This window comes from Urocitellus parryii, chromosome 4 (genome assembly GCF_045843805.1).
Source record: "Urocitellus parryii isolate mUroPar1 chromosome 4, mUroPar1.hap1, whole genome shotgun sequence".
Taxonomy (NCBI): domain Eukaryota; kingdom Metazoa; phylum Chordata; class Mammalia; order Rodentia; family Sciuridae; genus Urocitellus; species Urocitellus parryii.
Genome location: NC_135534.1, coordinates 20,050,081 through 20,120,038, shown reverse-complemented (window position 1 = coordinate 20,120,038; position 69,958 = coordinate 20,050,081). Strand labels below are relative to the sequence as shown.

Here is a 69,958-nt window from a genome sequence, read left to right as displayed (position 1 = left end):
TGCTCTACCACTAAGCTACAACCCCAGCCCCTAAATCTTTTCTTTAATAGCACCAAGAAATATTAATTTCAACAAAAATCTATTATGTACCTAAAATTATACTTAAAGATATTTAATATCATAACTCAAAGACATTTAACTGTAGAAAAAGAAAGGAAAAAATACTCAGCTCTGGCTTTTTGCTACTGTCAGAACCCCAAATTTACTGGCCCTGTGGGAGCATCCCTCACACTTTTGGAGCATGTAAAAAAGAATGCACAAGGGTGGGCGGGGGGCTGGGGATATAGCTCAGTTGGTAGAGTGCTTGCCTCACATGCACATGGCCCTGGGTTCAATCCCCAGCACCATAAAAAAAAAAAAAAAAAAAAATGCATGGGATGCAGGCAGAATTGCTGATTTAGAAATACATGGATATGGGTATGCTGGGCACAGTGGTGCACTCCTGTAATCCCTGCAGCTCGGGAGGCTGAGACGGGAGGATCATGAGTTCAAAGCCAGCCTCGGCAAAAGCAAGGCGCTAGACAACCCAGTGAGACCCTGTGTCTAAAATAAAATACAAAATAGGGCTGGGGATGTGGCTTAGTGGTTGAGTGCCCCTGAGTTCAATCCCTGGTACCCCCCACCAAAAAAATAAATGTATGGGTATGTGACTAGTTCTTCTTAGGAAGTCACCCCTCAGGATTCAACACAGATGCACATATCCTTTCAAAAACTTTTATTTGTATGAACAGTTCCTAGCTCTTGATTTAGCTTAGAGCTTTTAAAAGAGCAGAGACCTTATATATTTGAGTCTGAAAAACAAGTTTCTGCTATTAATCAGAAATAATTCTTTCTACTTTATAGCTTACCCATTGGAGTAAGCCAAAAATAAAACCAAAGTTGCTTTTTCTGACAGAAGATGAGAAAATGATAAAAGGAACGTCCTAAATTCTAGAGTTGACCCCTGCTGGTGAAATACACCCTTAGCTAAGTCCATTTTCCCATCCAAAGCCTGAAGGAAAACTTAACACCTAATTCTTTGTGGTAAAATGATCAACTAGCCACTTCATAGACTATAGAAAAAGTAAGGATGGGAATCTTTCCTTCCACCCTGGGATGAGGTGCTCCTATTTTACACTGATTAGGTAAAGAGGGGAGGCTGTGCCTAAGGTCTGAGAAAAGACTCACACTAAGCAATCTGTAATGAGGCATAAGATCAGTGGGGATGGCAGAGATCAGGCTGGCCACCTCTCAGTTCAAGCAGCCAGCTCTACAGCAACAGTCTCAAAATACCCAAACAAAACACCTATGTGTTCAAGGAAGAGATGAGGTGCTGCCCAGAATAACATATAACTCTGAATTGGGGCTCAGGGAATTTTGAGTTTAGGGAGGAGTCTGAAAAAGGGAGGGTGAAGGAGTCAGTTGCTCTTCCTGTCACCACTTTAGGCCAACACGAACTGCAAATTGGTAAGCAGCACCTTAATGCCTCTAGTGACAGTTACAGCTGAAGTGGCAGGATCAAGTTTGTAGGTGTTGGCATCTCCCTTCTTGTATCGGTCCCTGAAGACATAGATGCTCCCATTGCAGCTGGCGATCTTCCAGAGGGATGGGGCGGAACTCCAGGCCTCCGGAAGGCAAAGCCTAGTGAAGCTGTCTAGCAGGGGATTGTAGCACACCAGGGAGTCCCCTTCAGCCACAATAAACACCAGATCCTTGTGCACTGCTGCATGCATGCGGCCTGCGAAGGGTAGTACATAGGGCTTCACGTGACACTTGTCTGTCTCTGTGTCAAAGCACTGGATAAGTCGGGAAGGTTTGGTAAAGAAGTCCAGGTCATTCTCCTCTCCCCCTAGTAAGTAGATGATTCCGTTGAGATTGGCACCAGCGGCCCCTGACACAGCCACCTCTAGCTGAGTTGTCTCTGTCCATACGTTATCACCTACCCGATAATAGATGACTGCATTTGAGAGGGTATCCTGCAGTGTCTTGCCACCCAGTGAATATATGGCATCTTTCCCAGGCACAGACACCAGGGTGTGTTGGAGCCGGTCTCGGGGCAAAGGTGCACACCACTCCCAGTCAACGGTGGCATTGTTGCACTTCCACATGCGCCTTGGGATGGAACCTCCCACCACATATAAGTCTCCACCATGCTTGCAGGCTGCAGTGATCTGGTGGCACAAGCTATTTTGGCCACTTACACTGATGGAGTCATCTTCAGCACAGTGTAAGGACACAGCTAATGAGTGGGTACGGGATGACTCTTTTCCAATAAGGTAAATGTGCACATTCTCCCCAATTTCCTGTTGCCAAAATCAAAATTATAATGACATGTCAGTTCAATGAGACAAGTATCTTTAAGTCCTGAGCCTCTCACTCGTATCCTTTTGTAACCTACTCCCCCCCTCCAATCACCGTTGGCCTTCCTGACTCCTCTAATTACTCTCTTTCAGGCATTTGATACTGAGGTAGAGAATCTGTTGTGCCACTCACTCTTGCAGCTTTTAAAAAACTATCATAAATTGTGCTTCAGACAAAAGATTATTAACCAAATGATGAAAGTAGTTCACTTGAGGAGTTTTTGAAGCTCATAGATTGGTGGCCTCTGGGATCTCCTCTCCCTATCATAGCAACTTCAAGCAATAGACAGTTTATTCAATAGTCATGAAAGAGGCCAGGCCAGGTGATGGCTGAAATCTATGGAGATTTAGGTGCCCAATTCTGTTTGTTTGTTTGTTTTTTGATACTGGAGATTGAACCCAAAGGCACTTCACCACTAAGCTCTATCTTCAGCACCCCTCCCCCCTTTTTAAATGGGGTCTTGCTAAGTTGCTTAGGGTCATGCTAAGTTGCTGAGGCTGGCCTCAAACTTGTGATCCTCCTGACTCAGCCTCCCTAGTTGCCAGGATTATAGGTGTGTGCCACAGTACCTGGCTGGTGCCCCAATTCTTAAGAAATCTGCCTTACCTTCAAGCTAGTCCTAAGTGACTCTGCAAAAGCCTCTCTTTCCTCTTTATTAAAATTGATCCAAGCTTCTATTGCTTCTGTTGGGTTCTGGGAACATGGAACACCATCTGTAAGAGCCAAAGGAAAAGCATGGTCAATAACAGTCTGACAATTTGAAACAGAAATTCAGAGCAAGGGACTTTAAAGATGTGATCCAGTTTATTTGTCCAGCACTGTGTGTATGTATGTGTACACGTACATATGTGTGAAATTAAACTGACAATTGCCTTGCCTTTTTTGCAGTGCTGGGAATCAAACCCAGGACTACACTCATGCTAGTCAAGAGCCCACCATTGACTTACACTCCCAGACCTTTGCCTCATTTTTAAAAATTAAAATGGTTGGCTTGATATGCTCCTATTTGCCATGGAAGCAAAAAATCACCTAAAGTGTGATTTTATCTCAGTTGCAGGGTCAGGACTTTTACTAAAAAAGTTTATCTTAGATTTCTTGGTTCATCATCAATTTACTTAGGAAACTAGTCTCACAGGCATGTGCAAAGTACAGGAGAGATGAGAACACTTAAGCACAGAACAGATTTCCCACCTTTAATGGGAAAGTGCTGCTTCTCTCAGGCACTCTGTCTCTAACTGGGGCCACACTGATTCTCAACTTCAATCTACATTCCTCCCGGGGATAATAATATAAATTAAGAGCAGAAAGTTTGAGAGTTCCTTTGTCTTGAACTAGAACAATCTGAACATCATACCCAAGTAACTGGGTATGATGTGCCCCCTCCCTATACTTACCTGAGATGATATCAGTGAGTAGATGGTGGGGCAAATGGAGAAATTCCTCTGTGCTCTGCAGCTGGGCCAGGTGAGTCTTGGCACAGTGCTTGGCTGCAGTGTAGAGCTCAGGATCACTGTGCCGATCTGCCAGCCACATCACCTGAAGGCAATTTCCCACTTGCACTGTGCGGGCCAAAAACCGAGAACATTCCTCAAAGAGAGATGTCAGCTGATACATGTCTGACACCTCATAAATTTCCTGCAGCTCATCAGCTCGAAGTTTCACAGTCCCATGGTAGATGTAATCAACTAGGAGCTGGAAAACTGACTCACTGACGTCCTGCAACACAATCACCCGGTTGTGAGCCTCCTTCAGATTGGAAGTGAACATGGACCGGAAAAAGCAGCTCTGAGCTGAGAGGACCAGCCGGTGCAGCTGAAACTCCCGGCCTTCCACTGAAATGGTGACATCAGCAAACAGCTCCTCCTCTAGACATAGTTTCATGATGCCTTGAGCCACCCGTCCTGAATGGGACCGATCTTTGAAAGTGTAGTTCACAAAATAGTTCTCATCCATGGATGCTCCAGGCTCCTCTGGTGATTCCATGGTAGCCAACTTCTCTCTCTGCGAGCTGTCTGCAAAGCAACCTACCTTAAGTAACTTGGGGAAATCACACCCTAGTCTGTGAACCCAATTGTTCCACTCAGAGAGGGAAAAGGAAAAACTGAAAGCAAAGGGAGTCCAGACTAGCCTTAGTCCATACTGGCCTCTCCTTCAACCAAAGCTGGGTTCATTTTAATCTGTGGTGCCCTTCCCCTGATGAAATCAATAAAAGCTCAAACTTCTGATGTTTTGTCTGAGAGAACACTGACTATTCCTCTCCATAATGTAACAGAAGACTTGGGATTTAGGTTAACACATGAAAGCAAGGGTCTGGAGAAAGCTTATGATCTCAAACCCCTTAATATCTAAATACCATGGGCATAAAATTAGTAAGAGGATGCAGAACCAGGTTGAGGGGAAGGGAAAAAAAAAAAAACACCAAAAAACCTCGCCACGTCCTTGGGGCTAGTTTCCCTCGTCCCCTGCACATGGAGTTCAGACACTCCTACATGAGGCTTGGCCTGGGACACTCATCAGCCTCACTTTTTCTCTTTTCTGGGTTTCTGTTCCTCCTTTACCCGCTCGCCCTAATGAATCTATAAAGCTTTGTCCCAGAGCTTGAGACAGAGCCCAGCTGTCCCCAACTAGGAGCACGAGGACGCCCATGCCCAGTGTTGTGTCTGTTCCACCTGGAGTCGCCTGGGAAACGGTCGCTAGGGAAACTGTTCTCCCCACCCCCGGACCCCCACCCGCCAGCCCTCTCTCCTCAAAAGCTTGGCTCGGGGAGCGGGGGAGGGGTATGGAAGGTAGAACTCAGGATAACCATCCCTTCTCCTCTCACCAGTCCGGTTCTTCAGCGTCTTCGCCGTGTCTCCAGTTTCTGCCTCAGCGGCCTAGGGTTAGGTTCACCTCACGGTTTCCCCACTAGCCGGTCTTGTTTTCTCACCTGCGTTCCCTCCTTTCATCCCGGAGCCCGGAACCCCTGCTTCCGACCCCACGACCGCCCGGAAGAAGATTTGTTGCACATTTCCGCTTCCGTTCCGTGCCCTTGGGGTTCCGTGTCCTAAAAGCCCTTCCCTTGGCAGCCTGGTTTGCATCCGAGGAACATGGCGGCCGTGGCGGCCAGGGTCTGGTGGCGGGGACTCTTGGGGGCTTCAGCGGTGGCCAGGGGTGAGCAGCGGGCAGCAGGCTGAGGTCAGGGTCAGAAGTAGTGGAGCCGCCAGCACAAAGAACTTCTCAAGCCTCACCCTACGCGTCTGTGCCTTTTATCTCCCTGTGCAGGGGCTGGACGACCGTCGGTGCTGTTGCAGCGGGTGAGGAGGCAGAGCGCCTCGGCCGACACGCGCCGTGAGTATGTGCGGGCAGCGCTTTTCTCCAGACTGTTAGCGGGTCCCTTCGTATCCTTGGTCAGATACTTGTCCTTGCCTAGGATGTCCTTCTGTGTCCTGGCAAATCTCTGCTTGTCCTTGGAGACCTGATTGCCATGGTTTCTAACCGATAGGCAGAATCGAGCTCTCCTTGTGCTATGGACCTGTTAGTGGCCTTCCTCCTTTGTCCGTTTTCAGGATCCTCTTTTCTCTGATTAAGTTGACAGTTTTTTGAAGGCAGAAGATCTAACTTTTGGACCTCAGAGCCCAGTAACAGCAGCAGCTTTCAAGTTAATTGGGCGCTCACTGCGTATCAGGCACCTTACCAAGCCTTTATGAATAATGTTATTTGGTCCTCACAACAGCTTTATGAGGTAGACTGTATTTAACTGAACATATTTTATGAATCAGCAAACAGTCCAGATAACTAAATTGCCCAGGATCTGGGGCTAGAAATGTACCTCGGTGGTAGAGCACCTGTCCAGCATGCCCAAGGACTTTGGTTGGATCCCAATCATCTCAAGATAAACAAATAAATAAATAAAACATTTGTTCAGAGTCACAGAGAAAGTTGGTCTGCCTGCCGCCAAAGGCACTTAACCATTCTCCCCAGTCTATGCTGGGTGAGTGCCCAGTGATTAGGTTTGCATGAATGAGTATTTGGAAATTATGTTACAGTCAATATAAGCAGACTGGGAAATAGAAGACCTAACTTTTCTGGTTTAGGTCTAGGTTTTCTTACTGATGCACACACCAAAAAAGAAGATGGGGTTCACAAGATAATCTGTGAGGGCTCTTCAGTCAGTCCTGAAGCTCTTAGCATGAGAATCTGGAGTAAGCTAAGGGCCAAGAAGATAAAGAGAAGCAAATGTGTGGTTCCTGTCCTTGAAGAGTTTCTAGTCTGGTAGGACAGCTGACACTATGCTGTATTTGCAGAAGTATAGAAAGGGAAGAGCATGGAATAGTTTCAAGAAGTGGCAAACACCACAGCTGCAGTAATAAGTCTTTAGTGTATTATGTAGGTGAGGTGGCATCTTTCTCCAATTTTTCATTATTTCCTATACCCTGGAAGAAGAACTCTCCACCTACACTTTTTTCTTTTTTTGGTGTATGCGGGGGTAGTACAGGAATTGAACCCAGGAGCACTTAACCACTGAGTCACAAACCCAGCCCTTTTTATTTTTTATTTTGAGACACTAAGTTGCTGAGGCTAGCCTTGAACTTGGCAATTCTCCTGCCTCAACCTCCTAAACCACTGGGATTATGGACCTGTGTTATCATACCCAGCTCAAGTGCACCTTCCTGTAGAGAGTCCTGCTGAAAGATGACACCCTTTATAAACCCAAGAGAATAGATGCAGAGCTGGTTGCTGCCTTCTTCACTCTGTTAAATGCGTCTTTTCCTTCCAGCCACAGTCAGACCACAGAACGATGTGGCCCACAAACAGCTCTCAGCTTTTGGAGAGTATGTAGCTGAAATCCTGCCCAAGTATGTCCAACAAGTTCAGGTAATATTCACTACAGTTATTTGGGTTTGGGTCGAAAAAGAATCATGTTTTCAGGGCACATGGGAATGAGTAGCCTAGTTTCAAAGAAACCATAGATTTCTCCATCCCTAGCTTGAGCTTCTTTCTCTATTTTAAGCTAAGTGATTCCAACTGAAGTTAGCTGCTTCCTCTGTAGATATTTCCTTTTTCTTTCCTCCCTTCTGTGTCTGTAGGTGACCTGCTTCAATGAGTTAGAGATCTGTATCCATCCTGATGGAGTCATCCCAGTGCTGACTTTCCTCCGGGATCACACCAATGCACAGTTCAAATCCTTGGCTGACCTGACAGCAGTGGATGTACCAACTCGGCAAAATCGTTTTGAGGTCAGTCAGGAAATTTGAGAAGTTTTGGGGAATAAGGGTGAGAAAGGGACAGAGTCAGGCATAGTGGTGTCCTATAATCCCAACAGCTCAGGAGGCTGAGGCAGAAAGATCTCAAGGTCAAAGCCACCCTCAGCAACTTAGCAAGACACTATCCCAAAATAAAAAAATAAAAAGAACTGGGAATGTAGCTCCTGTAGTTGTAAAATGCCCCTAGGTTCAATCCAGAAAAAAAGAAAGGGGACATAATATTTTCAAGGTGACAGCTACCAATGGGAACCATAGTCTCTCGAGTTTCAGTTTGGTTCATTCAGTAGAACACATCAGTTAAACCAGGGCTTTAGAGTCAGGTAGACCTTAAGTAAGAATCTTGGCTCTGTCATCACTTGACTTTGTGACCTCAAACATACTGTTTATTTTAGACAAAGTCTCATTTTGTTGCCCAGACTGACCTTAAACTCTGGTTGAAGTGATTCTCCCACCACAGCCTCCTGAGTAGCTGGAACTATAAGCATACACCCTGGTACCCACTCTATTTGATTTTGTGTGTGTTGTGTGCTTTAAATTTTTTTTTCTTTTTTTTTGTACTAGGGAGTAAATTCACTAGCCACATCCCCAGCCCTTTTTATTTATTATTTAGAGACAAGGTCTTGCTATGTTACTCAGGGCCTCACCAAGTTACTGAGGCTGTCTTTGAACTTGCAATTCCCTGCCTTAGCCTCCTGGGTCACTGGGATTACAGGTGTGCACCACCACGTCCAGTGCTTTAGTTTTCTCATCTGCGAAATAAGTGTAGGTGATGGTGGGGCAGGTCTGCAGGCACTGCTGAAGCCATAGAAAAGAAAACCCTTTATGCTTCCAGCAATTTCAGATGTCAAAAACATTCCCTGCACACAGGACTTGATATTATATGGTTCATTAGGATCTGTTATGGCTGTCCTTGGACATTTTTTAACTAGTAAGGTTAGAAGATGTGAGGGCTGGGGTTATGGCTCAGTGGTAGAGCACTTGCCTCGCATGCATGAGGCATTGGGATTGATCCTCAGCACCAAATAAATAAATGGTGTTCATCTACAACTAAATATATACATATATATTTTAAAAAGATGTGATATTAGATAAGGAGGATTTATCTTAGTGATTTCAGGATGCTGGTAAGTATAATTTCTTACAGCAAGAAACCCAGTAGAGAATTATCAGAAAGGCAATTAAAAAAGAAGAGCCAGGTGGGCACAGTGGCGCATGCCTATTATTCCAGCAGCTCAGGGAGGCTTAGACAGGAGGATAGCAAGTTCAAAGCCAGCTTCAGCAAAAGCAAGGCACTAGGCAACTCAGTGAGACCGTGTCTCTAAAAAAAATACAAAATAGGGCTGGAGATGTGGTTCATTGTGTCACTGCGTTCAATACCCAGTACCAATAAATAAATAAGTAAGAACCAGGCTTGGTGATAAATGCTTATAATACAAGCTACTCAAGAAACTGAGGCAAAAGGATCACAAGTTCAAAGCCAGCCTAGGAAACTGAGTAAAACCCTGCCTCAAAATAAAAAAGAGCTGGGAATGTAACTTATTAGTGGAGTGCTTGCCTAGCAAGTGCATGGCCCTGGATTCAATCTCTAGTACTGCCAAAAAAGTTATTTGTATCATGTCTGGTGGTTGTCAGGATCAAATGAGATGGTGTAGGTGACTTATTAGCACACAGATTCTCAATACACTTAATAGTTAGTATTTTCTATTCATCTACTATGTGCCAGACCCTGGAAAAGAGAAAGAACATCTAGTATCTATCCTCCACACCTAGCAAAAGGTTTGTAACTTAAAGTAGTAATCTGTAGTACATAGGATGGTAGAGGGATACTTTAGAAACAGGTGGGGCACTGTCTGAAAGGCTTCTTTCAAGAAGATATTTATGCTGAATCTTAACAGATGAGAAGAATACCAGAAATTAGCCTCGTGAGGATTTGGGGCAGGTAGAGCAGAGAGATCTTCCAAACAAAGAGTAGCACAAGCAAAGACAGGCATGCTGACATGCCTAGCCACACTGTGGCCGTGCCTTTGCAAGTTGTTGTAAGCATAGGGACATCTTGACGTTTTGAACTTCAAACAGAAAGCAGGGTCACAGGTGAAACCCTAACCTACCCTGAATCCTTATAGCTAATGCTTACCCAGAGACTCTCATCTGAGACTCCTCAAACTGTGCCCTTCTTCATCCTCTAGTTCCCTCTGTTCTCCCTAGATTGTCTACAATCTGCTGTCTCTGCGCTTCAATTCACGGATCCGTGTGAAGACCTATACAGATGAGCTGACACCAATTGAGTCCACAGTCTCTGTGTATAAGGCAGCCAACTGGTATGAGAGGGAGGTGAGTTGGTGGATATGATGGGACTTGCCTCTGGGCCAGAGTTGCTGAATTGGTTGAAACTTGGGCTGTAATGTAGCTCCTTCCCCCCTATTATAGGCCCTGTGGACTGGTTGCCTGAGAGCCTCTTTTTTTCTAGATCTGGGACATGTTTGGTGTCTTTTTTGCTAACCACCCTGACCTAAGAAGGATCCTGACAGATTATGGCTTTGAGGGACATCCTTTCCGGAAAGACTTCCCACTGTCTGGTTATGTTGAGGTAAGAGCCTTGAAATTGGGGTGCTAGCCTTAGGGAGGGACTCACAGGGAGTAGGGAATAGTGGAGATGGCACGATCTGTGGGGGTGGGCCCTGGATTCAAATCCTAGCTTCATTTTTGTAATCTGGGGCAAGGTACTTAATTTAATTATGGTTCTATTTTCTGTACAGTAGGGACAATAATAGCTTAAATGATGTATGTGTGAAGCTGGGTGTTTTAAGTGTGCTAAATATCAGTTGATGCTAGCTATTATTATAATAATCATTTTAATGATGAAAGCAGCTTTCAGAACAATCTGGCCAGGCACAGTGGTGCATGCCTGTAATCCCAACTGTTTGGGAGGCTGAGTCAGGAGTTCTAAGCCAACTTCAGCAAAAGCAAGGCACTAACAACTCAGTGAGACCATGTCTTTAAGTAAAATACAAATTAGGGCTGGAGATATGGCTCAGTGATTGAGTGCGTCCCGTGTTCAACCCCTGGTACCCCCCCCCCCCGCAAATAAAAAAGAACAGTCTGCCCCCAACTCCTGAAAGTAGAGGGTTATTTTTCCTTGCCCTAGATTTGCAATAAGGCAGGGAAGATGCTAAATGTCTAATCCTCACAAACAGCCACCAAACTGGGCACAGTAGCACATACCTGTAATTCCAGCAATTCAGGAGGCTGAAGTAAAAGGATCAAGAATTCAAAGCCAGCCTCAACAAATTAGTGAGACCTTGTCTCAAAATTAAAAAATAAAAAGGGCTGGGGATGTGGCTCAGAAGTTAAGTACGTCTGGGTTCAATCCCTGTTACCAAGAAGAAACAAAAAAATGAATAGCCACTGAGGCAGGACCAGTAATATGTCACTACAAGAGTCTTATAAAGAATTCCAGTGGGCTGGGGTTGTGACTTAATGATAGAGTGCTTGCCTAGCATGTGTGAGGCACTAGGTTCAATCCTCAGCGTACTACATAAAAATAAATACAGCGTTGTGTCTATCTATAACAAAAAGTACTTAAAGAATAATTTTTTTTTTCCCAGTGGCACTGCTGATTGTCTATTAGCAGGAAGGTAGCCTTAAAAAAAAAAAAACATAAATTTTGTAGCAAGGTAGCTTTTTTAGAAATGTTAATTACAAGCATGAGCCAATATGCCTCGTTTAACTTCAGACTTTTTTTTTTTGGTCCCAGGGACTTAACCACTGAGCCACATCCCCAGCCCTTTTTTGTATTTTATTTAGAGACAGAGTCTTACTGATTTGTTTAGGGTCTTGCTAAGTTACTGAAGCTAGCTTTGAACTTGCGATCCTTCTGCCTCAGCCTCCTAAGCCGATGCATTACAATCCTGGCACAACCACTCTTGGCTCTGAGATATTGACAGTGGAAATACCAAGGCCAGAAGGCCTGAAGTTGTGTCTATCAGTTTACGTTTACTCTTTTCAGCCACCAGCTGCTCTCAATCCTGGACAAATGCTTTCCATTATCTTATGAGAATGGATGAGCAGAATCAGTTCTAGAAAAGGGTTCAGAGTTCACACTGTGGTGGGGCAGGCGACAGGGGAGTCTGAATGTTGCTGAAGTGCATGAGTGGTAGGAGACCATCTGGGAATTCCACTTACCAGGTTGTTGGAGTGTGACGCATCGTGACAGGTCACACAAATATGTATGGAGATTTGTTGACAAAAAAGGCTAGAATAGGAGTCAAGGACAGAGAACGATGATAGGCTGGGGGAATTGCCCATGGCCCGTGAAAGTGTGCTCCTTAGTGGCCATGACAAAACGTTCTTCAGTACTCAGTCCTGTCTTTTGTTCCTGCAGTTACGCTATGATGATGAAGTAAAGCGGGTGGTGGCTGAGCCAGTGGAGTTGGCCCAAGAGTTCCGCAAGTTTGACCTGAACAGCCCCTGGGAGGCTTTCCCTGCCTATCGTCAGCCTCCTGAGAATCTCAAGCTTGAAGCCGGAGACAAGAAGCCTGAAGCCAAATAGCTCCAGGGAAGGCTTATGAATTCAGGAGAGCATCTTATCTATGATTATTTGTGTAAATAAATTCCTACTAAGACTCCACACTTCTTGTGTGCTAATAATGGGTAGAGGGACACTTTGACTCAGGTAAAGGCGGGTGCAGACAAAGGTGTTTCTCTGCTCCCTTAGAATGTACCAAAGCTGCAAGTCTGTTTTTTTTTTTTGTTTGTTTGCTTTTGGTGGGGGGTGGGTATCAGGGATTGAATTGAGCCACATCCCCAGCCCTATTTTGCATTTTATTTAGAAACAGGGTCTCACTGAGTTGCTCAGCACTTCACTTTTGCTGAGGCTGGCTTTGAACTCGCCATCTTCCTACCTTAGCCTCCCAAGCCATTGGGATTACAGGCATGCACCACCACACTTGGCACTGTTTTGGTTTTCTTTGTTGTTTGTTTGTTTTTGAGTAGTCCAGATTGAACCCAGGGGCATTTTTCCACTGAACTACATCCCCAGACCATTTTTTTTTTTTTAATTGTGAGACTGGCTTCAAATTTATGATCCTCCTATCTCAGACTCCCAAGTCACTGGGATTACAGACATGTAACACCTCCCACAGCCTACAAGTGTATTTTAATGGGAGTAAATAGTGGTGTTGCAGATACTGTCACCTGCAGGCCTGTAATGTACTTCTGAGAGGGATTCTGACTAATTCAAAGTGCTCACATTCCAGTGGGTTCAGGATCTCTTTGGTGTGGCATCTAGTGAGAACTGGAGGGTCTCAATAACTGTTGAAGTAAGCCTCTAATGCAGTAAGCCTCTCATGGTGGCATCTGATGGATTCCTGGGTGGAACCAAGGAATCTCCATTCTACTCTCCTCCCACCCACACTTCCACAGGGTGACATGAGCCAATAGTCAAAGCTTGAAAGAACACCTTAGCTCATTTTTGAGCCTTGAATCTTGTATTCTCTCTAGCCTGATAGCTTGTCATTCTTGAGCTAGAGGAATCTGCCTAGGTTTCTGGCCTGAACCAAGACTGGAGCCTTGAGGAGACTCTAGGACTACGGCAAAAACGCTAAGGAGTGGCAGATTTGTCTGTCAGGAGACAGTACTCGCTTCCCCAGCTGGTCTAGGGTCTCTTCAACCTGTGGCTGAATGCCTGAAATGAGAGCACTAGGCTCTGCCTTCCACGCGGCCCGCCCGAGGCCCACCCAGCATGCAGCTGGAGTACTGGGCTCTGCAGCTGATGCTCTTGGCACCCAAGCAGCTCCCAGAGGCAGAGTTGGACTGGGTGTCAGGGGCTGGCATCTTGTCAGTAGCAGGATGTTTCAAGGGTGAGGACAGATAGTAAGGTAGCATTACTGCCTGAGATCTTTCCTCCCCCTTTGGAAGGTCAAGCCAGTTTGTTACCAAGCCCTTTTTTCTGTTAACTAAGCATCCCACCCATTAGGCAGGAACAGGCTGCTACTGCCAAAACCACAGATTCCCATTTCTGGAGGGTGGAAAGGGCCCAAGGAGGTAATGGAGGCCACAAGCCAGTCCCTCCCTATTCTTCATTGAAGACTGACATGCGTAACAGAATGCTGGAGCAGCCTGCAGTGGAAAGTTAAGAGCTGTGGTATGTGGCAGGCAAATGAGGGAGCACAGAGCTGCTAGGAAGAGTGAGACTCAGAGGATGAGGTGCAGCATGGCCAGGACACCGCAGTTACTGGCTTATCTGGTGGTAGCCATTTGCCTCTGCCCTGGAGCAACAACAACCCAGCACCATGCAGGTACAGAGGCCTCAGGGTGGGTGGATAGGAGCCAAGAAAGGCTACTGGCAGACAGCAATTTCTGCTGGCTCCAATTGATCCTCACAGGGCAAAGGATCTGTGGGACTGAAGTGTATGCTTCAGTGGGTAATGGTGTGGACCCCACTTAATGCTGGCCTGAGTCACAGTTGGGCCCTGGGCTTATTTCAGCTGATGTCCAAAGCAGGGTCTCTTGATGTGTTCTGGGTTTGGGACAATCACTGCTAATGATACACACTTCATGATACAAGATGGAGGAAAATTAACAGTCATCCTGTCCTGCCCAGTTCTCTGCCTTACACACAATGCACTACTGAGGAGAAGCAAGGAAAGAGTAGCCCCCTCCAAAAAAGTCCTCATCTTGCTGGGCACAAAGCTGCATGCATATAATTCCACATATAATTCCAGCTACTCCAAAGGCTGAGGCAGGAGGATGACAAATTCCAAGACAGCTTCAGTAACTTAGCAAGACCCTGTCTCAATTTTTTTAAAAAGGCCTGAGAGTATAGCTCAGTGTCAGGGCACTTACCTTGTACATGCAAGGCCCTGGGTTAATCCCCAGCATTGCAAAAGGAAAAGAGGTCCTTATCCTTTGCAGAGGGTCATTGGCATTATCCCCAGATGACTATAGGGAGGGAAAAAGGGAGGAAGTGACCTGTTGGTGTGGAGCTCTTTACCAAGGGAATTGTGCAAGTTAAAGGAGGAGTCCTGGGTATTTGCTGACCCTTTGGTATAACTTGGTATGACACTTTGAGATCACAAGATCCATGCCTGGAAGGATGAATGCCAGTGTGCATGTGGGATGGGGGAGGGGGGCATGAGATGGCATTCCTACACTTTAGTAGACAGAAGATCCAGGAGGGACCCCTATGAGGCAGCTGAAGGGCACTTCTGGGACCCTGGGGTGTTCAGAGTGGAATATGACAAGGGCTTGACTCCTCTCTGCTGCCCCAGGGCAGCCCAAGGACAGCGCCAGCGTGGGAGGTGGCCTGCAGGACCCAGAGGCCCCCGAAGTGATGTTTGAGGTCATTATTCCCAGCCTGGGTTGTGGGGGTGGGAATTTCCACAAGTCCCTAAGCTTAGGGCTGGGAAGGGGAATATCAGGGTGTGCCTGCCGGGGGTGGGGGACAACCTGGCATGAGTTCTACTGCCTGCTTATGCTCCCTGCCCGGCTCCCCAGGCTTCAGCCCATCCCTTAAATAGCTCCCCTTGCAGCTGCTCTGGGCTGGGCTGGAGCTGGATGTCATGGGGCAGCTGTACATCCAGGATGAAGAACTAGCATCCACACGTCCAGGTCGCCGACTCAGGCTCCTCCTGCAGCACCGAGTACCCAGTGACTTGGAGGGTGCTGAGCAGCATCTGAAACAGCTCCAGGACCTGCGGAAGGGGCCTCCTCTTAGTCCTTGGGACTTTGAACATCTGCTCCTCACAGGCCTATCCTGCGTCTACCGGCTCCATGCTGCTAGTGAGGCTGAAGAAAGGGGTCGCTGGGCCCAGGTCTTCTCCCTCCTGGCCCAGGAAACACTCTGGGACCTGTGTAAAGATTTCTGCCCCCAGGGCCAGCCCCCTTGGCTGGGGCCCTGGGCCTCCATCCTTGGCCCCTTCCCCTGACCCTTCCTTTTTACCTGTCATTTTCCCCTCCTATTATGTCCCACCCCCCCACCCACCCCCAAAGAAAACAAAAACAACAACAAAAAACCTGAGCGCCAGACCCATCCTGGGCAAAGGACTTCTATCTGGCACCTGTTTTTTCCTACTCAGATTTATGGGCTGGACTTGCACCTTGACTCCCCCCACTTCATGCTTACCTCTATCCTTTCTTGTTCCATAGACTTTGATAGGGCTAAGAGCCCAAGGCATGGGAGGGGCAGCAGGCACACAGCTAAGGGCAGGACTTGTGGGCAGTACATGTGTTGGGGCCAGGATTGAGAAGTGTGTTTAAATGATGCTAAAAGGGGAACAGCCCTAAGTATATTCAGGTTAGAACCTCCAGCCTCCAATTCCTACCCTAACAGTCTGAGAGGTCCTGTGGAATCTACAGGTATCTGTATGCCCAGCACCCAGTCCTAATTTAGATAGTCCTCTCAAGCCTGACCAGGGCTCTGGAGTCCCTTGAACCTGCAAGTTCCCCATCTGGATTGGGAGCCCAGGTTGGACTTCTTGAGTTCTGTCTGTTGGAGGAGTGGAGGGAAGCAGTGGAGGAACTTTAACTTCTTTGGAGAAAGGAAGGCAAATGTCCTATCTTCCATCTCAACAAATCTCAGATGAACATCTCAGAGGAAGGAATAAGGCTGGGAGAGGACTCACCCAAACCAGAGAGACTAACTGATGCAGGCTGTGGTAGGTGTAGCTGGGATTCTGTGTATCTCTTCTTATAAAAAACTCTGTTCTGGCTCCTGGAGCCTGAGTCATTCTGTTATCTAAAGCAACCCTAAGGAAACCACCCTCTTTATCCTAGGAGGGCAGGAGGCAGAGCAATCAGGTGTCAAGCCCTCATCACATTCCCACACCCTACTGGAAGAAGGAACTTATGTTCCCTTTGAGTCCTGTGGCCTGGGGTGGGTAGTGGCATGCTGTCTCATCATGGAAAGGAATCAGATGGGCCCTAGGTCTAAGTCAAATGTGAGGTGTCAGGCGGAGTGACAGATTGGACAGGAACACGCATTAGATGAAATTTCCCACCTTCTCACCCTCCCAGGGCCTGATCCCCACCTCCGGCTGTGGGCTGCAGAATTCAGTGTTTTCCTGTCCCATCCCGAGGCAAAGCATCGCTTAAGACAGAGCGAACTCTTGGGCTGGCCGGCGCAGGCCCACTTTATTGGCAGAGTCCAGCCGCGCTGGGCAGGCCGTCATGCTCGCGCCGGTGGGGCGTTCGGGCCGCGGTCCGGCTCGGCATGCACGCCCCTTAGCCCTCCGGGGCTCCTCTGGGATCGGTCGGGGCTCAGAGCTCCGGGGGCCCGAGTCCCGGCGGGCCAGAGGGGGTGAGGTCGGGGTACACCAGGAAGCCGGAGAAGGTGATGTACTTGCCGTGGTTGCTGTAGGCACCGTAGCCATCATGGTCGTGGCTGAGCAGCCAGACCGCGTCGCCACGCCGCAGGGCCAGCATCACACTCTGGCTCTGCATCTCTCGGCGCCTCGACGCGCCGTCGTCGTAGATCATGGCCTGCACCTCGTCGCGGTTCTTCATCAGCTTCACCGAGAGCGTCTTGCGCGGGAGCTTGCCCAGCGTGAAGGAGAAGTAGTAGGCGCCGGGCAGGCGGCAGCGGAACACGCCGGCCGCCGCGTCGAAGTCACCGCCAATGTTGACCAGCTCGGTGTCAAAGGCGAGCGGCCGGTGCCGCGGCCCAGGGCCCGCGTCCGAGCCCACCAGGCTGTGCGTGCGCGCCGCGGAGAAGGCAGAGCGTGGCTCGGGGGGCGCGGGCGGCCCGCGCGCAGGCGCATCGGCATCAGCGTCGGCGTACACTAGGTAGCCGCTGAAGGTGGCGCCCGGCGCGCCGAGAGCGTACTGTGGCGCGCCATGGAGCCGCAGCCACACCGTGTCGCCATAGTCGAGCTGCAGCATGGCGCTCTGGCTGGCAGCGCGCCGAGCGCCTGGACGCCGCTGCTCGTCAAAGGCCAGAGCCTGCACCTCGTCGCGGTTGCGCACCAGCATCACCGACAGGCTCTTGTGCGGGGCTTTACCGGCAGTAAAGGAAAAAAAGTAGGCGCCGGGCACGCGGCAGCGGAACTGCCCGGTGGCTGCGTCGAAGTCGCCTCCGATGTTTACGTACACCTTGTCGAAGGTCACTGCCATCTCTGAAGTGCCCTCCAGAGGTGTTGTGCGTGCAGCCGAGAAGGCTGAGCGCAGCTCTGAGGAGCCTGGGTCAGCGGCCAGGCCCAGTGCCCAGCAGGCAACCGGGCTTAGCAGGCCCAGCAGGAGCAACAGCATGGCCCCTGGAGGAGAGGGGGGGAAGGAAAGGAGAGTTGGACAGCACTCACTTCCAAATATCCTGCTCTCTGGACTGGAGGAGACATGGGTTTTTTTCCTATCCCTGTCCTTGACCCAGAACTTGCCCTCGATTTTCCTACACAATGACTAGGATGGTGCTGCTTAAACTTTAATGTGTTCAGTGTCACCTGGAGGGCTCATTAAAACACAGGGCCAGGCATGATGATGCACGCCTGTAGTCCTTCCTAGCTGCTCAGGTGACTAAGGCAGGAGATCGCAAGTTCAAGGCCATCTTGAATAACTTACGAAGACCCTGTCTCAAAATTTTATAAATAAATAAATAAATAAATGGAGGTCTGGGGATGTAGCTCAACGTACAGGGTTCAGTCTGCAGAACTGCAAGAGACAAAAAAAAGACAGCAACAACAATAATAAAAACTACACATAGTTGGGCCCTAGCCACATAGTTTATTCTGTAGATCTAGGATGGGGCCCGAAAATTTGTGTGCTTAACAATTTCCCAGTTGATAGCCGTGTGTGGTGGTAAGTGCCTATAATCCCAGCCACTGGGGACACTGAGGCAGGAGGATCCCAAGTTCAAAGCCAGCCTCAGTAATTTAGTGGGACCCCAAGCAACTCAGCAAGACCCTGTCTGTAAATAAGATGCAAAAAAGTGGGGGCTGGGGATGTGGCTCAGTGGTTAGGCACCCCTGGGTTCAATCCCCAGTGCCTAGCCCCAAAATCTCCCTGGTGATGCTCATGAAGCTGGTCCAAGGACTGCATTTTCAGAACCACTAGACTTAGACCAGTGATTCTCCAAACCTCTCTTTTTTTTTTGGGGGGGGGGGGGTAAGCATGGAAACTCCTTTCTAAAGTGAAGTCTGGAACATATATACCACAGACAAGCAGAAATGCTGTGGTTGAAGAGGCCCACAGCATTGTCTGCTGGACTCACCCCTTTCCTTCCCTCTTGACACCCAGAGCCCTGGTAACACAGGAGACAGGAAACACTGAGAAGAGTTTCTCTCAGACTCTAGTTCACTTCATTTTGTGTGGGTGTGGAAGTGGGGGGGTCTTCTCTGATCCTGGGCTTGCTCTTCACAGTGGGCACTGTCTCTGTCAGTGTCCTTCATAACAGTTACTATTTGAATGCTTTCTGGGAAGGAAGAGGAGTAACTGCCCTCTGACTCTTTCCTGGCCTTGACCCACTTAAGGGTCAGCCCTCACACAGGACCTCTGGATTTCCTAGGGGTTCTCCCAGAATTGAAGAGGAGAAAGAAGCTGGGCTTTGAGGTAACTCCACCCTCATGAAATCTGAGTGAAAAAAAAGGCAACTCCTCTGCCTTGAGGCTGGACACTGGAGGAGAAGAGTCAGGGGTTGCTGGGGATACAGGAAGAGCAAAATTCCAGCAGGGCTTTGGTAGGACTGAAGTCAGTAGCTTTGTTCCTCAGTTGTGGTGGAATGGAGTAGACACACCTAAGTCTGGGCTGGGGTCTTGGCTCTACCACTAACTCTGAAATCTCAGGCAAATTTCTTAACCTATCTGGGTATGGCTTCCTCTGTGTAAATGCTGAGAGAATGCTCTGAGATAGCAGGTGTGACCATGGTTTATAAAGAGCACTGCTACCCAGGTGTGCAGATGCTTCTGTGCTTAGCGGTAGGAAAATCAATCTGATCAAGTTCTTGACATAAAGGGTTAAGGACTCAGTAACTGGTACCTAAGAGCTTAGGGAAGGAGTCATTCTCTGATAGTGGGATTCCTAGTAGGGTACAGGTTTTGGGACCCTGAAGTGGAGGCAAAGTGGTAAGATAAGCTGGGATGTGGGTTTCTCTATGAAATGCCCTGGGAGAGTATGTAGCTTTGTGACTCTTGGAGACACTGGCAGCCTGTTGAGGAAGGGTTACCATATGCAGCTATGGATGCTTCCTGCACCAGGATGCGCTCACTTTGAGGTTTGGTGGAAGCTGGACTCTAGTCCACATTCCACTTGCCTAGCTGTCAGAGTGGCATCTGGGGTAAAGTATGTCTTCTTCTAATTCTTATAATAAAAGACCCCAAGCCATTGTCCTACTGTCTCCTTCCAGTAGAGGTATTTTTCCTAATTCTCAAGAAGGCACCCTATGGGTTATGATACCCAGGAGAGGGCATTTATAGTGGTGAAGACTACACCTCACAAATGTCAGGTACATTCCCTTTTACAAAGCTCTTTTGGGCCACATTTTGGCCCAAGGTTATCCACGGAGCAATAAAGGAAGCCTTGAACAGAGGTTTTTTGTTTGTTTGTTTTGTTTTTGTCCCCCCTCCCCACTTCAAATTCAATGTACCTTCTTTTCCACCACTTTTCCCTCCTAAACACAGGTATTTCCAGCCAGCCTTTCCTTTGCGTCTTTTCTCTCTCTCTTTTTTTTCTTTTTTTAAATAGGAGACCAGGGAAATGATAGTTGGGATCTAGTGTGAAGGATAACTACAAGCAAGCAAGCAAGCATGCAAGCAAACAAAAAAAGCTCTCTAGCATTTTGTCTTCTTGGAGCTTGGGAGCAGCTTAACTCTCTCCCACCCTGACGCTTTCCCAGCAGGTCCTTCCGCAGGAGCGCCTGTCCGGCCATCTCCCTGCCAGCTCTGTAGCTCCCAACACCAAAGGGTCTTCCTGTGTGCCAGACACCGGCCTCTGTTTTACTCACCACCGCCCAATTCCTAAGTCTCCAGGTCCCATCCTTCTCTGAAAGCTCTCCCCCAACCTCCTTTCTTGAGGAGGCAGGGGTGGGGGGCAGGAGGGGGCGGGAGGGGGGGCTGTCAGGTGGGCAGCATGGCTCTAGAGAAGGAAATGGCTGTTCCTAGCTCTGTCCAGGTGAGGCTCAAAATAGACATCTTCAAAGAGAAAAACTGGAACGGAGCTGGGCAGACCCAGAGCCATGGAACCAAAGGGGGAGGTGCAGCGATATCGGGTTGAGGACATGGCCAAACCCCTCTTCCCCCAAGCCCTCACTCCCCAGCTAGCCCGTATCTACAGCCCCGCTAGAACCTCCTCGCCATCTACGTTGAAAGCCCCTCAACCTCCCAAGAAGAGCATTTCCACTTTCACGGGAGCAGCCAATTAGTCTTTACCCATGGAGGAAAAATCACCCAGAAAGGGGTACCCCAAACCCTCTCTACCCGAGTCCTTCCCCCGCCCATCGCCCTGGAGTGAAAGCCCTTAAGCATCTTTGGGAAAAAGCGCCCAGGTCCTCAGTTCAAGGAAAAAGGACCCAGTGGCCCCACGCCTCCCGCTGCCCCCGTTTACAATAAAAGCGAAACCTGGCTGGCTCCCCCCACCCCCGCCTCCTCCAAGATGCCCTCACCTGGCTGGCGGCGACCGGGATGGTTCTGTCCGAGCCCGCGATGGAGCTCCGGCTCCGCGCTCCAGGCGGGCGCCTGGACTGCGCACTGACCGCCTGCGCTGCGGTGGAGCTGGGCCTGCCCGGGGCGGCGGGGGCTCAGGCCGCGAGGCGGCGGCGGGCGGGACGCGGGTTCCCCGGACCCGGAGGCGTGAGGGATAGAGAAGGACAGTCAAAGAGGGAGACGATCGGGCGAAGGGGCGGAAAGACAGGGAAGAGGCGGGAAGGGGGACGGGGAGGGAGGGGCGCGCCGAGAGGAGGGGAGCGAGCAGCAGGGCCTGGGGCACCGCACGGAGCCTGCGCCGAGCGAGAGACCCTTCCTCACTCGTATCCTTAGCGCTTCATCCTCTGGGTCTAGAGAGCAGGCATCATTAATCCAATTTAGCAGATGGGGAAACTGAGGCCCGAGGCAGAGGCCACACTGGAGGTGGCCCAGGATACTCTACAGACTAGCTTCCTCCTGGTTTGGTGGGAGAAGACTGGAGCAGGAGTCAGAGACTGGGCTAGGCTTTGGGCTGCAAGGACGATGGAAGGTGAGATTTTGGCTGGGACAGATGTCCAGGCTGAATGCCTTGAGGGAGAGGGGCTGAGGGAAGAGAAGGATAAATGAGACAATGTTACCAGTAAAAGAAGAGTTTAAAATGTCCTAGTTTTTCTCACTCACTTCCAAGACTGAAAATGCCCACAAAGCATAGGAAGGAAGGAGGAAGACAAAGCCTGCAGATGTCTGCAGCCTGCATCCTTCTGGGGAGCTGGTGAAGGAGGAGGAGGGTCCTTGGGGCAGAATTGAATTTTCTGTTGAAAAAGGTTGAGAAGGACAGTGGGAGGGCTCAAAGGTTCTCTGTATGGAGAGGGACAAGGACACCCCGCCCAGCTGAGGCCAGGGCCTCAGGGTTGGCCACCTGCTTGAAAAGCAGGCTTATGGGGAGGGCACATGACAGGATAAGGGTAGGAAGAGCCTGGGTGTAGCAAGAGGGCTTCTGGCCGCTCAGGCTCAGTGGGATTATTCCAATTCCCATTGCAAAGACATACTCCAGCAAAACCAAGTAAGATTTCCTTGGTGAAAACCTACTTGTAACTGTATGCTTTATTTTCTTTTCTCCTTTTCTTGTCTCATTTCCCACTCCTCACCCTGCTTCTCTGAATTATCTCCTAAATAAACTAATCACACCCAAATCCTTGTCTCAGAATCTGCTTTTGAGGAAACCCAAACTAAGACAATACACAATAACTGTGAGCTTGACATTGTGTTAAGTGTTCTTCTCATCCATTGCCCTATTTAATTTTCTTAACACCTCCCCCACAAGTAGGTACCATTAAGCTAATTTTTCAAATGAATAAAAAGTTTAGTTGGGGATAGGATTCAAACACAGTTCTCTCTAGCTCCAAAACCCATTTCTTTTTCTTTCTTTCTTTTAAATTTTTCTTTAGTTATAGATGGACACAATATCTTTAATTATTTTTTAATATGGTGCTGAGGATCAAAGCCAGTGCCTCACACATGCTAGGCAAGTACACTACCACCAAGCTACAACCCCAGCCCTCCAAAACCCATTTTTTAATCACTAGGCTCTGCAGCCTCCCTTCTCTGATCCTCTCTGGGCCTTATTTTTTCATCTGTAAAACAAGGAATGACCTCTTGAAGGGAAGCAATGAACCCAGTTTCTCTTGCAGCTAAGCATGGTCTTTTATTTATTTATTTATTTTTGGAATTGGGATTGAATCCAGGGGCACTTGACCACTGAGCCACATCCTCAGCTGTTTTTATTTTTTTATTTTGAGACAGGGTGTTGCTAAGTTGCTTAGGACCTCATTAAACTACTGAGGTTGACTCCTGTCTCAGCCTTTTGAGTCACTGGGATTACAGTCCTGCACCACCACACCTGGCAGAGAAAGTGCTTTTAAAGGGAACAACTCAGTTGGGAGACCCATTCCTTTTGCCCTCACTTCTCTTTTCCCTCTTTCTGGAATGTGGATATGAAGGCTGAAGCTCCATTTTCCACCTTGGGTCAGGAGACAACAATGAAGTCTTCTAATGCACAGTGCTAGGTAGGTGCTCTTGAAGAAGCTGAGATGAACAAGCCCCAGACCTTGCCCTTTGGAGCTGATCATTTAGTGAAGGCACCAGGGTTGGGCTGGGGTTGTGGCTCAATGGTAGAGCACTCACCTAGCATGTGCGAGGCCCTGGGTTTCCTCCACAGCACTGTTTATAACTTTAAAATAATTATTTTAAAGGCAGTAGGATGTGGACATAAAGAACATATGGTGGCCCATACCTGTAATCCTAGTGGCTCTGGAGCCTGAGGCAGGAGGATCACAGGTTCAAAGCCAGCACTCAACAACTTAGTGAGGCCCTGAGCAACTCTGTGAGACTGTGAGACTGTGAGACACTGTCTCTACATAAAATTTTAAAAGGGCTAGGGAGGACTGGGGTTGTAGCTCAGTGGTAGAGCACTTGCCTTGCACATGTGAGGCACTGGGTTTGATCGCCAGCACCACATAAAAATAAATAAACTAAAGACATGCTGTCCATCTACAACTACAAAAAAAAAAAAAAAAAAAGTGTGGCTCAGTGGTTAAGTGCCCTTGGGTTCAATCTCTGGTACTATTAAAAAAAAAAAAAAAAAGCAAATAAAAAATCTGAAAAGGCATCATGCCAGTAGCAGTAAGCCACAAAATACCAGGAGAGCTCAAAGAGGGTGCAGTTTCAGCTGGGGGAGATCAGGAAAAGTGGCAAAAGTAGGCTATTTCTAAGTAATGAGTAGGGTTTTGACATGGGGAGATGGGGGTGGAGATGGAGGAGTGAGCGGGGTATAAGGTCTAATTAAAGGTAAGAATATGAAGAGAAATGCGGAGGTGGCATAGACAGGGACTTGGGGAGGGGCACTGTTCATGGCTCATTTCCTAAGAGAAGGGTTTGTGAAGGGAAGTTATGGCAGAGAAGATGTGTGGAGTTTCAAAGCAAGCTAAAGAGCTTTTATCTTGCAGCAGAGAGAAAGCGATGCTCAGAGCTGTATTTTCAGGTTACTCTGGTTGCAGATTAAAAGATAGAAGACTGAAGAAGAGAGGAGAAGAAGGCAGATCAAGGAGAAGACAATAAAAAATGTCCAAATGAATCTGGACTCTGCAGGGACAGTCACAAAGAAAAAGAAGGGAGACTAAGAGATTTGGAGACTGTGACTGCACAAGCTCACAATTTAATTAGCCTCCTGGTTTGCCAGAGGATTACAGGGGAATTAGCAGAGCTCAGAGTCTAGGGACCTTGCTGAGAGTTGAGGGGAAGTTAATGAGAAAGACAACAACATGCCCCAGGGAGAAATGAAAGAGGAGGAATCTTTAGTCAAGCAGGGAAGCCAGCGGGAGAAACAGATGTCCAGGCAGAGTCTGCCTTCCCCAGAGATTCCAATCCTCCAGGAGAGCAGACATTTTAGGCACCTGGGTCAGGCTCTTGGTCCCATTGCCCCAGGTTCTGATCCCTCTGGGCTCCAATGACCCAGGAGCTGAAGAGCTGGAAGTGGCTGTGAAGATCAAATTCCCAACTCTCCCTGGGCCCTTTTCTCAGCAGGGGTTAGAGGTCCTGACACCAGCCCTTCTAGAAGGCAAGGCTGAAATGTATCCCTCCAGTCCCTTCTGCAGCTGGATGGGGAGGTGACCTAGTCATGACTGCATGTGGCAAATTTAATCTTCCAAAGATTGTAATAATATCTCCCATTTCTCCTTGCTCTTCTTACAGTGTGACCTTGCCATTCCCCATAAAGGTTAGGTTAGGTCATAAAAGGTGGTGCCACTTCTTTTGCCTGGATCTCTCTCTCTCCACACAGAAAATCCAGACCATATGGAAAGGCCCTGTGGAGATAGATGTTGAGGTCAACAACCCCAGTTAAATAATTCGCAAGTTCGGTTCAAAATGAAATTATGGGGATTCTTTTTTTTTTTTATTTTTAAATTTTTTTTATTTTTTAATTTTTTTTTTCAATTGGCAAAAGGGGATTTATTGGGGATCCATTCCAGCGCGCTGGGACTCTGTGCCCACTCAAGAAGGGAGCGCAGCTCAGAGTTTTTTTTTTTTTTTTTTAAAGAGAGAGAGAATTTCAATGTTTATTTTTTAGTTTTTGGCAGACACAACATCTTTGTTGGTATGTGGTGCTGAGGATCGAACCAGGCAGCACGCATGCCAGGCGAGCGCGCTACCGCTTGAGCCACATCCCCACCCTTATGGGGATTCTTGTTCAAAAACTGAGTTTAGAAGGAGGCAACACAGCATTAAATCAATCATGGTAGCTGGTGAGTAGAGTGTTCCCAGCATGTGTGAGGCCCTGGGTTAGATTCCCAGAACTAATTTCAAAAATGCAGTGCTGGGGGTGAAACCCAGGGCTTCTTGCATGCTAGGCAAGCACTCTACCACTGAACCACACCTGCAGCCCCATGGGGCCTAAATGAGATGCCCAGTACATCTGTACAAGTTGCATGACCATGACACTGGGCCTGGCTCCAGCTGAGTCCAGCAATGTGAAGGAAGAAGACTTCTCCAACGTGAGGAGCTCTGCGACAGCCATTGCCTTCTGATTCTGATGGGTGGGATGGCAGTGGAGGGCTTGAATTACTTTGCCCATGTTTAGCTCAGGGAAGCCCCTGCCGGCAGGAGGAGTACTGAGTGAGGGGGAGAGCTTGGCATGGAAGGTAATACGCAATCCAGTTGAGTAATCTCTGGAGCAGGAGAGGAGGGGACAGGGAGAGGACAGGAAGAGCATGAAATACATCTGGTAGTTTCTCATTGTCTCCTCAGATTTTCACTTTTATTTTTTTTTTTCACTTTTATTTTTTGCAGTGCTGGGGATTGAGCCCAGGACCTCACACATGCCTGGCAAGTGCTCTATCACTGAGCCACATCATTTAGCCCATACTCAGATTTTTAAGGAATATCTATAAATAAAACCATAGGTAAAGTGCAATGGGAAATAGGAAAGGAAATTCATCCTGAGTGGAGGTGGAGAAAGAGGAGCTACCTAAAGAAAGTTGTGAATGCTGTGCTGGACTTTGTCAGGCACAATAGAAGGACCAGGGGCAGGTGTCCTTAGGGAGGTAATACAGAATTTTGGTTAGGAGCTGAGGCTGCCATTGGAGTGCTCTGGTTTGAATCCCAGCTTCATCATTAATTGCATGATCTCAGTTTCCTCACATGTAAAACATAGATAATTAAAGGATCCATGCCTCATGGGTTTGTTACAAGCGTTCATAGACATAATTGATGTATGTGTTGGTTACTATTACTGTTTGGTATGTTTGAAAAATGTGTAGGACTGAGGATGTAGCTCAGTGGTAGAGCAGCTGTCTAGCATGTGAGTTCTTCAGTTCTATCCCAGTAACACACATACACACACATTCACAATACACACAAATGAATATAACGAGCTGTGTGATATTAATCTATAATGAAATAATCATTATTATAATGAAATACTTGCGGTAAGCACACTTTACAAAAAAAGAGGCTTATTTAAAATAACTTTTATTGATTTATTTTATTTATTTTCATGGGGTGCTGAGAATCAAACCCAGTACCTCAAACATACTAGATGAGCTACAACCACTGAGATATAACCCTACCCGAGAGGCTTATTTTAGCTCATAGTTCAGCTAAAGGGTATGTGATATCAGCATCAGATCAGCTCATGGTACAGGGTATCACAATGGTGGGAGTAAGTGATCACATCAGAAATAGGAAGCCAGAGAATCATTCAGGGGTCCAGCTCTTTCATTATAACTTGTTTTCTTGAGAGCCACCTGTGAGAACTACCTTAATCCCTTTCAAGAAAATATTTATTTTTCTCTGTACAATTTTTTTTCTTGTGGTACTGGAGTTCAAACCCAGGACCTTATGCATGCTAGGCAAGAACTCTGAGTTGTAACTGAGCTACATCCTCAGCCCCTTTCTTAAAAATTTCATTTTAAGACATAGTTTTGCTAAGTTGCTGAGGCTAGGCTTGAACTTGCCATCCTCCTGCTTCAGCCTCCCAAGTAGCTGGAATTACAGGTGTGTATGCCACTGTGCCTGGCTCTGTGTAACTTTTTATATTTCCCAGAATTTGAATTTTGAATGTGTATTTATCATTTTCATTTGAAAATTAATTTAAGTATCAATAAAAACTATAATTCATTCAAATGTATCAAAAGAAGTGGATCAATCGAACAGAAAATAAAATATAGTATCAGATCCAAATACATACTGGAATTAGTAAAAGTCAGAGAGGAATAAAGATAAATGACTTAATAGATTATATAGGGACAATGAAGTAGCCATCTGGAAAAAAACAAAGTTGGATCCATACATCACACCTTATCCAAAACAAATTCTGAAGAGATGGATCAAATATTTAATATAAAAATGAAACAACAACAACAGAACACCAAAACAAATCAGGCAACTTAAAAAACATTTTAGAATAAGCACACCTGTAATCCCAGCAACTCAAGGCTGAGGCAGAAGCATTACAAGTTCAAGACCTGCCTCAGCAGCTTGGCAAGACCCTCAGAAACTAAGTGAGACACCATCTCAAAATAAAATAAATAAAAAGGGCTGTGGATGTAGCTCAGAGGTAGATCACCCCTGAATTCTACCCCTGGTACTCAAAACATATATAAAATAAAATAAATATATAAATAAAATAGAATAAGAAAGGATCTTAAATTATGACATAAAACAGAAATCATAAAAAATTAATGGATTAATTTAACTACTACTTAAAAGGAGAATATATTTACATGATAAAATTGCCAGAAATAGCTGGGTGTAGTGGCGCATGCCTGTAATCCCAGAGGCTCAGTAGGCTGAGGCAGGAGGATCATGAGTTCAAAGCCATCCTCAGCAAAAGCGAGGCACTAAGCAACTCAGTGAGACCCTGTCTGTAAATAAAATAGAAAAGTAGGGTTGGGGATGTGGTTTAGTGGCTGGGTGCCTTTGAATTCAATCCCCAGCACCACCCCCAGAAAAAAATTGCCAGAAACAAATATAAGACAAACTACAACATGGAAAACATATCTGTAACTCATACCACAAACTGCAAATTTTTTTAATATATAAAGAGCTCTAACTAAAAAAGACAACTCAATAGAAAAATGGTACAAGATACATTTAATTAAAAAAAAAAAGAGGGTCTGGGGTTGTGGCTCAGCTGTAGAGGACTCACCTACCACGTGCGAGGCGCTGGGTTTGATCCTCAGCACCACACACAAATAAATAAATAAAGGTTAAAAAAAGAAGAAGAAAATAACTGTCAGAATAAGAAAATTACAATATTATCATTATTATTATTTTTTCACCTCACCAATTTTCAAAGATGAGTAAGATTTATAACATATTCTACTGGTGAGGATGCACAGAAACAGTCATTAGTGGTTAACTGACGTGATTGGGCAATTGTACGCCATCACCTATTGAATTGAAAAATGTGTATGTCCTTCAATTTAGTGATTCAAAGATGTCCTTCAGATACATGCCCATGTGTTTAAAATTACATGTTACTAATTTTAGCATTGCTTATAATAGCAACTGGTTGTAATAGCAAAAAGGCATGTCATTCATTGCAGCATTGTCTGTAATAGTAAAATACTGAAAACAGCCTTTGCATTTAGCCATAGAGGGCCAATTATATGCATTATGATACATATATACAATAGCATATTATGCATCTTTTATAAAAGCATGAGGAATCACTTTATACCCTGAAATGAGATAATCTCTAAGATACACTGTTAGGTGGAAAAAATACCAAGGTGTATAATATGCAAGCATTTATATGAACAAGTAAAATGCTCATATGTATAGATTCCTCTAGAAGGATCTACTAGAAACTGTTAACAGCAGTTGCCTCTTGGGAAGGGGAATGATCATGGAAGACTTATTTTCACTGTTTTCCCCCTTTACACTCAAAATAAAAAGGGGTGGGGAGAAGCACTATCTGTTAAAGCAGCTGCTCTGTTCCTAGGGTTTCTATTCAACCTGAAATCATTTTTGCATGCAACACTGTCAAGCCAAATTTCTTTCATCCTGGGCTTGTGTAGCTGATTTAAAAAAAAAAAAAATCTAAATGCAGGTCTTTCCACTTATTTCTTTTAAATTTCATCCTGCTGGTTTCAGCCCACAGTTTTAAGTTATTTTAGAAGCTTGATTCTGACATTCAAATATTAGCTTTTCCCCCTAACAGTGACACTGTGTACAAACATGGTGAGCGTGAAGGCCATTGATGTAGAGGGAACTGACCAAACAAGAGACTAGGAGCACGAACCTAAGATCTGTACTGACTGAACAGCCCACTGGAGTGCAGGGGCATAATAGTCAAATAGGCTATAAATCCACCCGACTGGGCAATCTCTGAGCTCATTGTCTAGCTGTCCCCTCAATCATGAGGAATTCAATGTTACTTGGAAACAAGGAACTGTGGTCCAAGGAATTCTCCTAGATTTTAAGAAATACAGGTCTTTCCACTTATTTCTTTTAAATTACATCCTGCTGTTTTCAGCAACACAGAAAATAATAAATTCTAAACAATAATCATTGGCAGTATTTTCACCATATCTTGCTCTTTGTGAAAGTACTACTTCTTTTTCTAGGTCTTCTCAAACCCATAGTTTGATATTGTATTCTAGAATAATTCGGAGGGGGGTGGTGGGATTCTCCTCAAATGTACCCAGCAAGAGACTTGAGAATCTACCCTTTTATCCTGGATGTCAGGACATTTGCAGTCAGTCAGCATTATGGCCCCTTTCCTTTTCACTCTGGCTTTATCAACTCACAAGGATTCCTGGATGTTCTCTCTAAAGAATTATCAACACCTCGGGATTTGCGGCTCATTTTGAAGGGCTAGGTGCTTAGGTCCTCAGCCAACTCCAGCTGGGTGGAACCCAAGGCCTTGTGTATGCTAGGCAAGGGCTCTACCTCTGAGCTACACCCCTAGTCCAGGTTTTCTCTTATCTCTTCTATTCGAGGTTTCAGTTTCCTCTTTAAACCACATTTTAATTCTTTTCAGCTTAGCAATGTTTTTCCTTGGGGAAAAATGAAAAAAAGGGCTGAGTATTTTGCTTTCCTTGATAACTGCCAACCAAACTCATTCCTAAGTGGAACTCTGTCCTCTCTTACTTCTCTTACTCTGAACATAATCAGCAGTCTTTGCACCTATTCCAAGCCTTCAAGGACCTTACCTTTCCTCCCATCTCATGCCCCTGCTTTTTAAATTCTGAGCTTGTCAGAAACTCTACAGAGCTACACTGGTTTCTTCAACTGTATCCTTTTTTCCCACATTTTCTGCAAACAGGGTGTCCTAATTTCTTAGTTTCCATGTGCCATGTTCCTATCTAGTCTCTCTAAACTTGAGATCTTTTCTCGTTCTTAATTCATTTTTCTAGGGTTTTTATTTATTCAACCATCCATTCATTCTATACCCAACATGTCCTTCCCTCTCAATCCAGCTTCCTCCTGTGATTCCTGCCTTCCTGAAGATATCAGGTGATTCTTCCCTTGATCAGACGCAAGGATAGGGGGAGCAAGCTTTGGTAGTGTTTTCGTCCCACTGTGAAGAAACTGTCATTGACACATGTGAAGTTTGTCAGTTGCCCAGCTGGTAGCTGTGCAAGACTGCAGTGGCCAAGGCATGGGCGGTTTCCCAGTGTGGTGCTGCGCTGCCCTTAGAGCTTTCAGAGCCGTCTTCCCACAGGGATATGGCTTCCAAGGGCTCATCTATCAGTTTCAACCTCCATGTCTGGCTCCTCCCGCATGGGCAGTGTGCTGAGATACAAAGCTCCAAGGATTTGGAGTCCAAGATCCAGGTTTGGATTCCAGCTCTGGCACTTACTAGCAAACTGAATCTGAATTTCAGTTTTCCTCATTTGGAAAAAAGGGCTATTACCTGCCTCATGGGGTGACCGAGTATCTTGTGTATAGAAGGTATATCAACTCTCGTGCCCAGTTTAGTTCATGGATTCTCATGTGTTCCCTACATATTCTTGGTAAACTGTTTTCTTTCCCCTCTAATCAAGTTGTGTTTTTTTGGACAGGGCAAAATGACATTGTCCAGGGAATTTTTCTTCGAGGAGCCATGCCCTCCCTATTAGAAAACAGTCCAGCTCAATATGTATTGTTCTAGAGGGGCTGCTTAGCCCCTTCAGAATGGATCTGTGACTCAGGCCTGGCCAGCAGGGTACTAGATTAGTTCATCTCCCAGGCACACCAAATGGTTTACAGATGGGTGTGGGTTTCAAGCCAGAGTCCTCCTAAGGAATTTTCCTGGAGCATTTCAAGGAGATATTTGTTCTTTCTTTGGAATTACAAGCTCTAAGAAGCCATTAGTGCAGTTGCCAGTTGACATCTTCTTGCCACGTGGAAAATGCCTGTCTGGATGGGGAAACCCCAAATACAGATGGGAAGACCCAAGGGATGCAGAAAATGAGAGTCCTGATGCCCTTGTTTGAACCACTGGATTAACCACTGACCATTGGTTATTTGAGCCAGCAAATTCCTTTTGTTAAATAATTAAGCCAGTTTGATTGGGCTTCTGAGTATGCAACAGTACCATACAATGTTGACCATTTCACTGTTACAATAAAATCATGTGTTCTCTCTCATGGTTTCATATTAATTCTTCATTAAAATCAATTCTCCTAATTATATAGAAAAAATCCTAAAACTCAATGCATGTGCATGGCATGTTAGAAATTTTACAAATTTGGAGACCATGTCTTAAGTTCTGGCTTTGCCATTTACATCTTGGGCAAATGAGTCAACCCTTCTGAGCTTCATTTCCCTACCACTAAAATGGGGGTGATATTTTGTTTATATGGCTGTTTTATGGGTTGGAGCTAAGGGAAATACAGGAAAGGCATACAGAGGGCCATTAGCAAGTATTTTATTCTCAGGTAGTATCTCAATAGCATTTACTCTGTATCATTGTCTCTGGATGCTGAATTTATGTATTTTCTACTTCATTTCGTGTTACATCTTTTAGCCCCCATGGTATTCAGGATTGTGGCTCTGACCAAGGACAGGACAAGAACTTACAGGCTTTGGGGAAAGATGGGAGATGAGGGGGTGGACAGGAATTTCAAAGCTTAAATGGGGGAAGAGGTGAAATTAGCCTTATTTAAAACATTTGTAACTGCAGAACTTTACACCCACTTTCCATTTATAAATATCCCTGTCTCTCAGCTTGACTCCTCCAGCACAAGACTTCAGTGGAAGATAACAGACACAGATCGCAGCTGCCACAGAAGCACAAATGTGCAGAGCAGAGGAGGAGGTTGCAGAATTGGGACTATGTGGCTTGGGCTCGGGGTGAAAGGATTAGGATGTTAAGGCAAGAAATCTTAAGAAACTTGGGTCAGAAAAGGTTTTTGTCCTTTGTCACTTGCCAGCATAGGCGGAGGAAAGTTGAAGACATCATCCATACCTTGGTCTCCTATAGAGCTCTGGCTTTATCTACTGCCAACTGACTGTCCTGCCCTGGTGGTAGGAAGACCAGATAGAAGGCTGTTGCCACAGCTGAGCAGAGATGATGCACCAAGGTGGTGGGGATGCAAGGGAGGTGACAAATTCAAGAGACATTTCTGAGAATCTAGCAGTGAGTTTTTAGAAGCAGGGGGAGAGAAAGAGGCTTTTTAAAATTTTTATTTATTTATTTTTATTTTGGTGGTGCTGGGGACTGAATCCAGGGCCTTGTGCATGTAAGGCAAGCACTCAACCAACTGAGCTATATCCCCAGCCTGATCTCCAGGGTTTCTAATTTGAGATACAGGATTGGTGTCTGGGAGAAAGGTTTGGGAGAGATGCCTTTACTAAGTCTTCGATTTTGCCCATGTTATTGCTAATCTGTAAAATATTCTCTCAAGACTCTAACAATAATAGCTACCACATACTAAATAATTACCATGCCAGAAAACTGTACTCAACTTAATACTTCCACATGTACCATTTCTCATTTTAGAGATAAGAGCATGATGAGTAAGGGGCCACACAAAGTGGTACATGTCTGTAATCCCAGTGGCTCAGGAGTCTTGGTTTGCCAAGTTCAAAGCCAGAAAGCCAGCTTCAACTTAGGCCCTCAGCAACTTAATGATACCCTGTCTCAAAAAAAAAAAAAAAAAAAAAAAAGAAAAAAGAAAAAAGAAAGAGTATAAGGCTTTATACAGCTATGGGTTTCATTCCCAGCACTGAAAACACAATTAAACAAAACTGAAAATTAAGTATCCTGCCCAGGGTCCCACAGCTAACAAGTAACAGGGATAGAATTATTCCCATTCTACCATCCTGCCTCCCAAGGTCCTCACCATCCTTAGAACTTAGAAGACTAACTCAAGGGGTGGGGATATAGCTCAGTTGGTAGAGTGCTTGCCTCCGTGCACAAGGCCTTGGGTTCAATCACCAGCACACACACTCAAAAAGGGGAAAAAAAAAAAAAACACTAAATACCACTCTTTCATGATGTCTTCAGTGATTCCCCAACAAAACAGATTTACCTCTTGACCCCACGGTGCTTACTTTCAATATGTCCTAGCATATGCTGCTTCCTACAAGCAGGAAGTGATCACAGCAAGTTTCCAGAGCTTCAGTGAGCATTCTTTTTCAGTGACTGTTTTGCATTTGATTACATGCAACTTCTCCTATACTCTGGTTTCTGTTTTGGGTACTAAAGCCAGGGGCTAAATCCACTGAGCAACATCTGTAGTCCTTTCTTTTTTTTTTTTTTTTATGTTGAGTTGCCTAGGCTGGCCTTGAACTTGTGCCTCAGCCTTCTGAGTCTCTGGAATTACAAATTTCTGCCACTGAGCCTGGCTCCAACACTCAGTTTTTAAATCTGTTTCTCAGTGGATAATAAGGGCCACGGAGGACAGGGATATTTATCACAGGCCTCTGTGTCCTCCATTGCCCCTAGCACTGGGACTTTGCCCAAACTACTTACTTAATAACTGACAGATGCATTTTTAAACTCTCAATGTGGGATCCTGGGGGAAGGAAAAGCATGAGACACTGAATTCCAGTGGAGGCGAGCAGTATGAAGCGAGGCGTGCTTCTGTTTCCTTTTTCACCCTCCTCTTTTGTTTTCAGCCAAAGGACATTCTTACCACTCTTTCTGACGCCAGCTGGGCAGGGCCCTGACTGGATAGAACAGTTCTTTAATCTAACCTCTGACTTTTCATGACATTCTGGAAAGAAAAGTAATATCTAATAGATTTTCCATGGTAATATGGAATTACCAGCGATAAGTCCATTTTTTTTTTGCTACCTTCATGAGGCAGAGGTTGGTACTACAAAATTTCCTGTCACCCATGTATCATCTTGGACTTGGAGAAGGGAAAGATAAATGTCAAGATTTACCCCCTTCGGGGGGGCTGGAGATGTGGCTCAGCGGTAGCGCGCTCCTCTGGCATGCGTGCGGCCCGGGTTCGATCCTCAGAACCACATACCAACAAAGATGTTGTGTCCGCCGAGAACTAAAAAATAAATGTTAAAAATTCTCTCTCTCTCTCTCTCTCTCTCCTCTCTCACTCTCTCTTTAAAAAAAAAAAAAAAAAAAAAAAAAAAAGATTTACCCCTTCGGGGGCTGGGGATGTGGCTCAAGTGGTAGCTCGCTCACCTGGTATGCGTGCAGCCCGGGTTCGATCCTCAGCACCACATACCAACAAAGATGTTGTGTCCGCCGAGAACTTAAAAATAAATATTAAAAAATTCTCTCTCTCTCTCTCTCTCTCTCCCCTCTCTCTCTTAAAAAAAAAAAAAAAAAAAAAAAAAAAAAAGATTTACCCCTTCTCAGGAAGCTGGGATTCTTCAAGAGCAGCCCCAGGTCCCTGTCCTCCTCCTTGCCTTGGTGCCCTTTAAAGTAGCCCTTTACTCACATTTTGGTATGTGATACTGATCAGAAACTAAGTGAAGAAATTCTTTCCGGCTGCAACAAGTTGGTTCTGAACAATATCATTTTCAATTAAAAATGTGCTTAACTATTTCTAAACAAGAGATCTGGGGCCCTGACTGACAGCAGAGAAGTTCTCTTGTGAGACATGGCATAATAGGCTCTTCAAGACTTTGTCTCTTGGCCATGGGATAATGGCAGTTGAGAACATTGTGGAGACTTAACTCATATACACTGCTAGGGCCTCCCCAAGACATTTCTCTAGGCAGCAAGCGATGAGGAAGCTCTCATATGGACAAGTTGGTTGGGAGAAAAACTTTCTCACTTGCTTTGGAAAAGTAATCCCCATTTGAGATATCTGAAAAACAGTTATGTCTGGTTAGGAGCAAAAGAACCTTTTACTTGCAACTTTCCCTCCAAGACAAAAACCAGGATGTAAGATTCTCTCTTAAAAACTAGGCAAGTGCCCAACTACTGAGCTGTATCCCCGGTCCTCTTACGTGCATGTGTGTGTGTTTGGGGATTGAACCAGGGCTGCTTAATCACTGAGCCACATCCCCAGCCCTTTTTTTAAATTTTGAAGTTGCTGAGGTTGACCCTGAACTTGCAATCCTCCTGCCTTGGCCTCTAGTCACTGGGATTATAGGCATGTGCTACCACACCTGGCTTGTATGAGTGTATGAAGAGTATCTAGTTGCATTTACTAACCTATGAATAAACTTCAGTTACGTTAAAATTATTTTATGGAGGACCACAGCTATCGGCCCCTAATGAATCTATAACTTGGATGCAGCAAAAATGAAATGACTCAAATATTTTGACCGAGCATTTCCAGACATTGGTGAATTCAGCTGGCCATATCATTCAATTCACATAGACAAAACCAAAGCCTTGGTGCCCTCTGCTGGTGATGGGTTATTACAGTCAGACATGCTTCTCAGAGGGAGGCGTATATGTACACAGAAGCCACAGGATAAACATGGCAAAGTTTTCCTAGATCAGCTTTACTTGAAGATTTTTTTGAGGGGGGAGGGGGGAGAAAAAAGTAGGTAATGTAAAACATTTTTATATTAAAACAAATTCTGATAATATCGAATAAAATATAAAACTTACATTACTTTTTAAGACAGAATATTTGACATCAAAGACATTTCGAGCTAAGCTAGTCTCATGAGCTTCAGGTTGTAGCCTAAACCCTGCAGGAGGGAAAAGACCCCTATGTGCCCCAGTTACCTAATATTATGGGTGCTGCTACTTTGATAGACAAATCTAGAAGCAGCAAATTAAGTGCTTACTCATTTGGCAAAGTCCCAGTAGATTAAATAAGTGAAACCATAGGCTTTCTCATTTTAGGGCATAACCTGTTTTCAAAAGCCCTGAATAAATAGGAGCTTTATGCTTGAGTTGAATTTTATTTCCTTTGAAAGTGATTTTTCTTCCAAACGTTTATTAACATGCCTGAGGGTATGACATGCGAGGTGATAAATATCCTAAGAACCCTGTGGACTTACGTCCATATTCCCAGATACAAATACGCTTTCTGAGGGTGTCATCAGGAATTAAAACAAATTACTCACCTTTTGCAAAAATAACAAAAAGGAAACAAAACAAAAAACTTAGGAACAAAAGATCGAATATAATGAGAACCATATAGTGATGGAATTTAGGGACTGGCCAATACCTAGCTCTTAGAGAAGGAGGCTACTGCCACACTATTTGCTTTTCATATTTTAGGTAAAAACAAAAACTTCTTTACGTGGGGGAAAAATGTCATCATACCTTCTTTCCAAATCTTATTCTTTACAATCATTCTTTCTCTTTGATGGCTCATGTAGAGATTTTTCTACGGTAATTTAGCAACATACTGTCTGTCCTTTCTTTGAAGTATAAAAGACAAGATGCCTTTTTAATTCCTTAAATTTTATAGAAGCATTTCTTCTTGGGATTCTACTCTTCATTTTACAAAGCCTTAAATTGAGACTCAAATCAACAACCACCTGCCGGTACCTTTAGGAAAATATAAGTTTTTTTTTTCCTTTAGTTTACATAAAACAAGAATCTGGAGCAATAAATGTCCCATTTCAGAATAACTAATGGGGGAATATCAGTGGTAAATGATGTGCTAGGAAAAAGAACAAAAAAGGCAGACACCAGTCACCTCCATTTTCCCAAGATTAAATGATTATTAAAAAAGCGCGCCACACTGTATAGAAATCAACATTCTCTCCCATAATTCTGTGCGTCTGGGACTATAGAAATGTCACTGTCCCTGCCCCACATCTTCAAATTAACATTCTCAGGTCACAACAATAAGTCTTCCCAAAAGGGACCTTCCGGAAAAACAAGCTATTTCCTCGGCTCATATTTCCCTGGGGAAAAAAAAACAAAACACAAATATAGAATGAAGATGGAATAAGTCGTCAAACGAAATCAGCAGAGATCCAATTGGACATGTTTCTAGAAGACACAACTAAAATGACCAGGACAAAACTGGGATCATCACTACCAAACGGCTCTCCCATTACCCCAGTGGTGCTAGGTATCAAACTGAGAGCCTTGTTCAGGCTCCACAAGTATTCTACCACTGAGCTACAACCCTAGACTGCCAAAGGAATTCTCTTCTCTGACAGCCTGAGCTACAGGAGAACTGACTTCAACTTCTCCTCATCGATAGGGCAAAAATTTCATACTTATAGAGAATGTTCAGTTATGATTTGGATTATTAAAATAGTTATTAATAGCTGTTATTAAATTATTCAATCATGAAGAGCACTTAGAACAATGTTAAACACTCAGTTAAATACTTTTCTTTTTCTTTTTCAGTGCTAAGGATTGAACCTAAGGCCTCACACATGCTGGGCAAGCACCCTACCATTTATCTTTTTAATGAAATAGTCAAGGTTCTAAATTTGGGGGTGGAGTGGTACTGGAAATTGAACTCAGGGGCACTTGACCACCGAGCCACATCCTTGGCCCTTGTATTTTATTTAGAGACAGGGTCTCGCTCAGTTGCTTAGCACCTCGATTTTTGCTGAGGCAGGCTTTGAGTTTGTGATCCTCCTGCCTCAGCCTCCCAAGCTGCTGGGATTGCAGACATGTACCACTGTGCATGGCTCAAATTTCTAATTAAAAGAAAAAACTTCATATGTGAAAAGGAATCATAATGAACATAATGGTCTGGTTATTTTGAGAATTCCATGGAAATTCCAAGTCTAATGTCTGATATATAGTGAATGCCCAATCCAGACGATCTGTTGTTAAGCATCTGTAGGATAACTGTTCCCTAGGTGTGTGTCTTGACACCCTAGTCCATTTTCAACCTTCTTTCTATAGTAGGAAGTTAGTTAAAAGTGGGGGAAGAAAGGCCATATTTTGAAATGAGGACCCACCAGGAGACTATCCAATAAAGAAAATTCATGATTGCTCTGTATGAAAATAACTCGAGGGTTCTAGTGTGGCATACAGCGTATGCACGCTGAGCAAAACCAACCACAGCAACCCTTAGGCCTTTTCATCAGTGCTCAGCTGTGAACAAAGGCCTTTGTCATAAGTATCACTAGAGTCATAAAATAATGCAACAAAGAGTGTCTTTATACACTTTCTTCTACAATCCTTTAAAAAGTGCCTCCCACTCAAAAACAGCTTTAAACTGATGGCCATTTTAAGTGTTCCATGCTGAATTTACTCCTCAGCTATATAATATTTTAGTTTCTGACAGAGTTTGATTTAGATTGATGAAAAATATTTGGTTGCAAATGACATGCCTCCCAGTAAGTGAAAATCATAAACTGGAGTCTGGACAAAATCATTCACTAAGATTTTAACAAATGTTAAAAACAGTAACCAGCCCATTTTTAACATCTGTTACAAAATTTTTTCATAAACAGTAATTTCTTGTTTTTTAGTCTCCTCATCCCAACTGTGGGAAAAGACTTAAATATATAAGGAGATTCTGAGGAGTGAAAAAAAATGTGAATTTGAGGAGCTAGAGTATAGCTCAGTGGCAGAACATGTGCTTAGCATGCAAATGGCCCTGAGTTCAATCCCCGACACCAAAAAAGGCAAGTTTGAAACTGTCTGAAATGGAGGCAATCATTTGAATAATTAGGATAATTATCTATCTGGATCCTATTTGTAACTTGAATGTTATCACTCAAATGGCTTCCAGTTCACATCTAGGGATTCTTACTTCTTCCTTTCCCCTGCTGATGATTTCTAAGCATTATATGTTATAATTACGCTAGAGTAGGTACATAGAACACTGTAAAGGGTATGCTAATTAGTAGTTACAGAGTAAGCTACAAGAATTAACCTAGAATTCCAGAGATGTTAAGAAAACAAAATAAGAGAGTGGGAAAGAAGTACCTCTTTCTGTAGCGTGCACCAGCAATCTATCCAAGAACTATATATTGGGGAATAAGGAGGGCATCCACCAGCAAGCCTGAAACAGAAAAAAAAAAAAAAGATTAGGTATTCACACTAATTTTACAAAATATCCTCAAGAGTCTGACAAATCTTTTACAAAATTTCTTTCTATGTAGAAGATTCTCTCCCAGGTAGTTTTTGTTGTATGAAAATACTATACTAGAGGAGGAGAAAAATCAACCCCAGAATTAGACTCCATATCAACAAATAGTAGGCCAAACTTCAACCTAATTTTCTACATTTGAGTTTCACAATAGAGTTTGATTTAACTCTAGAACACAGAAACTGCATGGTAAAGAACAGGGAAAGGATTTAAAAACTGATTTTCACAAAGAACCTAAATATGACAATTGATATAAATACTGATGACTATGTGCTCCTATTCAAATATAATCCATAATCCACTTCTTGAAAAAATTATAAGAAATAATACATTAAACTCATTTTTCAAGTATGCTCTGGGCAAAAATGCAGCAGTTGCTCCAAAAATCAGAAGGTAACATGATAGTCTGTTCAAAACTCTACACAGCTAATGACATATTATGTCAGCTACCATAATGTAATGGTTTTGAATCAAAACAAAAAGCAAAACTTCTGCCCAACTTGCATCACTTGGTATCTAGAAGTTGGAAATCAAGCCAGGCGAGGTGGTTCATGCCTATAATCCCAGCTGCTCGGGCTGAGGCAGGGTGATCACAAGTTCAAAGCCAGCCTCAGCAACTTAACGTCTCAAAATAAAACACAAAAAGGGTTGGGGATGTGGCTCAGTGGCTAAGCACCCCTGGATTCAATCTCTGGAACCAAAAAAAAAAAAAAAGAAAGTACAATAATTTTCTTTTTGGTACTGGTGATTGAACCCTGGGGCTCTTAACCACTGAGCCACATCTCCAACCCTTTTTATGCTTCTTTTTTAAAATACTTTTTTAGTTGTTGATGGATCTTTATTTATTTAATATGTGGTGCTGAGAATCGAACCCAATGCCTTGCACATGCTCACAAGTGCTCTACCACTGAACTACAATCCTGGGTCCCTTTTTATGTTTTATTTTGAGACAGAATCTCAATAAATTGCTGAGGGCCTCACTCAGTCCCTGAGGCTGGCTTTGAACTTGGAATCCCCCTGCCTCAGCCTTCTGAGCTGCTGGGATTACAGGCATGCACCACCATTCCCTGCTGCAAGTAGAATTATCTAATACTTGACCTTTTGAGGATAGGACCTATATAGTTTGTAAATGCATATCAATTTTTAAAAATTTATAAATACACAGGGTATTGTGGTACAGGTCTGTAATCCCAGCTATTTTGGGAGCCTGAGGCAGGAGGATCACATGTTCAAGACCAACCTGAAAAACTTAGTGATATCCTGTCTCAAAGAAAAAATAAAAAGAGCCAATTTGGAAAGCAGTATGGAGATTTCTCGGAAAGCTGGGAATGGAACCACCATTTGACCCAGCTATTCCCCTTCTCGGTCTATTCCCTAAAGCCCTAACAAGAGCATGCTACAGGGACACTGCTACATCGATGTTCATAGCAGCTCAATTCACGATAGCAAGACTGTGGAACCAGCCTAGATGCCCTTCAATAGATGAATGGATAAAAAAAATGTGGCATTTATACACTATGGAGTATTACTCTGCATTAAAAAATGACAAAATTATAGAATTTGGAGGGAAATGGATGGCATTAGAGCAGATTATGCTAAGTGAAGCTAGTCAATCTTTAAAAAACAAATACCAAATGACTCCTTTGATATAAGGGGTGTAAACAAGGACAGGGTAGGGACGAAGAGCTTGAGAAGAATATTTACAGTAAACAGGGATGAGAGGTGGGAGGGAAAGGGAGTGAGAAGGGAAATTGCATGGAAATGGAAGGCGATCCTCAGGGTTATACAAAATGTCATATAAGAGGTAAGGAGGGGTAAGTCAAGAGAATACAAATGGAAGACATGATTTACAGTAGAAGGGGTAGAGAGAGAAAAGGGGAGGGGAGGGGAGGGGAGGGGAGGGGGGATAGTAGACAATAGGACAGACAGCAGAATACATCAGACACTAGAAAGGCAATATGTCAATCAATGGAAGGGTAACTGATGTGATACAGCAATTTGTATACGGGGTAAAAGCGGGAGTTCATAATCCACTTGAATCAAACCGTGTAATATGATGTATTAAGAACTATGTAATGTTATGAACGACCAATAAAAAAAAAAAAAAAAAAGAAAAAAAAAAATAAAAAAATAAAAAATAAAAAGAATTGGAGATATAGCTCAATGGTAGAGTCCCTTGGGTTCCACTGCCAGTAATGGAAAAATAAATAAATGTTTAAGAAATACTATTTATGCCTTTCTGTATTCCAAAAAAAAGGATATGAGGTAGTTGCTTACAAATATAAATTAATACTGCTGCATGAGGGCATATAGAGAAAAAATTATGAATCTAATACTAGCATTAAGTACATATTTACTTCCCAAATTCCCACTAGTACTGCCCTGTCAGGCATACAGGCAGCCGATTATCAGATAAGAAATGCAACGTATAGGGGCAGGAGTTGTGGCTCAGCAGCAGAGCGCTCGTTTCACACATGTGAGGCACTGGGTTCGATCCTCAGCACCACATAAAAACAAAGATGTGTGTCCACCGAAAACTAAAATAAATAAATACATACATACATACATACATACACACACACACATAAAATAAAGGTATTAAAAAATTCTCTTAAAAAAAAAAAGAAAGAAAGAAATGTAAAGTATAGGAGTTGGGGTATATAGCTCAGTGGCGGAGCATTAGTATGCGTAATGTCCTAGGTTTTATCCCCAGAAATGGAACAAACAAACAACAACAAAAGGAATGCAAAGTACTTACCCACAGTTGTTGACGGCCATAAGGTTAGATACAAGCACAAAGGGATACGTCAACATACTGGCAAAAAACTGCAAAATGGCAAAAAGATAGCTAAATTATTAGGCCATTCCTGCTCTTCATTCTCTTCTTTCCTCTTAAAGGCCTAGTGCTATAATAATCAACTACTTCAGTTTCTCAGTATCCCCAAAGAGACCAAGTTACACAATTTTTAGCCTGGAGATGCTTCTTCCTCCTAATATATCATTACAACCATTATTTTAACAAAGGCCACAAAATCTGCTTATCCTGAGACTAAGTTCTCATTCAAATAAAAATGAACTACATTATTTAAGAGAAAAAAATAAATATAATTCTACATCTATATACAGTACAAAGGAAGCATTTCAAACACTCTTGAGGAAAATAAGAGCTCTTTCCAAAGGCTATGCAAAGTAAAGGCCTGCTATTAGCTGGGTGTGATGTGTGCCTATCATCCCAGCTATTCCGGGAGGCTGAGGATCACTTAGAGCCCAGGAGTTTGAGACCAGCCTGGTAACACAGGGAGACATCATCATACATACATACATAAAGGTCAATATTCCAAGACCCCACAGTGATTAAAGAGGGTAAAGTTCTCTAGTGTTGGATGAACAGGACACAGTATCTACCCTTTGAAAGCTGAATAGCACCAAACTATGTGGGCTGTTATTACTGTTGCTATGAGGCAGCAACTGTATCATTTCTTACATTTGACAAATATTATCAAATCTGAGGGAGATTTCCCAGTGGGACATCTCGTGGCTTTAAAGCAGTGATCAAACAGGCCAAATTTAAAAGAAAAACAAAACTATTCTTAGAAGGTTAATAGGATTAAACAAAACTCACTCCTGTGACAGCTTGGGAATAACTTTTCATTTCATTCATGGTGGAAACCTAGAACAAGAAAAGAGCCTCTATTAGAATGAATCAGAATATTAAGCTGATATTAAGTTAATTGTCCCCAACATAACAATATATTTTATATCTAAATTATCAGTTTCTTTGACAACATGAAAATTCATTTTGAGAGTAAAAATACAAAATATTGAGTACAAATATTAAAAAACAGCAGTCAGAATGATCAATCTGATTCAAGACTGACAAAGGCCTATTACATTAGGATGGTTTAAGAACAAATGTAATAGCCTTAATATTCCAAAAACAAAGGAAAACGAGATCAGTAAACTATCTTTCCATGTCCCAGTAATACAGTACCTGAAAAATTTTTGTTTATATAGCCAAGAAACAATTTACTACCTCTATATACAGATTTGGACCAGGCACCTTGGAAAAGCTCCATCCCTATAGTCAAGAACCCTACAATGCTGGGCGCAATGGTGCAAGCCTATAATCCCAGCAGGTCTGGAGGCTGAGGCAGGAGGATAGTGAGTTCAAAGACTGTCTCAGCAACTCAGTGAGGCCCTAAGCAACTCAGTGAGATTCTGTCTCTAAATACAATATAAAAAAGGGCTGGGGATGTAACTCAGTGGTTAAGTGCCCCTAGATTCAATCCCTACTACCAAAATAAAATAAAATAAAATTAGATATTGCTGGGCAAGGTGGCACATGCCTATAATCCAAATGGCTCAGGAAACTGAGGCAGGGGGATCCCAAGTTCAAAGCCAGCCTTAGCAATTTAGCAAGGCCTATGTCTAAATTAAAAAAAAAAAAAAAAAAAGGCTAGGGATGTGACTAAGTGGTTAAGAGAAGGGCCTCTGTGTTCAATCCCTGGTAGCAAAAAAAAAAAAAAAAAAAAAATTTAGGTATCAATGAAGAGGTGATCTTAGCTGGGCACAGTAGTACATGCCTGTAATCTCAACTACTAGGGAGGCTGAGGCAGGAAGATTTCAAGTTTAAGGCTGCCTGGGTAACTTAGTAAGATCCTGTCTTAAGACACAAAATAAAATGGGCTTGGTATATAACTCAGAGGGAAAATGCTTGGCTAGCATGTACGAGGCCCTGGTTCAATCCCTACTACTAACCCTCTGCAAAAAAGTGATCTCTTTATAAACAACATGAAATAATGACAGGACTGGATCTCTCAGGAAAACTCTGTCATACCTCAGAGACTTTTTTAGGTGCATCTCTGTTAGCCTTGGAAAACTCACCTGATCATTTTTTTTCTATATAATGTTTAGTTTGTCATATTAACAAACTCCTATCTTGCTTTAAAGCTAAAGGAGCTATCAGGTAAGTGGAAAAAGCCCACACCAGCACAAGTCACCAAGGTTACAACCTACCCCGCTATCCAGTGCATAGGTATTGACGAGGTAGGCCAGTGAGTTACAGAGCCACAAAGAAATGATGTCACCTAGGAGGCGAGGAATTAGACCCCTATATGAAGAAACAATAAAAATAAGAACCAAAAAATGTGATCAGTGAAAAGAAAATCCACTCAAATACTTCTCAAAACGTTCTAGGGGATTGAAGACATCAATTCCAGAATCTAGACCTCACAGCTAGTTCAGTCTATCTGACACTCTTGCACTTAGGCTAACCTCCAATGACTTTTGATCCCATTTTTAAAATGCAGGTCAGCCTTGCCCCTCTCAACTATGGCCAATGGCTCACTTTACTATTAATAACTGTAAGCAGGGAAGCCAAATATTTGTGAGCTACTTTGAAGAAAAGACTTAAATAAGGTTTTACTAAACAATTTGATATTTAATTTGGAGGGAAAGAAAGGAGAAAAATTGCCAAGTGAGAGAATGTCCAAATATATATAGATGAGAGACATCAAAAAACTTATTTCCAGGGGCTGGGGTTGTGGCTCAGTGGTAGAGCACTTGCCTAGCATGCATGAGGCACTGGGTTCGATCCCCGGCACCACATGAAAATAAACAAATAAAATAATAAAGGTATTGTGTCCATTTACAACTTAAAAAAAAAAAAAAAAGTTTCCAGGGTCTGGGTGACCTAAGTGAGATGGCACGGATCGGTGGGAAGAAAATTATTCTGCAGACTGAAGACTAGGGTTCAAATGCCAGCTTCATCCTTCATTAGCAGGTCATAGGCAGCAAATGAATGCTCTTTAGCATGAGTGCTTTTTCAATTTTGAAAATATGACTAATGATGGCTGTCTGCCTATTTTCTAGAGTATTGATGATAATTAACAAACAAATGAACAAATTGGGACTGGGAGTAGAGCTCAGTGGCTCAGTAGTAGAGAGCATGCTTAGAATATGCAAAGCCCTGGATTCAATCCCAATCAATCAATCAATCAATCAAGTAGTGGAAACTCTCTGAAAATTCAAAAGGATCATTTAGTTATTAACACAAAGTTTTTCTTAATAGAAGAATACATGTAGTAATCTAAATTCTTCCAAAGTAAATTCAAGCTTTGCAAAAACTTACTCTTAGGACAGGGAAAATACATGGTAAAACAATCTTTCTGTTTTTCTGCTTGGTGTGGTGGCACATGCCTGTAATCCCAGCAACTCAGGAGGCTGAGGGAGGAGGATCACAAGCTTGAGGCCTGCCCAGCAACCTGCTGAGATGCTATCTCAAAATAAAAAATAAAAAGGGCTGGGATGTAGCTCAGTGGTAGAGCACCCCAGGGTTCAATCCCCAGTACCAAAAAAAAAAAAAAAAAAAAAAAGAAAAAAAAATTCAGAGAAGGCTAAATGGAGATTAACATGATCCAGGAAGTACCTTTTCCATAGGGATTAAAAAAGACTCACTGTCTTCATTCTCAAAAAAAGCTTTTCTAACACACAAAAATCACATGTAGACAAATAGCATTTACTCACGCAAAAAATCCTAGAATGCCCTCTTCCCGATAGATGGTTACTATGGAGTCACAAAGTCCACTAGGTACAGAACAAGGAAAGATAAAGTATGTTAAGATCATGTTGGAGCTATAAAAAAGCAATTTCAATGATCACTTGTGACAAAGTCAAATTTACAACCTTCCCTAGCACTTTCTCACTCTGCAAAGATAGTTAAATTTGAAGAAAAAAATGTAGATATCAACTATGAAGGGTGTAGGATACAGAGTTCAGGGTGAATTGGGTTTCAGTGGCTCTGCAATTTACTCTTCCGTCCTCAGGAGACTTCTAGCCCTGCCTGCCTGGGCCTATTTTGTCTTATTTTATTGCTTTTTGTACATATTAAATGATGCATTCACATATGAATTTGTTCTACAAATGCTAAGGAATCATAAAAATGTAAAGTAGCAAAGCTAAACAAAATACTTACCAGTACTTGGATTCTCTGCCAATGAACTGTACCATAGATCTCAGAGTGATCACTGTAGAACACAGAGAAAAGATTCTTAAAACTATGTTGAGATAGATTTTGATAGCCCTGAAAAAAAAAAAAAAGGTTTTCCACCTAAAGATACTTTGCTCTCTGGAAAAATCAGAGAAAAGTTAAAACAAACAAACAAAATACATGCATGTAAAGCACTTTGGTCAACTCCTACGTCAACCTATTTCAGTGGTCAGGAGAAATCAAGTTGTAAAAGAAAGATCAGAAATCAGATTTCAGTTATCAACTGCAAACATACCGTGGAAGGGATGTGTGATGAGGGTAGCAGCAGAACGAGCGATCATCTCTCGAGTTGTCTAGAAACAATCAACACACAACTTCTGAAATCTAAATAAACAATACTTGAATTCTTGTGAGAAGGAATATGGGTATATATTACAATACAGGATTTTAAAAAGGGGGACCACAGCCCTCCTGCCCGGTATATGGAAAATACTCATTTCATCACATCTCTCACTGATGGATTTCAATGTTATAGTTACTTCTTAAAATCTCGCTGCAAACCAAATTTCTCAAACTGAATACTTAAAAAAAAATTTCACTCATAGAAAAAGAAACAGAAAGGGCCACCAGCTAAAATATTCTACGAGGCCTGTATTTAGACTGAATTGGTCTCTCATTGTGAGTGATTTCAGGGAGACTATCTATGCTAGACAAATGTCAGACTGCTCTATGAAATCTGCACCAACATCTCAATGAGAATAGAAGAGCTTTGATTTTTAATCATAACCCTGTAACTGTGCAGTCTGAGAGCTGCTGTGATTATCCCAATTTATCTTTTTAGTTTAGGACTCTGTAAGGAGATGATAAGGAAAGTTAAATTACAACACATGGAGGTAGGGCCTGGTGTCATAAAGCAAATTTGTCATTTTTTGGGGGAGTGGGTAAATAACATGCATAGGGCTTGATTCTTATTTTAGCACTTCTGCACTATAAGTTTTCAACACTATTAGAAGACTTTCAGTAAAAAAAAAAAAAAAAAGAAAAATCATCTTGTTGAGGGGCTAGGAGGCAATAAGGAGGAAATAAAGAAGCACAGAAGAGTGCTTGACAATGAGATATGACATCCTTAGTAGAAGGCAAGATTTCACTATTGCCAGAAAAAACTCTGTCACTCATTTTTGCATTTAATCATTCCCTTCAGTTATGGAGTTGACATTCTTCACCTCTATACTAAAGGTAGTTCTGAGAAGATCCTATGGGACAGGATGGCTAACTAAAATTAAGCAAATAAAAAGTGTACATTACTATATCCCTACATTTTATTTATTTATTTTTGGTTACTAGGGATTGAACCCAGGGGTAGTTTACCACTGAGTTATATCCTTAGCCCTTTTTCTTTTTCTTCGCCATATTCCCAGCATTTTAAAATTTATTTTATTTTTTGAGACAGGGTCTCACTAAGTTGCATAGGGCCTTGCTCAATTGCTGAGGCTGGCTTTGCACTTGTGATCCTCCTGCCTCCTGAGCTGGTGGGATTACAGATGAACCCAATACTCGCACATGCAATTACTTTATCACTGAGCTAGATCCCCAACCCACTATATCCCTACTTTTATTTATTTATTTATTTTTGAATTTTTTTAATATTTATTTTTTAGTTTTTGGCGGACACAACATCTTTGTATGTGGTGCTGAGGATTGAACCCGGGCCGCACGCATGCCAGGCAAGCGCGCTACCGCTTGAGCCACATCCCCAGCCCTATCCCTACTTTTAAACAAACTGATTTCACAAAAAGTTTCAGAAGACATCTGATTTATCTGATATGTAGACCTTTAGAAATGTCTGTTTTAGAATAAATATTTTAGAAGGTAGTAATTATTGAAAAGTTGTTACATCATAGAAGACAAGACAATATGATGTCTAAGAATTAAAAGTGGTTCTGAGCCGGGCGTGGTGGCTCACTCCTATAATCCCAGCGGCTCGGGAGGCTGAGGCAGGAAGATCATGAGTTCAAAGCCAGTCATAGCAAAAGTGAGGCACTAAGCACTACAAAATAGGGCTCAGTGGTCAAGTGCCCCTGAGTTCAATCCCTGGTACCCCCCCCCCAAAAAAAAAGTGGTTCTGAAAGCCAGGCATGAAAGAAACCTCAATGGGGGATGGGGAGGGGGGAGACTGGAGGAACTTTGATTGGGCAGAGGGGAGGGAGGGAAGCAGAGGGGTCGAGGGGGCATGGTGGAATGAGATGAACATCATTACCCTAGGTACATGTATGAATGCACCTATGGTGTGATGCTACATCGGGTGTAACCAGAGAAATGAAAAATTGTGTTCCATTTGTGTACATGAATCCAAATGCATTCTGCTATCATGTACAACTAATTAGAACAAATTAAAAAAAGAAACCTCAATGACAAAAGATGGAGGTGGGAAATGAGTGATAGGACACCCTTCAGAGTCAGAATAACATAGAAGCATCTCTGAATAAATAAAACCCAATACATACAGGGTCTGACCCCAATTTTAACACTTCTGTACCATAAGTTTTCAACTCTATTAGAAGACTTTCAGTAAAACCTCTGATTTTTTTTTTTAATTAGAGCTTTATGGGGGGAGGGGGGGTGTAAATAATTCCAACACATAGTAGTTGGAATCACCCCAACAAATTCATACATACACGGAAGTTAATTTCAGTTCATGATCCCCCCCCCTTTTCTATCCTATCCTTTCAGCAAAAACCTCTTCAATGTTAAATAGGAAATGAGTGGACATGCTGGGAGTGGTGGCGCACTCCTATAATCCCAGCAGCTTTGGAGTCTGAAACGGAGAATTGAGAGTTCAAAGCCAGGCTCAGCAACTGTGAGGCACTGTCTCTAAATAAAACACAAAATAGGGCGGGGGATGTGGCTCGGTGGTGGAGTACCCCTGAGTTTAATCCCTGGTACCAACCAACAAATAAACAAACAAACAACAATAACAACAACAAAAAACAAGTGGGCATAACAAATTCCCTTGACTCGCTAAGCAGCAAGCACTCACTGCTTCTCTCTTATTTATGTCATGCATGTAGGAAAGCCCAATTTAAGTTGAAGGTTTAATTCCATTTGGAAACAGGTCATGTGATGCCACACCACTTTCAGTTTGAGCTAGGTAAATAGCAAGAAATATTATTCATCTCTTACCTCTTTGATAACTCGGTCAAAGGAAGATGAACCTTCTTTTTGTACATTTGCAGGTCCTAACTCCTACAAATTAAACAAACAAAAATTCTTGGAGATCTTGGAGGTTTTTTTTTTTTTTTTTTTTTTTTTTTTTAAAGAGAGTGGAGAGGAGAGAGAAAAAGAGAGAGAGAGAGAATTTTAATATTTATTTTTTAGTTTTTGGCTGACACAACATCTTTGTTGGTATGTGGTGCTGAGGATCGAACCCGGGCCGCACGCATGCCAGGCGAGCGCGCTACCGCTTGAGCCACATCCCCAGCCCCATCTTGGAGGTTTTAAATAGAATTTCAACCAAGATAAAAATGAAACTACTTGGCTTTTCCCCCCAAAGCAGCCCAAATGGCAATAATAACTTGAAAGGAAAAGGGGATCACACATAGAAAGCAGCTTCAACATACCTCAACCTTGTCGAATTCCTGGTAATGCTACAGAAGAAATGCAAAGAAAGAATAATTAGGTTGTTAACATGTCATGTGAGAGACGACAAATGAAAATTCTACTGGCATAAAATAGGTGATTTTTTGTGTGTGTGGGGGAGACTACAAATCTATTGATTTCTACTTCTAATTAATCAACTGGAAATAAATGTCTCCAAGATGATATTATTGCTAAGTTTAATCTATTAGTTTACTGGAAAAACAAGCAAATGATCATGAAAAAGCTATTTTTCTTGTGATACTGAGGCCTGAACCCAGGGGCACTCTACACTGAACTACACCACCAGCCTTTTATTTTAAGACAAGGTCTTGCCTAGGCTGGCTTGAACTAACAATCCTTCTGCTTCAGTCTCCTGTGAAAATTAATTTTTTTAAAAATTTAACCTTTATTTATTTGTTGTTTTGTTGTTATGTGGTGCTGAGGATTGTACCCAAGGCCTCACCTGTCCTAAGCAGGCGCTCTACCTCTGAGCCACAACCCCAGCCAGAAAACTAAACAAAACACAGCCAAGGATGGTAGAGCACACCTGAAGCCCCAGCACAGGAGGGTTCCTAGAGTCCTGGAGATCAACACTAACCTGAGCAACATGGAAACCCTCCCACCCACCCTCATGGTCTCAAAGAAAACAAAAGATAGGAAGCCAAAAAGAACATTATTTACTAAACATACACGTTCAACAGAAAATAAGTTGGTAAAAACACAGCTCCCAGGCTGGGGCAGTAGCTCAGTGGCAGAGCACTTGCTTCACTTGTGTTTGATCCTTAGCACCACATAAAAATCAAACAAATAAAATAAAGGCATTCTGTCCCTCTACTACTACTACAAAACAAAAACAAAAACAAACAAACAAAAACCATAAAACAAAACAAAAAACACAGCTCAAGGTTCCAAACCCTCTCATGGAAAAAGCAGAATCAATACCACATTAGGACAAAACTCTTTTCTTCACTACACAAAAGAACAGAGAATTGGTGCTAAGTTGAATAGCTGAAATCATCTCAGTTTTCCTTTAGTATCTGACTTTCTAAAATAGGCAAGTGAGATTTTTTTTCCTCTTCTGGAGAAGACAATATGAACACCACTAAAGCCCAGACTATATCAGATGAGGAAATATTGTTTGTGGGATATTACAGAAATAGAAAGTGGGCTAGGTAGCAAGAAAACAATCAGACAATTCAGTTTCTTATTATATGACAATAAGTTTTATTTTCTAGTCATATCAGATTTTAAAAGAGATATTTTGTAAAAAGAATTACTTAAAAAAAAAAAAAATCAAGGGCTGGAGTTATGGCTCAGTGGTAAAGTGCTCACCTAGCAAGCACGAGGCACTGGGTTCGATCCTCAGCACCACCTAAATATAAAATAAAGATATTGTGTCTACCTAAAACTAAAAAAATAAATATTAAAAAAAATCAGAGGCAAGAGCTGGGGTATGTATAGCTCAGTGGTAGAGCACTTGCCTAGCTCTGGGTTCAAACCCTAGCACTGCAAAACAAACGAAAGCAAGAGAAGAAATGTTAATATTAAGCAAAATTATGTGCTTTGGCAAAATTTTGGGTTTGTGGCTAGAATTAATTCTAATGGTTTCAGATCTCTTTAAACATTTTCACTCATTTCCAGATTTTGTTTTTTACCTCATTGATAAAATCGTCTACTTCATCTCTTCTATATTATCATGAACAAAATAAAATTCTTATTCAGATATACAGAACACTCCTTGTAAAGATTACTAGTTTTCTTCATCCTGAATAGGTCTTTCTTCAAACTGCATAAGTGGCTTTTGATACTAGTACTATTATATTTCTTCTTTTCCACATTTAAAAAATTGGTATATTATAGTTTTACATAATGATGGAATCTGTTATGTATTTGTATGTGCACACAATATAAAAATGCAATTTGGCCAATATCACTCCCCAGTAAGTACTGTTACATTTCACTGCACTGTACATGTGAAACATCTTCAGGGTACCTGGCTACCTACCTCAAGTTTGTCTTAGTTTTCCTGTACATAAAGAAACTTGTTCTCAAGCATTAATTTTGCTTTTAGTTTAGGTCTATACATAAACCTCTATGACTAGATAACAACTGCCTTTCCGTATGTAAATCTCATTAAGGTGAGAACACTTTCACTGAGCCCAGAGCAGGGTGTTGCTGGAAAGGAGAGAGTGTAAACACCCACCCAAACACCGGCCCATTAACACTCTGGCACTTGGCCTGGTGGTCACCTGAAATGATGCTTCTAGATTGAGCAAAACAAGTGAAGGGTAAAAGAGCCTCTATGTGAGGAAAACTAAAAAACCTCTCAAGGTCAACAAAGCCTGCACAGAATTCAAAATCTGAGTCAACTAAGTAATGAAACTGACCAATAAAATCATGATTTGTTTATCAGATGATAAAACCATAGAACTGGGGGCAACTTTAATGGCTTAAAAAATACACTGAGCCGGGAGCAGTGGTACACGAACGGAATCCCATCAGCTCAGGAAGCTGAGGCAGGAGGATTGTGAGTTCAAAGTCAGCCTAAGCAATTTAGTGAGGTTGCAAGGAATTTAGTGAGACTCTAAGCAACTTAACAAGACCTTGTCTAAGTAAAATATTTAGGGGATTGGGATAATGGCTCAGTGGTTAAGAAACCCTGGGTTCAATCCTCATATCAAAAAAAAAAAAAAATACACTGAAGATTGTATGAAGTACTATTTAAATGAGCAGTTAGTAAACACATTTTAATGTGATATATATACTATATAGTTTGAAAATATTATAGAGATTTAGTGAGCATATATCTGCTTGTGCACATGCCCTCTCTCTATTGCTTGTTTTGTTTGGTGTAGGGGGTTGAACCTATGGTTTCCCGCATGGTTAGGATGCACTCTAATCACTGAGCTTCAGCCCTACTGCTATACTTTTTTAAGAATTACAGTAAAGAAGATAACTTACCCCTGGTGCTAGGAGACAGAATAACCAACTAGAAAAACCCATGTTTATATTCTCAACCATATTCATGCTGTACAACCTTCCTTTGTACTGTTCTGATACAGAATTTTCATTCATAACACCTTTATAAATATAGCAAAGGACAATTGTGCCTGCAGAAGCACTTTCTAAACATTAAGGCTGCCTTTAAAGTTAATTCAGCTTGAGCTACACTATACTAGGTGCCACTGAGAAATCAGTACAATCAAAATGATAATACAAGCTTTCCTATTAAAAGTAAAAAGCTGGCAAAACAAAAGGATCACTAAGAAAGAAACAAATGTAACTGATGTTTGTAACTTTTGACTTTTCTTCCCTTTTGGGGAAGGATAATCCACATTTTACTTGTATATGCCTTTGCCATGTTGAGGATATAACCTTCAACAGAAGGAGCAAGGAAGGGGCATACACATGGGCTGGAACTCATACTGTCCTCCCTTCCTTTAAGGCCATGTGCAAACCTACATGGGTTTTTTTGACACTAGATTGCTCCCTCCTGTCCCCAAACCGACCACGGACAGAGACCCAAACTTCTCTCTTTGATGCTTTAACTCCTTTTGTTTTTCCATCCCCAAATTTTATTCCTGAAGTGAGAGAGAACACCAAGACACCCTGACCCAACCTCTCTTCCAAGCCTTCTGTAGAAGCCACCTCATCACCCAGGCTGACAACACAGACTCCTAACAACTGGTGACACCATCCACCCTGAGACCAAGACAGTGGGCATGAGTGCCTTATGTGTGTTAGGCAGGGCCACTATGGCAGGATGTGGAAAGTCACAGGGCTCCTGGGGTGTGCCTGAATGTGGGGGCCAAAAGGTCCAAGAAGCCAAGGACATACATTTATTTGTCATGGAAGTCCACATGGGCTCCAGACTTGAACATTTCTTTTGCAGAAAGCTCCATAATTTCTGGGCAGACATTCTGCACTCCACCAGCTCCCTCTTTGTCCTCAACTCCTGCAGTCTTTTTTCTAAGTATGGGTCTCTGGAGGTTTCCCAGGCCAATTGCTGCATATCTGTGTCCAGGGGACCTAGGGCATAGCTCAGTCTCCTCAAGCTAGGTTTCTCGGTGGCAAGACTGGAACATTATGTCACAGGCAATCTTCCATGCACAGTACCACGTCCAGCCCTTGAAAGACTACAGGGCACAGAGGTATGAGATGTTAACTGCAGTCCTGCTGAGGACAGGACTGTCGAGGAAGGCCTTCAGGATGCTGGAACAGAGCCCAGTAGATATTCAGCTAGGTCATCCAGGTTCATGGAGCCTTTGGAAACGCTGCCAAGAGTGCCCATATTGTTGATGAGCAGCACTCACAGCAGCCTCTCAGGCTTGAGGAGCTCCTAAAAGGTTGCCTATCGGCCAAGAAGCCCAGGTTGGCAAGCACCTAGGCCACATGCAAGCCAGGTGATCACAGGTCTAGCTTGGCCTCCAGCTGCCATAGCACCTCATCACTGTGAGAACTTAGGAGGAACACCACCATGTTCAAGGCTGGGCCAGTGACCTGCTGAAGCCACTCTTCTTGCCATTGCCATTTTTCAGGTCACCGACCTCTGCCTGTTGGCACTGGGAACTAAGATCTAGCACTAACCACACAGTCGTAGTAGAAGCCTTGTGTGATTATGATATCATGGGCCAGGGTGGGAACCTAAAATTTAGGGGGCTCAGCCCTGGGAGTTGATGTTTTTAAAAATATTTAATAGGCTGGGGGTAGCCCATAGGTAAAATTCATGCCTACATGTGTGAGGCACTAGCATAATTAAACAAACAAACAAATAAACAAAAAAAAAAACAAAACAAAAAGAAAACCACACATCTTAAATATATGGAAAAAATTTAAAATACACTTACTTATATTTCCATCACCAAGGAACCATGACTTTCAAGGAACCTAGTAGGAGGGTGCTGATCCCTTGGGGGGAACCCTAAACACTCTGCTCAAGATCTGTTACCTTCTTAAAGTGCCACAGATATAGCTGAAGTTCTACCACTTGGTCCCTTTCCCCTTCCCCAAAACAGGTACCATGCATTAATGTATAGTTCGATAAGTTTTTAAAGAACTTTAAAAATTAATGCATACACAGAAAAATGCATAGAACACCAATGTACAATATAATAATCAAAAGGCCAATGTCCATATAGCCATGTCCATGGTGATTAAAATCCAATGTCCATATAACTCTTATAGCTAGAGTTATAAATGTTACATTGAAATTGCTCTTAATCAGTAGAATAAATTGCATAAAAGGCAACTAGACCCTATAAGAAGATTAGTTGATTTACCTCTTACCTGTAAAACTTTACCATGGACAACAGTTCCAAGGACTCCTGAACACAGTCTTGGAGTTAAGCCTGTGAACAACCCACGCCTCCCATCGATACTTGCAATGTGCTGAGCTAGGAACACAAGTTAAGAGATTTAAGTTCTAGTTCAAAGAAATGATTACATAGAAATTTCAAGACAACATGCCTTCCACGTATTTTCTTTTAGTAACTTTTGCCTACCACAGTCTCAATGTCACCCATTTCTCAATAAATCAAAGTTACTTACCGTAACAAAAGAGACCAGGAAGCTGACATACTTGCCGCCCAAAAATATTTCGTCCTATTGTTGGGGCAAGAGGTTCATATCCCACCTTTAAAAGTAAGGGAATAAATACATTAATACTAAGCAATATTCCCAGAATGCTTTGGCTGCAAGGTCTTGAACAAAGAACAAAATCAGGGTCATAATTTTTAACACACTTTACGTTTTCCAAAGCAGTGATGAATTGTCATCTCTGTCAGTTTTTTGTTCTGTCAAACTGATTAAGACTGGGTTCAATAAACTACAAGTTGCTTTTTAGTTCAAAAGTCTTCAAAGTAAAAACCAAGTAGCCAAGATAGACTAATGTCAGGGTTGTTTTTGTTTTTTTAGTGCTGGGGATTAAACCTAGGGTAGCTCTACCACTGACAAACACTTCCTAGCCCTTTTTATTTTGAGACAGGATTTTGCTAAATTGCATAGGCTAGCCTTGAATTTTCGATGTTTCTGCCTCAGCCTCCCCAGTGGCTGGGATTACAGACCAATACAATAATATCAGTTTTTTGAGAACTGAAAATAGAATAAGGAAACTTTTGTGTTAGGAACATTTTACTGAAGAGGCTCAAAAAATATTTTCTAGAGAAAATCTAGGGCATTCAAAATATTTGAACAAAATAAGATAATATCCATCCACTAAGCCAGCATCAACTGCCATTTGGCTAACTAGACAAAACACTCAAAAGACAAAAGCAGACATACCTGAGTAACTGACTTGGGAAAAAAATTACAAGTTAGGTTCATATTACATGAACACACTCATTAACAGTCTAAGGAAAGTCATTTATACAATTAATGACTGACATTTTATTTGTACAATATATGTAGAATTTCTAGTGTTATGAGGATATTTGAGAGAATAATGGTAGGACTCAATTTTGGCTCTTGTTGCTGTGATTCCTTACAATTAAATAATTCCAGAGAGTGCTGCCATGTAACTATTTTTGAAACCAGTATTTGGGAATTTCACCAAAACCCCTGAGATACTTGGCAACCCATAGATGTTATGAAATCAGAATTAAGGCTATTCAAGTTATTGAGGTAAGACTTCTGAATGTCACTAAAAAACGTCTCCCGAAGATCTATTGAGTGGTGGGTTCACATTAGGTATACTAGAGAATGCTGTCATCTCATGCTATCTAGCCTGAAAGGTGTCAATTCTCTATTTTAGACATCGCAGTACATTTCAATCAGTCTTTGTCCTAGTTCAAATAATTTATTTTACAATATCCTTTTACATATGGAATCTGAATCTACAGGAGTCAACTGAGCAACAAATAATCTGGATTAATAACATCTCAAGAATAATATATATCCCTGGTGAACTATATAGTTTTTAGGGAAAGGTAGAGGAGAGGGATTCTAAAATCTGTTTCCCTCCTTATTATCAAGCACAAGATAATTATGTCAATGCGCAATGAGATTTAAAAAGAAAAAAGAATCACCTGGCCATAAAGAGGAAATTTGGAAAAGCAATTGAAAATACTATCTATCATCAGCTAAAATCTGGCCTACTTGCCTGTGAGTAGAAAATACCACTTAATAAATATTTTATGGTAGATGAAAAACTAAGGACAGGCAAGAGAAGACATCAGGAGTTTAATGCTCATGTTTAAACTCGCCAAAACTCTTTTAACTGAACTGATTTCCAGTTCTGGCAAACGTGATTTTCATTGTCATGAACCACATGGGCTGCTGCAGGACAGCACTCAATGGATTCTTTCGAAATTTGACTTCATTATCACTTCTGAAAGAACTCCTTGTGTTTATCTGAATATCTGGTGTTAAAATCTCTGAACAGAATAGCAGTAGTAACAGTAGCAAGGAAAAAAGGAAGAAAAGCGAATAAAAATAATAAAATGTCGGGTTTCCTATGACTTCAAATTTGTCTTCAACAAATACTTCCTGTCCTGCATTTGAGAATTTTTTGCCGGGGTGGGGGGAGGGAACCAGGTAAGGTGAATGCTAATCTCAGAGGGGTGAAGGGGAGAGTCTGGATCCCTAGGTGGCGACCCGCCAGGATTAACCTCGGGGAAGGTAAAAAACAAAGTTCAGAGGTGCCACTGAGCAGGACAGGGTGGCAGTTGGCTGTGGGAGGAGGAGTGGGCCTCACCGCCTGGAGGGGAGGCGAGACCTCGGAGAGGCCCAAGAGAGAGGCTCCGCGGGTCGGTGGAGAGGGAAGAGGGCAACAGAGAAGGGGCAGCATCCCGGAGGTGGAAGGCCGAGGCAAGGCTGGAGCCGATCCGCAGCCGCCCTGCGCAGGGGCGACCCGGCGGGCGCTGGAGGGGAAGGGAGTGGCGACGACTCATACCTGGATGAGCACTTTCACGTACATGAGCGGCTGAGACAGGATGGTGAGACCGGAGCCCAGGAGAACCTGACTGGCCGCGTCCGCCATGATGGCACCCGCGGACGGACAGACAGACCAAGCCACCCAGCGACAGAGCCGGTCGCAGATCACGTGCCGGGGCCGCCGGCTCCACTGGCCCGCCCGCAGCGCGCGCGCGCGCACGCACCGGCGCGCCCCGTCCCAGGCCCCGCCCACCACCCCTCCCTGAGAAACGGCAGGCGCTCGCGAACGGGCTCTGGGGGCGGGCGGGGCTTAGGGGCGGGGGGCGCACGCGTAGTGTAGTGGGACCCACGCCCTCCACGGGGAGTGAGAGTTTCTCATGCGCATGCGTGTGTGGAACTGTCCGGAAGGAGAAGCAAGGGTGTGGCAATGGGGTGTGTGTGACCCTGACAGCAAAGGCAAGGTCAGAGGAATAAAAAGAATTGAATGGGAGTCTGCGATTTGCTTCCTCTGTGCCTGCCCGTGAGCGTCAACTACATAGGATGCCTGGGGTATTCGGCGTCCTTCTTACCGACTGGCCAACCAACGCCAAATAAGGCTGACATGGAATAATGAGTGGTCTGCGGGTTGCTCATCTTGCACGCGTGCACTCCTTCCTTCTATTAATGCATCTTCTCAGAACCACCTGTGACCACTCTAGTAAATTCACCTCCCCGTGAATGCAAGCTTCTTGAGTGGGGGAACCAGACGGCCTTTGCTCCCAGTTGTTATTTCCAGTTTCTGGCACACATTACGTGCTCATTAAACATTAATTACAGCAGTGAACGACCATTTCAGTGCCAACGGGCTGCAGCCTGTTAGAAGCAAAACTGAAAGAAAAAAAAAACTTGTCCCTACCCTTCAGTCCCCAGCTTACATGATCTGTATCAAAGAACACTGAGGCAGAGCAGCACCAAGAATGAGGAATTAAGAATTAAGACTCTTTTGAATCCAGGCTTTTCCTTTATATCTGTCAGTTTATACTTTGCTTTTGAGAGTGTAGCTAAGTCTAAGGTTAACACTGCTACTTACCTCCCAGAGTTATTATGAGCATTAATTGTGCATTGAAATTGTGCATAGAAAAGGAGGTTTTCAAAACTGTATTGAAATATAAATGCTAGTTTTAATTAACATCACCCGGTACTACCCCAGAGCTAGGTGATACTGGGAGGCAGTTTGTAGAGCAGAGGGTACATGGGCTTTGAAGTCCAATGGACCTGGTCCAAATTCTACCTCTGCCAGTTACTGTGTGACCTTAGATCACATTACCTCCTTGAACCTTACACAGATGAATTTAGTAATAATGTTGTGGGGAATGAATTATATGTCTACCTAGCCTGGCACACACGCAAAAAGCAATATAAAAAAGAAGGAGAAGGAAAAGGAGAAGAAGAAAAGTAAAGAAATCAAATGGTAGGTTTTAGAATTACAAGAAACTCCCAAGTTGCCTTTCACTAAATCCAGAAACATTAATTTTGGTGGTAATAGGGATTGAACCTAGGGGTGCTCTACTACTAAGTTACACTCCAGCTCTTTTCACTTTTTATTTTGAGACAGGTTTTCACTAAATTGTCCAGGCTGGCCTCAAACTTTCGATCCTCCTGCCTCAATCTCCTGAGTTCCTGGGATTAGGCATGCGTCATTAGGCCTGGCTTCCAGAAACTTTTAGACATCAATCAGAACTAGAGAGACAATTTAGTAAGGGGATTCTTTATTTATAGGTTTGTGCATTAATACTGCCAAAATATATCCATTACCTCTGTCCCACTGAAGCCTGTGGGCAACGAGAGGCACAGTGTAATTTGCAAGAGGAGATGGTTAATTCAGGCTGCTCCACTACATTCTCCAATGGTGCAGGACGGAAGCTGCACAAGAAGTTTTGGGAAGACTCTGCAGAGGGGAGGGAAACGAAGACAGTATTATAGATAAGAGAAGTGCAGCAAGTACAGAACTGCTATGTTCAGCTGCTCAGGCTGTGCACTGCACAACTCCAAATGGGGCCATTTGTAAAAACTATGATCTGAATGGCATTCCCTGATATAGTTCAATATGATGATCCTACAATGGCTTCTATTGGGTGACTCAAGTGGTGAGAAGAAAAGCCAAAAAGTAGCAGAACTAATTGGGAAGGGAAAGAACTAGGACAATATAATGTTACTGAAGTCAAGACAATTCCAGGTGTTTGAGTTGGCACATGCCTGTCATCTCAGCAACTCATGTGACTGAGGTAGGAGGATCACAAATTTGAGGCCAGCTTCTGCAACTTAGCAAGACCCTGTCTCAAAATAAAATAAAATGGCTAATGGTGTAGCTCAGTGGTACAGCACCCTTGGGTTCAGTCCCCAGTACCACAAAACAAATAAACAAACCCAAAATAAAACAAAACTCCCAAAAGGTCATTAATAGTAAAGCCCAGGAAAGATAAAGTGAGTTTACCAGTTAAGAGATTCCTGGGAGGAAGTATGACTTGGGCGAGGTCAAAAGACCTCCCACCTCCCATTTTTCAATTCTGGTTCTTCCACTTGCTAGATGACCTTGTTGTTGTTGTTTTTAATATTAATACATTTATTTATTTATTCATTCATTTATTTATTTTTATATGGTATTGAGGATGGAACCCAGTACCTCCTACATAAATGCAAGGCAAGTGCTCTACCAGTGAACTACAACCCCAGCCCCATGACCTTATTTTTAATCTCTTTGAGCTGAAGTTGGGTGAACAAACCCTCCTTCACTTTAAAAAAATTTAGAAATAACCTAGCATTCCCTGTACTCCTTCCTTTTTATTCTACTTAGCCTTTATCATCTTTTAATGGACTGTATCATTCATTTTAAAAAAGGGTTTTAGCTGTACTGGGTGTTGAATTTTTTATTCTGAATCTCACTAAGTTTCTAAGGCTGGCCTTGAATTTGGGATCCTCCTGATTCAGCCTCCCAAATAGCTGAGATTATAGGTATCTGCCACAGCTCCCAGCTAAAATAGGTTTTTTCCTACTAAAACATCTATGAATTTTATTATTTATGGGCTTAATTAGGACTATTATTTATTGACTTAATCAGGACTTTCTGGGTACAAATTCTTAACTGATTGGGAGTAAAAGTGGGAAGAAGAGGGCTGGGAATGTGGCTCAAGCGGTAGCGCACTCGCCTGGCATGCGTGCGGCCCGGGTTCGATCCTCAGCACCACATACCAACAAAGATGTTGTGTCCGCCGAAAACTAAAAAATAAATATTAAAATTCTCTCTCTCTCTCTAAAAAAAAGAAAAAAGTGAGAAGAATGGAATTTATTGACTGGCAGATGTGCACTGGCTTCAGGCATGGCTGGATCCAGGGTCTTAAAAAAAAAAGATACCTGGATTGAGCCTTTCTCAATTCTGCTTTCTCCTCAAGGGGGCCTCCTTGTATCTCCCACCTTACATTGTTACAGTCTAGGACCAGACAAAGGAACCACTTTCAACCCAAAAGGCCTATCAAACATCTTGATTGAATTGCACACATGCTCCATAACTACTGGGTGTGATAAAACAGAAGAAATGTGCAGCTCAGTTGGGGCATAGATCACATGTTTTCCCTTGGAACTAGAACAGAATATGCAATTGAGAGTGGCACAATTTTCTCCTAAGTTGGGCTGATGATGATGTGTGTGTGTGTGTGTGTGTGTGTGTGTGTATGTGTATATATATATATACACATATACACACACACGACCAATGATCACCGAGAAGATAAAGTTAGTATTGATTTCTTAACTAAAATAGTGCTAGGAGGGTTAAGATATGCCTGAATTTGGTAGATCTTCAAAGAGTTGATTCAGAGTTGAGCCTATTATAAGACCCCTGTGTCACATTTTCAGAACAGGTTGCAATTCCTAGTGCTTCTTCACACACGCTATTATTCTACTGGATTGTTATAACAACCTTGTGAAGTGGGCTGGCAGGTGACTGTTTTTATTTTTTTATTTTATTTTTTTTCTTAATCGAATTCATGTTTAATAATTACAGGTACTGTGCCCCCACTTCCCCTTGCCCAGGCAGCAGCAGGGGTGGTGCAGGGGCTGGGGCATATGCCCCCAGCGGTGAGGACGGCAGTCCCAAGAGTGATTTTCAGAAAATAAAAAAGGACCCCAGGGGCATGTCTTTATTTTTATTTATTTATTTATTTTGCAGTACTGGAGATTGAGCCCAGGGTTTTAAGCACACTAGGCAACAGCCCTTCTTCTTTATTTTTCTTTATTTTTTTGGTCCTGGGGATTGAATCCAGGGGCGCTTTACCACTGAGCTATATCCTCAGCCCTTTTTATTTTTTGAGACAAGATCTCACTAAGTTGGTTAGGGCCTTGCTAAATTGCTGATGTTGGCCTCAAACTTGAGATCCTCCCGACTCAGCCTCCTGGGTTGCTGGGATTACAAGGGTGTACCACTGCACCCTGCTTCTCTTTGTTGAAAAAGATGCAAAAACAATTTTGGAAAGATCAATGACTCTTCCAGGGTCACAAAGCTACTCAGTGCAGTCTTGCAACTAGACATAGGTCTTCCAACACAGTGCTGGGAGCTGAATTTCAGGAAAAATATTTCATTTGGGGCCTGCAGAATTTGCAATCCAGTTGGGGACACCAAGCTGTTGAGGACTACATCGTGTTGTAAATGCTTGCATGCAGAGAACAGAGAAATCCCTGAGGACTGGAGTTTGGAACTGACAGTGCTTCTTAGAAGATGTCAGAACTGAACTGAGAATTGAAGGAGAGAAAAGTGATCATTCACTCACTCAACCAACCAATATTTTGTGAGAGTCTCCTAGTTGCTGGTCCTGGCTAGAGAAAACTGCTTGAGCAATGCTGTGTGGCTTCAGTGGAAGGAAATTTGTGTAGCAGGGAGGGTTTGGAATTAAGGCAGGATAGCTGAGGAAGAAAGGTTCTGAACATTTTGGTTATCAGCCCTAAAGGTGTTTTCTTTGTTTTGTTTTGTTTTGCTGTGCTAGGGATTGAATCCAGGGTCTCCAGCATGCCAGGAAAGCCCTCTACCACTGAGCCACATCGCCAGCCCTTTTTATATTTTACTTGGAGATGGGGTCTCTCTAAGTTGCTTAGGGCCTCTCTAAATTGCTGAGGCTGGCTTTGAACCCGTGATCCTCCTGCCTCAGCCTCCCGAGCTGCTGGGATTACAGGTGTGTACTGCCACACCCAGCCCCCCATAGTTTTTTTTTTAATATTTATTTTTTAGTTGTAGTTGCACACAATACCTTTATTTATATGTGGTGCTGAGGATCGAACCCCCGGGCCTCCCTCATGCTAGGCAAGAGCTCTACCACTAAGCCACAACTCCAGCCATAGGTTTTTAAACAGGGAATAGATAATAGAAATGGGAAGGCCGCCTGGCTGAAAGTCAGAAACCCAGAAGTTCTGCTCTTGTTTGCTTTATGACCTTAAGTCCCTGCACCTCTCCAAGCCTCAGTTTCTCCAATTTGATCAAATAGGGAGGCTGAGGAGCTCCAGAGCACCATGCAGGGGGAGATCTGTGGGTTTACAGGGCTTCAGCAGTAGGCTGGTCCTGGGTTTGTCACAAGGATGAACTGAACAACGAAAATGCTATTTGCTTCTTTCCTGCCAGGCCTCACCTGCAAGCCTGCTCCTCACCCCTCTCCTCCCTGGGTCACAAGGGACCATCTTCTCCTTCATGTTCAACCTACCACTTCCCCCACCCCTCTCTCTCATTCTCTTCTGTGTTCTGTAGGCTTTCTCCAGGCTTTGGCATTGTGCTTTCTGTCTTAAGTAATTAAATCTACTCCAAATGAGCTTCAAGAATAGAGCATATGTTTTGTTACAGGAATTCAGGAGTTCAGGTGGCCTTCTGAGTTGGATGAGTCTGTGACTAAAGGATGTTATCAAGGGCTGGGAATATACTTCAGTGGTTGAGTGCTTGCTAGCATACCCAAGGCCATGGGTTCAATCCCAAGAAGTGCAACAGGGAAAAAAAAATGTTATTGAAGTCTGCCATGGAACATTTGGCAATACCTGGAGATATCAGTAGTGTGGTTGTTAGGAAATTCTAGGATCAGGGTTGCTGAGGCACCAACTAAAATGTTCACTGCAGTGACCCAAGTCATGTCAGCCGGGGTCTTGAATTAAGTCTAAAAATGACCACAAAGGGCTGGGGATGTGGCTCAAGCGGTAGCGCGCTCGCCTGGCATGCGTGCGGCCCGGGTTCGATCCTCAGCACCACATACCAACAAAGATGTTGTGTCCGCCGAGAACTAAAAAATAAATATTAAAAAATAAATAAATAAATAAAATAAAAAAAATAAAAATGACCACAAGGGGGCTGGGATTGTCGCTCAGTGGTGGAGTGCTTGCCTAGCATGCCTTGGATTCTCAGTACCATGTATAAATAAATAAATAAAAGTCCATCGATAACTGAAAAAAAATTTTTTAAATGACCACAAGGGGTCTTCTAGCTAATGGGACAGGGAAACTCTCTGCTGGACTAGCACCTTCCTCCTTTTATAAGCTTCCTAAGGCATATCTAAAACTTATCTCGCGCCTCTGAAGACCCTTTAATAGAGCAGCCTTTGCAAAGCTTCCATGACGTCTCCTCTCCATTACACTAAGTTCATGTGCTTTAGAAATTTATTTTCAGATCTAAGCAGGGCACAGGGCCATTCAGCAACTCAGGAGGCTGAGGCAGGAGGATCACAAGTTCAAGGTCAGCCTGGGCAACTCAGAGAGACCCTGTCACAAAATTAAAAATGCAAAGAGATGGAAGTGTAGCGCGGTGGTAGAGCACTGCTAGATTCAATCCCCTGCACTTAAAAAAAAATGTTATTTTCAGATCTCTGATGATGGGAGGTGTATTTATACTATATTCTCCCTTTCCTTCCTTTCTTTTTTTTTTTACAGTTTTATTTACTTTTAGATATTCATTTATCCAGCAACCATACTGAGGAATGCAATTCTTTTTTAAATTAATTATTTGTTTTTTACATACATGACAATAGTGGAGTGCCTTATACTCATTCCTTTCTTATTATAAGACAAGGATTCACTAAATTGCTGAGAGTCTCACTAAATTGCTGAAGCTGGTTTCACTTATGATCCTCTTGTCTTTCCAGTAAGTGGAACTACAGATGTGCACCATGCAACCAGCAAAATATTTACATCTTCTAAAATAGCTTTGGTTCATAGCTTAAAAACAAACTTTTACTCTGTGAACTGCTTGCTTTATGATTGTGTTTTGAAAGACCACACTTTATATTATTATCTTATTCTCTATTTTTTACACAGTTTCTATTGATTTCCTACTCTGAGCAATGTTAAAATAAATTTACATTCACTTCTTTCTTTTTCCCAGCTCCAATGATTCACTTCAAAATTTCACATAATTGATTTTTGTGTGTGTGTGGTATATGGACGTGGTACTGGGAATGAAACCTAGCGCCTCATACATGCTAGGTAGGCATTCTACCCTTGAGCCACATCCTCACACCCTAATTTCATGTTTTGAGTAGATGGATATTCTATTTACAAGACTGAAAAATGCAAATACAAAAGGTAAAGACTTAAAGCAGGTTAAAAAATAGCCTATACAACATGCAAAAAATACATTGGTATTTATATTAAAATATTTGGAAATATTTTAAAATATTTAGTGGCGTTCCCCTGTAATCCCAGTGGCTTGGGAGGCTGAGGCAGGAGGATTGTGAGTTCAAAGCCAGCCCAGGCAAAATCGAGGTGCTAAGAAACTCAATGAGACCCTGTCTCTAAATAAGATACAAAAAAGGGCTGAATACCCCAAAGACTTTAAAACAGCATTCTACAGGGACACAGTCATGTCAATGTTTATAGCAGCACAATTCACAATAGCTAGACTGTAGAGCCAACCTAGATGCCCTTCAATAGATGGATAAAAAAAATGTGGCATAGGGGCTGGGCATGTGGCTCAAGTGGTAGGTATCACGCTCGCCTGGCATGCGTGCAGCCAGGGTTCGATCCTCAGCACCGCATACAAACAAAGACGTTGTGTCTGCCGAAAACTAAAAAATAAATATCAAAAATATTCTCTCTCTCTCTCTCTCTCTCTCTTTAAAAAAATATCCTTTCAGCATATTTCAAACATTGGTCAAAATGCTGTTCCTTCCATATCTGAGTGTAAGAAAAGCAAATCTTTAAAAAAAAATGTGGCATATATTCACAATGGAATATTACTCAGCAATAAAAGAGAATAAAATCATGGCATTTGCAGTAAATGGAGAAGATAATGCTAAGTGAAGTTAACCAATCCCCAAAAACCAAATGCCAAATGTTTTCTTTGATATAAGGAGGCTGATTCATAGTGGGGTAGGTAGGGGGAACATGGGAGGAATAGACGAACTCTAGATAGGGCAGAGGGGTGGGAGGGGAAGGAAGAGGTCAGTGGGTTAGAAATAATGATGGAATGTGATGATTATTATTATCCAAAGTACATGTATAGAGACATGAAGAAAAAAAAGATAAACTAAAAAAATCAAGTTTAATTTTATAATTAATAATTTTTAAAGCATGTATTTACCTATATTAAATATTTTAGCAACATGCTAAAAAAAAAGACTAGGAAATGTGGCTTGGTGGTTAAGTACCCCTGGATTCAACCCCCAGTACCCCCACTGAAAAAAAACCTGGAATGATTAAAAATTAGTTTACTATGATTATTTTTGGAAATTAAATAATTCACTTTTTTGTTTGTTTTTGAAGTGCTAGGGATTAAACCCAGTGCCTCACAAATACCAGGCAAGTGCTTTACCACTGAGCCACATCCCCAGTCCCCAAATAATTATAAACATCCAATGATAAGTAACCCAGTTATAAAGAAAAACCATAAAGGAAACTAGAAAATATCTCTAACTGAATGAAAGCAAAAATTCCCAACATATCAAAACTTGAGATGCAGCTGAAGTGGTGTGTAAAGAAAAATCTATAGCTTTAAATATTTATTTTATTGAGAGGAACAGCGATTCAAAATCAATAGGCTTCCATTTCAAGAATCTACAGAAAGAAGATCAAATCAAATTCAAAGTAAATACTAGGGAGGAAATAATAAAAATCAGAGATCAAACAGAAAGCAGAAATAATAGAGAAAATCAATGAAACCAAAAGTTGGCTCTTTGAAAATGAAAATGATAAAAAAAGCTGATGAATATTTGTTTGAGTCATCAAGAAAAGAAAAAAGAGACAAGCTCCCCAAATAAAAAATTTAAGACCTTGTAGAAATTAAAAAGTATCATAAAAAACTTTATGCCAAGAAATTAGATAATTTGGATGAAATACACAAATTTCCATAAAGATACAAATTATCAAAACTGACTCTCGGGGCTGGGATTGTGGATTAGTAGTAGATCACTTGTCTAGCACGTACGAGGCGCTGAGTTCGATCCTCAGCACCACATAAAAATAAATAAATAAAATAAAGGTATTGGGTCCAATTACAAATATATATGACTCATGGAGAAATTGAAGAGCTGACCAGGGTACTACAAGCAAATTAATTGAATTATAATTAAAAATATTTCCACAAAGGAAAACCCAGACCCAAACAGCTTCACTTTTGATTCTATCAAATATTTAGGGGGAAAATTAATATAGAAATCAGAGAAGGAATGAATATTTCTCAACTTACTTTACTAGATTTATATTACCTTGAAACTCAAGCTAAAAATATTACAAGAAAAGGAAACTAAGGACAAATATTCCTAACAAACATAGATCTAAAAATCCTAACAAAGTACTAGCAAGTTGAATCCTGCAGGTATTATACAACATGACCAACTTGGATTTATCACAGAAATCCAAGGTTGATTTAACATCTGAAAAATCAATTCATGTGATACACCATCTTAATAAACAACAAAACCATACAATCACTTGGCATGGTGGTGTATGCCTGTGATTCCAGCTACTCAGGAGGCTGAAGCAGGATGATGACAAGTTCAAGGCCAGCCTGAGCAACTTAGTGAGAACCTGTCTCAAAATAAAAAATGAGGGCTAGGTTGTAGCTCAGTGGTAAGGCGCTTGTCTCACACGAAAGGCCCTGGGTTCAATCCTCAGCACCACATAAAGACAAATAAATAAAAATAAAGGTATTATATCCATCCACAACTAAAAGAATAAAAATAAAAGAATAATAAAAAATGAAAAGGGCTTGGGATATAGCTCAGTGGTAGAGTGCCCCTAGGTTCACTTCCCAGTTCAAAAACAAATACCTCTACATAATAATCATCTCAATAGATGAGAAAATTGTTTGGCAAAGTTCAATACTCATTCATGAAATACATTCAAAATAACTATGGGGCTGGGATGTAGCTCAGTGGTAGAGCCCTTGCCAAGCATGCATAAGGGCCACAGGGTTCAATCCAGAGAACCATGAAACAAACATACTAGGGAGAGAATGGATTATCCTCAACATGAAAAAGGGCATCCATGAAAAAAACTTTTAATAAAGATACATGATATAGGATCAATATACAAAATTCAACTGTATTTTTATATACTAGCAATAAAAAAATCAGAAAATGAAATTAAAGAAACAATTCACAATAGCATAAAATAAATACATAGGAATAAATTTAACAAAAGAAGTGTAAAACTGGTACACTGAAATTTACATAAGATTGTTGAGAGTTTTAAAGATCTAACTAAATGGTGAGATATACCATATTCATGAATTGGAAGAACTGAAAATGATAAAATGGTAGTTCTTCCCAATTTATCAATAGATTCAATTCAACCCTTATCAAAATTCTGGCAGGCATTTTATTGTAGAAATTGACAATTCAATCCTCAAATGTATATGAAAATGCAAATGACCAAGAATAGCCAAAACAATTTTCCAAAAGTAGAACGACTTGGAGGGTTTACATTACCTTATCTGAAAACTTACTCTAAAGATACAGTTTAGGGCTGGGAATTGGCTCAAGCGGTAGCGCGCTCGCCTGGCATGTGTGCCGGCCGGGGTTCGATCCTCAGCACCACATACAAACAAAGATGTTGTGTCCGCCAAAAACTAAAAAATAAATATTAAAAAATTCTTTCTCTCTCTCTCTCTCTCTTTAAAAAAATAAAAAAGTATAGTTTAAATAATGTCAAGATGGACATAATATTGGTGTCATGGAACAGAATTGAGAGTCCATTAAAATGTTCAATTTTATTATTTATTTATTTATTTGTGGTGCTGGGGATTGAACCCAAGGCTTTGTACATGCAAAGCAAGCACTCTAACAAATAAACTATGTCCCCAGACCCATTAATGTTCAATTAATTTTTAACAAAGGTGCCAACAGAATTCAGTTGGGAAAAAGATAAACTTTTCACAAAATGATGCTGGGACAATTGGCTACTAATATATAAAAATATGAACTTAGACCCTTACCTCATACTATATATAAATAATAACTAAAAATGAACCACAAGACCTAACAAAAGAGCCCAAGGGGCTGGAGTTGTCACTCAGTTATAAGAGCACTTGCCTAGCATATATGAGGCCCTGGGTTTGATTGTTAGCACCGCATATAAATAAATGAATACAATAAAGGTCCATCAACATCTAAACAAAATATTAAAAAGAAAAAAAGCCCAAAATATTAAACTTAAAAAAAATTTTTTAGAAGTAGTTGGACACAATACTTTTATTTTTTTAATTTATTTTTATGAGGTGCTGAGGATCAAAACCAGGGCCTCGCATGTGCTAGACGAGCGCTCTACCGCTGAGCCACAATCCCAGTCCCTCAAACTTTTATAATAGAAAATCTTCGTGACCTTGGGTTACTCAAAGATTTCTTA

General features: G+C 42.6%; 5 protein-coding genes and 1 pseudogene across 7 annotated transcripts; 2 read left to right on the top strand and 4 right to left on the bottom strand.

Annotated features, from left to right (window-relative positions):
* Positions 1-684: 684 nt before the first annotated feature.
* Positions 685-5,315, bottom strand: Kbtbd4 (kelch repeat and BTB domain containing 4). 3 transcript variants are annotated; one of them, XM_026399072.2, is made up of 4 exons: positions 5,162-5,315; positions 3,735-4,352; positions 2,947-3,053; positions 685-2,282 (listed from the first exon to the last, which is right to left on the bottom strand). In XM_026399072.2, exons 2-4 carry the CDS (start codon positions 4,321-4,323, stop codon positions 1,422-1,424), a joined length of 1,557 nt encoding a protein of 518 aa, XP_026254857.2. In that variant the 5' UTR covers positions 4,324-4,352; positions 5,162-5,315; the 3' UTR covers positions 685-1,421. The 3 variants fall into 3 exon arrangements, with proteins under 3 accessions (XP_026254857.2, XP_026254858.2, XP_026254856.2); XM_026399073.2 differs by having other exon boundaries at positions 3,735-4,348; XM_026399071.2 differs by having other exon boundaries at positions 5,267-5,315.
* A 67-nt stretch (positions 5,316-5,382) lies between these two features.
* On the top strand, positions 5,383-12,210 carry Ndufs3 (NADH:ubiquinone oxidoreductase core subunit S3). The gene is made up of 7 exons (XM_026399074.2): positions 5,383-5,490; positions 5,602-5,667; positions 7,097-7,194; positions 7,407-7,556; positions 9,789-9,914; positions 10,051-10,170; positions 11,965-12,210. The coding sequence occupies exons 1-7, from the start codon at positions 5,427-5,429 to the stop codon at positions 12,130-12,132; spliced, it is 792 nt and encodes a 263-aa protein (XP_026254859.1). The 5' UTR covers positions 5,383-5,426; the 3' UTR covers positions 12,133-12,210.
* Positions 12,211-13,794: 1,584 nt separating this feature from the next.
* On the top strand, positions 13,795-15,508 carry Fam180b (family with sequence similarity 180 member B). Its single transcript, XM_026399063.2, has 3 exons — positions 13,795-13,879; positions 14,852-14,922; positions 15,113-15,508. Exons 1-3 carry the CDS (start codon positions 13,795-13,797, stop codon positions 15,506-15,508), a joined length of 552 nt encoding a protein of 183 aa, XP_026254848.2.
* Positions 15,509-16,753: 1,245 nt separating this feature from the next.
* Positions 16,754-21,182, bottom strand: C1qtnf4 (C1q and TNF related 4). The gene is made up of 2 exons (XM_026399174.2): positions 21,166-21,182; positions 16,754-17,830 (listed from the first exon to the last, which is right to left on the bottom strand). The coding sequence occupies exon 2, from the start codon at positions 17,823-17,825 to the stop codon at positions 16,839-16,841; it is 987 nt and encodes a 328-aa protein (XP_026254959.1). The 5' UTR covers positions 17,826-17,830; positions 21,166-21,182; the 3' UTR covers positions 16,754-16,838.
* A 14,898-nt stretch (positions 21,183-36,080) lies between these two features.
* Positions 36,081-58,308, bottom strand: Mtch2 (mitochondrial carrier 2). The gene is made up of 13 exons (XM_026399168.2): positions 58,137-58,308; positions 55,796-55,880; positions 55,535-55,641; positions 50,230-50,256; positions 49,793-49,855; positions 46,908-46,965; positions 46,598-46,649; positions 46,150-46,209; positions 44,641-44,734; positions 43,247-43,294; positions 42,383-42,450; positions 39,462-39,537; positions 36,081-37,465 (listed from the first exon to the last, which is right to left on the bottom strand). Exons 1-13 carry the CDS (start codon positions 58,221-58,223, stop codon positions 37,379-37,381), a joined length of 912 nt encoding a protein of 303 aa, XP_026254953.2. The 5' UTR covers positions 58,224-58,308; the 3' UTR covers positions 36,081-37,378.
* LOC144254676 (sepiapterin reductase pseudogene) lies at positions 54,088-54,727 on the bottom strand (annotated as a pseudogene).
* Positions 58,309-69,958: the final 11,650 nt, after the last annotated feature.

Coding starts and splice junctions, on each gene's coding strand:
- Kbtbd4 (XM_026399071.2), bottom strand. Junction 3,054..3,734: donor ACTCACTGATATCATCTCAG/GTAAGTATAGGG, acceptor TGGCTCTTACAG/ATGGTGTTCCATGTTCCCAG. Junction 2,283..2,946: donor CACTTAGGACTAGCTTGAAG/GTAAGGCAGATT, acceptor TTTTGGCAACAG/GAAATTGGGGAGAATGTGCA.
- Ndufs3 (XM_026399074.2), top strand. CDS start 5,427: ATGGCGGCCGTGGCGGCCAGGGTCTGGTGGCGGGGACTCTTGGGGGCT. Junction 5,668..7,096: donor CGCCTCGGCCGACACGCGCC/GTGAGTATGTGC, acceptor TTTTCCTTCCAG/CCACAGTCAGACCACAGAAC. Junction 10,171..11,964: donor CACTGTCTGGTTATGTTGAG/GTAAGAGCCTTG, acceptor TTGTTCCTGCAG/TTACGCTATGATGATGAAGT.
- Fam180b (XM_026399063.2), top strand. CDS start 13,795: ATGGCCAGGACACCGCAGTTACTGGCTTATCTGGTGGTAGCCATTTGC. Junction 13,880..14,851: donor AACAACCCAGCACCATGCAG/GTACAGAGGCCT, acceptor CTGCTGCCCCAG/GGCAGCCCAAGGACAGCGCC. Junction 14,923..15,112: donor CCCCCGAAGTGATGTTTGAG/GTCATTATTCCC, acceptor CTCCCCTTGCAG/CTGCTCTGGGCTGGGCTGGA.
- C1qtnf4 (XM_026399174.2), bottom strand. CDS start 17,825: ATGCTGTTGCTCCTGCTGGGCCTGCTAAGCCCGGTTGCCTGCTGGGCA.
- Mtch2 (XM_026399168.2), bottom strand. CDS start 58,223: ATGGCGGACGCGGCCAGTCAGGTTCTCCTGGGCTCCGGTCTCACCATC. Junction 55,642..55,795: donor TCCTGGTCTCTTTTGTTACG/GTAAGTAACTTT, acceptor TTGTGTTCCTAG/CTCAGCACATTGCAAGTATC. Junction 37,466..39,461: donor GGTGCACGCTACAGAAAGAG/GTACTTCTTTCC, acceptor TTTTTTCCCCAG/GGAAATATGAGCCGAGGAAA.